The 72,089-nt window shown below is 44.0% G+C and overlaps 1 pseudogene; it reads right to left on the minus strand.

The window, feature by feature from the left end:
• Positions 1 to 42,314: 42,314 nt before the first annotated feature.
• Positions 42,315 to 55,570, minus strand: LOC112125189 (annotated as a pseudogene).
• Positions 55,571 to 72,089: the final 16,519 nt, after the last annotated feature.

A 72,089-nucleotide genomic window follows, 5' to 3' on the forward strand; every position in this document is an offset into this window, starting at 1 on the left:
AAATTGGGACAAGGTGCCTCAGGGGAGTGTGTACTTTCTAGTTTTGGGGATTCTCATAGACAGCCTGTTGTTACTGGGTGATATCCTCTTTGAGCCAAGCAAAGAAAGAATCACCTACTAAGGATTTGGCATTGACCATTAAACAGCAAGCTTTGGCTTGGTTAGGTCTGAGAGAGAGAGAGAACAAACATCCTTAACTAGACTAGCCCTCCCATGAGGGAATATTGCACTACAGGATATGTCTTCACCCAGTCATTGTCTAAGGTCAGAAATAACCTGTTGAATGTCTCCTGAGGATGTAATGCACACTGAAAAAAATCACCCTTTCCCATTTGCTTTCTCTTTTTAGTGTTCCTGAAGTTGGTAGTCTGCAATCAGCAGCTGAAGGCCCAGACATCACCAGGGGATGGTAAAGAGCAAAAAGTCCTTTAAACACACCACCCATATAGCACTCTTTCTTCTGGGTTTGCACTTCCTATGTTTTTGGTCTGCTTCGGCAGCAGTAGTAGGGTAGAGTGTAAGCCAGACTCCATATTAGTGGTCACAAACCCTTCCTTTAGGCTATATATACACACCCCTGTCCAGATGTTCCATGCTAGTTTCTGCTTTATCATGGCGAGCAGATGAGCTCCCTGCTGCTCTTTGTTGTCAACAGATAACCACACCTTTTTATTGTTTTGGCCTGTTCCTAGTCAGTGTCCAGCTGCTTTAAGATTCCTGTGATGTGGTGTTCAGTGCCTCAGCATACCTGCTGTGGAGCTGCAGGGCATCTGCTTCAGTGCTCTAGCACCTCCAAGCCCTCAGTGTTCCAGTATTTTGTGACTTCAGCAAACTTGTGGCCTCTGGACTTCGGCCTGTTCCCGTGCCCTGGCACCTTGAAACCTTGGCACTTCAAGGCTCTGGCTTGTCTTGGTGGTTTGCCACCTTGAAGCCTTCACCCCTTTTATCAGTTTTTCTTATATACAGAATGTCCTTGAAAGAGGAAGGATACAAGCTCTTCAGCTTCAAGAACTGTCCCTATGATTGAACAGTGTCAAGAACAGATGACCACATAAGGTGCATTCTCTGCCTGGGATCCTCCTACAGTATATGGGGGAGTGGGATCAGTGTGTGCATCATATGCCCACAGAGGTAGCCCTGTACGCTCAAGAAACATGAGAAGTGGCTCTCTCTTTGGGACATCTCAGAGACTCCCATAAGTCTGTCAAGAGGAGTGCTGTGAAGGACAAGGCCTTGAAGTGTCAGCCTGAGTTGGCCCAGACTGGAGGGATCTGGGACCCAGTGTTAGTGCCACCCGTGCAATTGCAGACGTGGCCCCATGAGCCAACTCCAGTGGGGTTGCCTTACCACTGAAGCACCAGGACACTCAATTGAGGCTCTGGAGGCCAAGATGGGTTCTTTCTGGCTCATGCATCATTACCAATAATAAAGACTCAGCAGGGTATATCTTATGCAACCCCCTCAGTTTCTTCTTTCATTTTGGTTGAGTGGCTACAACTGAGGCCAGAATTTGGCTCTACATTTGAAATATAATGAGAAATTCTGTGATGTGTGACCCTGAATACACTCCAGTTCATGCTTTCTCAGTAGTGTTAGCAAGGGTTACCATACATCCGTATTTTCCCAAACATGTCTGGCTTTTTGGTTCTTAAATCGACATCCGGGAAGAATTTTTAAATATCTAAAAACGTCCGGGATTTTGCCATTATTATTTTTCCCCAAAGAAGAGTTGATCATTCAAGAAAGAGAGTGAATGTTGATCATTCGAGAAAGAAAGTGAATGTTGATCACTCGAGAGAGTGCCCGCTTTCCCCCCCTAGCTCCCAGCACTTGTGCTGCGAAACAGCTGTTTCGCGCAGCTGGGAGGGAGGTGGGAGGAGGGGGAATGCAGTGCGCTCAGGGGAGGAGGCGGGGTCAGGGCGGGGATTTGGGGAAGGGGTTGGAATGGGGACAGGGAAGGGGCGGGGAAGGGGTGGAGTTGGGGCGGGGCCAGGGGCAGAAGGGCCGTGAGCACCCACCGGTGCTGGGGAAAGTTGGCGCCTAGCCCTACGGTTCCAGACAGGTATGATCATTTTTCCATAGTGGTGATAGTGCAACGTCGACAATTTCAGTGTCTTTTCTGAGTTCGTACTGTGCACAGTAGTGTTTCCTCAAGAGCTCTTTATTTGATATTTTATTGTACTACCCCCAAACATAATGCCAAAAGGAAAGTGTAAATTCACTGCAGAACTAAAGATGAAATTCCCGTGTTTTCGAAGTGGTAGAGAAGAATGGGAAGCTGAGTGCTTGGTACATAGACCTGGTACTTATGTCTCTGGGAAAAATAAAGGCGCTAATGATTTACAAACTCATGTGGACTCAGACAAGCACAAAAAAGCAGTTCAAGGAGAGAGCTCATCAACAAAATTGACAGATTATTTTTAAAATCAGACAAATCAGAGGATGCTGTTACTGCAGCAGAGGGTGCTTTTGCATTTCACACCATTAAGCATCACAATAGCTTTAAGTCAATGGATTGCACATTGCATAATAGCTTTAAGTCAGTCTGTCTTGTTGAAGTTGACATTCCCTGATTCTGAAGAAGCACGGAAATTTTCAAGTGCTAGAACCAAGACAGAAGCAATTGTTAACTCTGTGCTTGCACCGCAGTCTGTTGATGTTGTTCTGAAAACATTTGAAGAAAATGATAAATTTTACTGTGGAGTTGCTACAGATGGAAGCAATCATGGTTCCGTGAAAATATTTCCAGTAATTATTCAGTATTTTGACTGGAAGAATGGTGGTTTGCAGTCAAAATTGAAGAAGGTCCAGAACACACCTAATGAGACTGCCGACACAATTGCTCATTACGTAAAAGAAACGCTTGAAAAAAATGGTTTGTTCAAGAAGTATATTGCATTTACAGGTGACAACTGCAATACAATGTTTGGAGGACTCCAGCATGGTGAAGATGGAAAGAATGTGTTTGCAAACTTAAAGAAGTTGTTGCAGAAGAGAACATTAATTGGTGTGGGTTTCCCAGCACACATTTTGAACAACTGTGTTCACCATGCAGCAGAAAGAATGAACATTGACATTGAGAACATTATTTTTAAAATTTACCAGTACTTTCATATCTACACTGTCCGAACTGAGCGGCTGAAGAAGTACTGTGAGTTTGTTGATGTTGAATACAGAAAGCTGCTTTCTCATAGCAAGACATGATGGCTGTCATTATTTCCAGGCATTACAAGGCTGATACAGATGTTTCCGGCTTTGAAGTCATTCTTTCTGTCACAGGACAAACCACCTACAGTGCTTAAGACATTTTTTTGAGTATGAATTAAGTGAGATTTACCTCTGGCACATGCATTCACTCATGAGTGTATTCCAAACGTACATCCAAGAAATCGAAAGGGAAAGCAATTCTGTCGTGGAAGTGCTGAAAAGTTTGAACTTGGTTCATACTATCCTTCTTGAACGCAAGACTCACAACTTTATGTCCCTGAAAGTTAAGGGACTACTGGCACAAAAGCGCATTGAAGGAATTGATGAAGAGTGTGACAAATTCTGTGCTGAAGTAGATAATATGTACAGCAGATGCTTAGAATATTTGGAGAAGTGGCTTAGACCCCTGGAAGACATCTCTTGTTTCAGGTGGATTGCCCTGAGTGAGACACTGAATTGGAGTGATGTGGAACATTGTATCAAGTACCTGATCGATAAGAGGGTGCAAATTGATGACGTGAAGTGTTTTGATCAGGTCAGCAACCTGAAGAAGTTTACGGAAAGTTGTAACAGTGATGAAGAGTTCAGTAATTATTTGCTAGCACACCAGAAGTGGACCAAATATTTTGAGAAATCCAAAAACATTGAGTGTCATTGAGAACTGTTAAAGATTGCACAGTTCTTCTTTGCTATTCCTTCTCACAATGCAAATGTAGAGCGAATTTTTTCACTGATGCAAAGCCAGTGGACAAAGGAAAGGAACAACTTGAATGTTGAGTCTCTGAAAGGAATTCTACTTGTACAGTACAACTTCAGACAAACTTCTTGTAAAGACCTTCATGCCTTCTTAAAGAGCAATCAACCACTGCTGAGAAAAATGCGATCTACAGAGAAGTATGTGTGGGCACATGAGGAGAAAGAAAACTGAAGAACTGGTGAAAGGAAAGGACTCACTACATATAAAGAAGTACAGTAAACTTTAAATAATTAAACTTCACTTTTGAGGCCATATCACTTTTTATCATATATGCTCAATATAGACGACATGTAGCGGACAGCATATATAACAGTATAACAACACATTAATACAACGCAAGTTGGTAGATACTGGTGCAAATACCCCCCCATGGAGTGTCCTCATTTTGAATGTTCAAATATGGTAACCCTATGTTAGCTCTGCAGAGCCAACAAGAAAAAAAAAAGGAAATAAAGGGTGTTTTCTTTTTCTTTCTTTTTTTTGGCCAGGGAAGGAGGCAGCTCCAAACTGAAAACACAAAAGGGGCAGATATGTTACGTGCAAAAGAAACATCTTCAAATAGTCACTTTTCAGAGTAGGACCACATTTAAATTCTACATCAATACCTCTTTCCAGTTTAAATAGAGTTTTCTCAAAGCTCACACACTGCTGGGATTGTAATAAAACATTTCCTCTTCTCTAATCATGTGTTTAGGAATTTTGTTCCTTGGTGGATCTGGTCTCTGAGCTGCAGGGAAGCTTCATCAATGAACTTTCCAATGACACTCAAGTGCAACACGAGAGCCAAAGTAAGTCTTGGAAGACAGAGAGTTGGCTAACAAGGGAGAGGCTTCTTTCAGTTTGGGATGAAAGGGGAAGCAGCACTTGTGGCTGATCTTCTCTCTGCCTCTCTTGAATGTACTGAAACTTGAGATGTATCCCTTCTGTCCTGCCCATCTGGGAATGGGAGCAAAAATTGACTACATCTTTGAGAAAAGTGTCCTGTCTGAGTACTGTGTGGCTGTAGTTAGTGTTAGTCACCTCCCACTGACAGTTTCAGTTTCAAGGGGTTCCAATCTGTCCAGTCTGTAAGTCCATCATTTACATGTAGCCATGAAATAAGTGGACATTTGGCAGTACGTAAATGGAAGACACTAAATCTGTAGTATATGAATGTGGAGTGGAAAGGGGTAATTTTAACTGTGGGATCCCAAGTCGCTCTTATTTTAAAAATTACTAAAACTGTTTAGTTTAGAGAAACAAGAAATGGTTGGCAGCTCATCCAATTGTTTCTCTTACTGCCAACTTAGGGGGTGTGGCCCCCACTATTTTAGTCACGGTTATTTTACATACCTTAGGGAACACCTAAGCAGAAAGTCAGTTATTAACCATGGCTATTTTATTATTGAATCAAGGAAAAGAAAACTTTAAACAAGACATCATGAATGACAAAACCCAACTTCTGTCACAATCTCTTCTGTCTGTGTCTCTGTGGAGCAGAGAGCTTCTAGCAGAGATTACACCTTTGAGTGGATTGCCTCCTGGGGGTATTCTTTGTTTGGTAAAGTAAGATCAGAATATATTGTTTCCCCAAATTATTGTGAATTCCATTTTAGTATCTTATTAGATACCCAAACTGTTTATGATTGTGCAAAATAATTTGTTTAAGGGCAGGATGGGAAAGCAATCTAACTACATCCTCTGAAAATGAAGAAAATGTTTAAGTCAGTTACTTAGAAGAAGCCATTTAAGAAGCTGTCTTGAGAGGCCACTTATGAATATTAATAATCTTAAATCTAATTAAATCTTATTTCTTTGTTTAGCTCCTGTCTCCCCTCCAGAAACACCTGGTCTAGACACTGGGTGACTTTCAGGAGAAACATAGTATGGTCAGTTACAACAATATTTCCATAGTCCAGTAAAATCATTATATGCGTTTAAATCTACAATCTTGGTGGTGTCTTAGTTAACTTTCTCTCACCAATTCACGCTGAAGTTTTGGGGAGGTTCTCCTTAAGTTGGTTTCTTCTTGGGTCTTCTCTTTCTATTCTTATCTGGCTGTGGCAGCTTGTTTGTAGAGATGGACAGGCTGAGTTGTGATATGCTTGCTGTCTAAGCAGAGGGTGTTTGTTGCAGAGGGTTGGTGTCTAAGCAGAGGTTTTAAAAAAAAATACTTTTCCCATTCCTATTTCCAAGAAATTATGGGAAAACACACCTCTTTCAAGCTGGTTTAGAACCATGCTTGGTTGCTGTCACTTTCATTGGCTGCATGCCTTTGGTCTTAGGTGACACCTTCAGTTTCTGAATATGCAATCTGCCTAAAGAATATGCAATATTTTTTAATTACCTTTGTTCTTCTTGTGGCAGGAAAGCATCAGAGAACTTTTAAAGTTAGGCAGAATTAAAACTTTTAATTTGCTCCATTTTCTGAGATACTCTTCCAATTTTATTAGTGTTTGACAGGAAATGAAATTCTGTTTTCAAACAGTTGAAACGCTCCTGTTCTTTTATATAAAGTTTTTAGTTCTCATGACAGTCTTTGTAAATTAAATAACTCTTAAAAAAACTTTAGTTTAAATAATTAAAATTGCTGATTCTTATAACTATTTTTGAAGAGATGATTCTTGTCTTCCTGAGTTGAGTGAGATTTGCTTGTGCACTGCTGTTACCTAGGGTTTTCAGAACCCACAGCAGTGATAACTTAACTGTTTCACTCCAGGCTGTGTCAGGAATAAATCAATGGGAACACAGCAATTCTGTCTGATAAAAGTTTAATGCAAGTAAGCGTACTCTATCTAAAACTGCAGTTTATTAGATTTGAGCACACACAGACATAAGCAGTAGGTTTAGAACATCCCAGATAATTTACCTAAAATTTGGAACGGTATTGAGTAATTAGCAGCAGGTACACAGTGACTAGTTGCTCACCCACCGGGGAAAAACCTTCAGGAAAAACCGTCTCTTAAGATGGCTTCAGAGGACTGCTCCAAAGTACACTCTATAGCTAATTCTTTTTATAACTAACTTGTACAAAACACATAGGTTATAATTACCCCTACTGGATCATCACTTTTACTAATTTTCAATAACCTTCTAATATCAGAGGAACTCAGACTCAAGGTCTTCCATCCACTTATCTTCTTTCAGTCTCAATTATTTACTTTCTTTCCCCTCCTCCCATTCTGATTAACAGAAATTGCCAACTAGTTTTGACCTTGCCTCTAAAAGCCTGTTTTCCAATTAACCCTGTACTATGTGGTGTTCTATTTTATTAATTCATGGTGGCTGAATGCGTATAATATGGTTGCAATTGGCTTGATCACATTCTGGGATACACACAACCCTCCAATCCAGGGTAACACTGTCAGTAATTAACTCCTCATCAATATAAATATTCTATACTTAAATGGCTTCTTGCATTAGTAATTAGGTTAGCAAGACCATTAGCTTGATGTACCAACATGGAATTATTTTACTTTTTGCATAGTAATTATATTAGGAGCTTTGCACTAATTAAGCAACATATTTGCAAGTGTGCATTTCACAAATGTTTGCTATTTCAACATTTCAGAAATAAACAAAAGGTTTAAACATCTCCAACTACATGCTTTTCTCTAAAACATCAGTGGAGGTTTTTCTTTGAAAAGAAAGGGGGGGTTGGCAGGTCTTGCTTTACTCCTAGATTTATTGCTCTGATAACACACCCTACATTCCTTTTATAATTAGGTCCCTTCCTAAAACATGAACGGTTTCATGGCTAATGAGGTTATCTTCTTGATGTTCGCTTGTTCTTGAGACACAAAATAGAAACCTTCCAGAATTTCTTAGATTAGCTTTAATATTTTGTAACATAACTAGCTACATTTATGTACTTGTAAGCAGAGTCAGGATAAGCTCTACCCTGACATCTGGTGGTGAATTATGGCGAGGGTGAAAAAGAACTTCAGGGGCTGATCTTGTTTGCATAGGCACACCCACCCGCCTAGCCTGGGACAACAACAACTGAAAGTGGTTACTTTGGCTGGTGTGGGATCCCCAGTTTCTCTGTTATTGGGGCAGGAAGAATAAAGTGTTGTTACCCTGATTCTGTGAATCAAGGCCAGTGGAACTGTTGTATGACAGAGGGACTCACCAGTAACTAAGTAGCACTCGCTAGACAAGGGGCATGGGTTACACAACCCAGTGAATTGAGAGAGGTTGGGGATAGGTATGTGTACCTGATAGTATGGGGATCCTTTTGGGGGCCCGGAACACCAATTGCACTACTCCCTCTCTCCACTGTTGAATAGCAGAGCTAAGTTTGTTTCCATTATGAATCTAGCTAGAAGTTGCTGAACTGAATTCACTTTGGGCCAATGGTGCACCAGCACTGGGGCTCCCTACTACAAGCTGAAATCACTAAAAGAGCTAAAATTGCTGAGCTGAGATCACTGACTGCTGTGTTAACCAGTGGGGGAGCCTGAAGATATATTGCTAAGCAGCTGGCAGAGCCGAGCAGTTTGTGGGACGGTTGGAGCAGCCCATGGAACAGCGAGCAAGCGGAGCTGAGCCATTTGTGGGGGCAGCTGGAGCAGTTCATGGGACAGCTGGTGAAGTGGAGCAGCTGGCAGAGCTGAGCAGTTTGCGGGGATGGCTGGAGGAGTGGCACGGCACAGCTGGTAGAGCGGAGCCATTCGTGGTAAAGGCTGCAGCAGAACTCCACAGAGAGGTGGGGCAGTCGGCCTCGGACCATGTAAGGTGCCCCTTAACATCCCGTGTGCCCCACCCCCCATTTCCGCCCAGGCTGGGGGGGGGGTAAAACTTTGCAGATAAACTTTTGAACTCTGGGGCGGCACTGACCAGGGACAGAGACTTTGGGGTTGTTGGACTTTGGGGTGATTGGACTTAAGACCTTGAGGGGAAAAGGACACTGCCAAACTTACTTGGAGGTGGGTCTTTTGCTCATGGTTTGTGAATCCTGTTTGTGGTGTTTCCCCAACATAATGCCACATTGTTTCCCTCCTTTATTAAAAGGCTTTTGCTACACTCAGACTCTGTGCTTGCGAGAGGGTAAGTATTGCCTCCTAGAGGCACTCAGGGGGTGGTATGTAATTGTCCCAGGTCACTGGGTGGGGGCTCGAGCCGGTTTTGCATTGCGTTATTGAAATGGAACCCCTAGATACTGAACCCGGCCTTTGTTGCTGCCAACTCAGAGGGGCAGAAGGGTTACATACTGTTATATTTAAGCATCCTGGCTATAATGTACCTGTAACTATTCAGTAAAGGCACAAATAAGTTTGTAATGACCTAATATTAAAAATGTTATAATTTGTATTTTCATTCTTGCATCAGTTATGAGGTCTCTCCCCTACAGGAGATGATGATTGCTGCCTGCAATAGGATGTCATTGTAGATACAGGGATTGTGTCTCAGCTTGAGGGTGATTAATAGTGAAATGGTTCTGCTAAACCTAGGTTAAAATCTGATCTGTTTTACACAGATATAAATCTGGAATGATTTCATTGCAATCAGTAGAGTTTCTGCAAATTCACTTACAAAAACTTTAAGGGGCAGTTACGGTTGCTGCAGCACAACAAGACTTCTGCTGCCTGTGCCTTTCCAGAATTCAAGACTTCAAAATGCCAGACTCCAACACTGGAAAACCAGGAAATGTTGCAGCAAAGTCCAGCCATATATCCCTTCAGAACATCTAGCATTACAACAAAAAGCAACCTCAAATATTGGGGGGGAAAACAGGAAATGTTCAGTTGAGATCCTGCCATGTATCCCTTAAGAATGCTAACAGTACAACAAAAAGCAAACCACATACTTAAACCTTAACTGTGCCTTTTCTGGTTAACTCGTCCCATACAACACACCAACACAAACTCAGTTCTGCCCTGGGGCGGGGGAGGGATGCTGTAAGTGCCTTACTACATCAAAGTACCTTTTCCCTCCATAACAAACAATGCCATTTTGTGAGGGTCCAATTACTGATTGGACTGATGCAATGTGACCCAAAGTATAATTACACACAGATCTACTTGTCTCCAATATGATGGCTTATGGGAGGGTAGAGTTAAGGTTGTCTTGGTATATGATGTGGGAAGAATTATACTTAGCTGTTGGAGAAGAAACTCTTTGTCTCATATCTGTAGGCATCTAAGTCTCAGGATGAAAGCCTCTCAGTATCTGACTGCAGAAAGGCTGCTGATGGGCTCTTCCCTCATCTTAGGGCCAGATCATTGTACTGTCAAGCTTAATTTGGGATTTAAACTGAGAAGCAGTTACTTAAACAAACTGAGAATGAGAAGGGCTTCTCTTTGGCCTCAGATGAGCTAGAGGATTTCTTTGATGCTAAGCACATGTCCACTGTAGAGAAACTCTAGGATAGTGACTTCTTGGAGACAGAGCCTATCTTTTCACATTTCTTACAGTAACTGTATATACACATCAGTGACTTAATTTCTATAATGTTTTGTCTGGTGAATCAAGGTGACAATGAGCTAGGAATTTCCATGACCTCTGGTCAAACAAATTCTTTCTGGACTCAAATAATTGTGCCCTTGGGGATTCAGGCCCTATTTTGTGGTGGGATTCTGCTTATTAGTTAATAGGATTTGTTCTTTGGGTTAAATTAGACATTTTCCATTTCATTTTTAGGCCTTGGTGAGCTGATTGAGGACTATCATCCAACAGTGTTGCCACAGTTAGCAATTTCAATGAAGCAGTTCAAGACCCAACAAGGAACACATGAAACAATCAATCCAAAAGAACACCTTGTCTACATACACACTGAAACCAAGATAACTAAACTGGTTTTAATTCACAGCTCTAGTTATTTTAGCTGTTGGATGCTTATTTCAGATTAAGAGACTTCTATTTCAATTTAATTTAAACAAATATTTTAAATCAAAGTAGGAAACTCTTAATCCTGGAATGTGACCATACATAGACCTGCATTGAAATAACTAGAGCTGTAGGTAAAAACAGACTTAGTTTTTGCAGTTCCAATTTGTGTGACTTCAGAAAATAGTTCTTGAGACTGTACCACTGCTCACAAGTCCACTTCTATGGCTTTGTGAGCGCCCCCTCTCCCCTACCATATCTAGGGGGATGTTGTTCAGAGTGGCAGGAATGATGCAAGGGCCAGATATAAGGGGGAGAGAGGAAAGGAGAGTGCATGCCAGTAGCTAGGCCCCTTCTCCTTGGATTCTATGCCCACCATTGGCCAGCAATAAGGGGAGAGAGCAAGCTGATTAGCCCTTGCACTCCCCCTCACCAATGGTTTAAACCTCTCCTGGGCTTTCAGAGGGGCCTCCTGCCCCTCTAGCTACCTGGAAGCTGCCAGCAACGCCATCAGGGAGAAACCACATGGGGAGTACAGGTCATGTGGCAGCAGCAAGATTGAAGCTGTTCCCTACGCTGACAACTGTCCACTGCTACATCTCTAAGAAATATCTCCTGTGAGCTCCACTACCAAATCCACAGCAGTGATACCTCTGGGGAACATTTCCTGGAATTGTCAATCTGCTAGATTGTGTCTCAGTAACATCTCCTCAGCTGGCAAGAAGACCTCACAGATATTTCTGTAGTTTAGCAGGATTGGATTCTGACAGAGGGGGTGGATATGCCCTGCATATAAATAACTTTTAACAACAGGAATTAGAAATTGGGAAAGCCTGCAGTAATTCCCCCCAACACCTTCTCTGCTCGCCTTCTAAATAGACAAAATTAAATGTTTGTGATGATTAATATTGCTTTATATTTTGTGGGGTGACTAGTTATTTTGGAAATGTTCTGAGTAGCTACTGTGCATGCTGGGTAAACTGAATAGTAACGAAGCCAGACTGAACTGGAAGTAGTAACTGGAGAACACTGGAGATTTCATTGCAAAGGGCTGGAGGAAGTAGAGACTGTGGGCCAGATTTTTAAAAGTATCTATGCACCTAATTATAGAGATAGATGCCTAGTGGGATTTTGAAGAGTATCGGTGCCTTAGAAAGCTGCCCCTTTGTATCTTGTCTAAGTCACTCTTGAAAATGAGACTCAGACCCTTAGGGCTAGATCCATAAAGGATTTAGGCACCTAACCACTTCAGTCCAGTGCCTAAGTCCAACAATTTAAATTTCTGCTGCTGGGCACATATATAGCCACCTGAGTCCTGACACCGCTGAGCTGCTCAGTGCCTAAGCCCCAGGATCCTCAGGGTAGACGAGGGGATGACTCATCTGTGAGGCATGATTGGATAGGTGTGCTCAGAGGCCATCTACTGGATTGTGCCTTGTACAGAACAGTGGTGCCCTTTACCCCAGTGCTTAGAGCATGCATGCAGGACATGGGAAACAAGTTCAAATCCCCACTCTGTCTGATTTGGTGTAGAGGCTTGATCCCAGGTATCCAGTCTCCCAGGCAAGCACATGGAGCTATAGTGTATTCTGGGGTGGGAATCTCAGACTACTGCAAAGCTGTTATGGTTTGTATGACCTACTTATTGGTAGCTATTTTACTAGTGCATGGGCTTCAATCTGAATCTCCCACATCCCAGGGGAGTCCCCTAACTGCTGATATGTGGAGATCTCTCTCTGGCCCAGTGGAACAGCTTTGATGTGAGAGACAGAGACACCTACCCCAAAATACCCTCTAGCACAGTGGTTAGGGCACTCACCTGGGACATCTAGATTCAAGTCCCTGCTCCCAGTCAGGCAGAGTGGGGATTTGAATCTGAGTCTCCCACATGCTAGAGCCTGGGCTGTGAGAACCCACCAGGAGGTGGGTCCCAGAACACAGCCTGAGCCCCAATGTCTACATTACAATTTTATAGCCCTGTGGCCTGAGCCCCACAAGCCCAAGTCATCTGACCTGGGTCAGCCACAGGTGTTTTATTGCAGTGTAGACATATCCTGAATCCCATAGTTGGGCACCAGTAGTATACCACTCAATAGTACTCATCATCATGTATTTTTGACAGGTTTCCACACCCTTTTTATGGTTTATGTCCCACCCTCTGGGCCCATTTCCGGTCATGTACACATTTGGCACCATTGGCCATTTTGATTTTTTTTCCTTTTTTTTTTTGTATTGGGGAATGTTAGGGGTGCTTATGTGCTTGTGTTTTGACATGTTTGGCTGGGTTTGGTGAGAAAAAATAAAGAAAAGAGAAATTAAAAAGTTTTAAAAAATAAAGAATAGAGTTGAGAAAAGCAAGAGAAACTGTCACATAGCACATGGCAATAAGAGGAGCACAGAGGATTTTAAAAATGCTTTAGAAAAAATAAGGATTATTTTGAAATAAATTAAAGAAAAGCAAAAGGGTTATTAAATAAGAGGAAAAATAAAGAAAAAGGGTTTTAAAGAAATTAAAGAATACAGGGCAAAGAGATTTTAAAGGAGAGAAGCAGCAAACATACCCAAGCAGCTGTCCTTAGTGAAATGGCAACTATCTGGGACAGTGAGCCCTAGGGGCAAGCCACACCAGACCAATCAGAAGCTGTTCTACAGCTATCTCATAGAATGGTTCAGGAAGAATGCAACCATATCATACCAAGATTTTAAATCAAGAGCCACCTGCTCCTCTCTCCCTCCCATCCTCTCTGTTTGAAGATGTAAGATAAACACAAACCCTTTTAAAAAATTCTTTTGCTAACATTGAAATAAAGGTGTTCTATTTCTCTCTCAAAAAAATATACCGGCTAGCTTTTTAAAGTTTTGCCTATAGGAAAACTTCTGTAAAGAAATTATACAAAAACACGGGCTAACTGAAAAGAAAAAAATGCAGCTTATGCAAAAGAGTTAACATTTCTTACCAGAGATAAGGAATCTGTTTTCCCCTACCATACACAGACTTTCTACTTTCCTAATGTTTTTTTTAAATCTAAACCAAGTACAAACAAACAAATTTTTGAAACATTAAAGGGAACAGGCAGGTAGATTTATTTATTTAATTTTGTTAAAGACACTTGTGAAAGTTATAGCAAACTTTCTTATTTCATTTACTAGAAACTGACTTTAGCTTTGTAAAGGGTGAATGTCATTTACAATAAAAGTTTAAGAGGAATGAATAACTGCATGAAGGAGTAATATAAATATCCCCCTCTCCTGCTATTTGAAGCTGTTAACTACTGCAACAAAATAGTGTTTATTAGGAATAAAGCTGTATAAAAATTTTAAAAGACAAAAGACATGTTACTGCATGAAGTTCAGATATAGCCTATCTGAAGAAACACCTCTCATCCCCATTCTTGACTTTTTCCCCCTTTTGCTAAACATGCAGTGTTTAATCATATCAAAATAGTTTTTAAAAGTTTAACATGAACATACAGCATTGAATGAGCTGTAACATAACAAGGCCTCTTTTAGGAATGTTTCATATGCAGTGAGGCCTATTTGAAGCAGCAAGTTTTTTTAAAAGCTGCAGCGATAGCACAGGCTTAAAATTAAATAATGTAAACCTACAGAGATGCTACTCTTCCTTAATTTCCATCATTAAATAATCATCATATTTGCAGCATAAAGATTTTAGTCTGAAGGACATACCTGGTAAGAAAGCCCCTGTTTACAGGAATGTAAATTGTAAAGAAATGGCAATATAACTATTTACAATGTATTTAACATGTTTTTAATTGTTTTATAATAAAAGTTTAAAGGAGAGAAATTATGTGGCAACAGCCCCCCTCCTTTTTTTCCCTAGAAGAAAACTGTTTGAAAGAGGTAGATAAAAATGGACAACCTCCCCTTCTTATTTGAAGAAATGACTTTTTAAAAATTAATTTTCAGGGGACCCCCCCATTGGGGCTGACTGCAAGTTACCTTGGCCTGTTGTTACAGAATGGTTCGGGGAGAGATAGTAGTGAACTGGCTTTGACTGGCCGGGCTGACTTGCAGCCACTCGACTGGATAAACAAGTAAAGAGATAAGGGCCTGAGAGTGTTAAGTGTGGGAATAGAAAATAGTAGTGTTTCCTGCCAGAGCCTGCTTGTGGATGTATAGGCTCCCCTTAGAAAGAGATGATGATAAAAAACGGCTGAGAGTTGCTTTAGACAAACAGTCTTGCCTGCAGACCTTGGCCTTGTGGGTGCCCAGGAATTCCCCACGCTGGAGCAGCGCCTGCTACGAGCCCTCAAGGACAAGGCTGGAGGGTCCGTGACTGTCCGTAGAAGAAGGGGCATAAGCACTGATTCTCGCTTGCATGCTTGGTTGCTGGAAAGCACATATTTAGTAATGCATGAAGGCTGGGAAGCTCATTATACGTTGGCAATAAAACCGGTTACACTTATGCACCTGGTGTGGCTTCATTGAGTGTATCCGAGCCCCACCCCCTTTTGGCCCCACACCCCCCAATTCCCCTATTTTTAAAAAAAACAGGCTTAGACCTATAAATAGACAGAGAAAACTGGACATAGCATTCAAAGAAATATTGCTGACTTAAGACTTCAGTTATCATGGAGAGCAATGAAATCGTAAGAAAAAATACTATTTTGTGTGTGCCACCATGGTTTTTATGTATGTGAGGTGTTTAAAATAAAGTCATTATTTTTTGCTAAATAGGATGATGCCTTTTTCCTTGGACTATCACAAACTACACTAGAAGCGTTAAATTTTGGTAAGATGTTTAATATTTTACAGAATTATGGCTTATTCTTGAAATAAATGTTTTTAAAGTTTTTATTTTTTAATTTAGACCACGATGGTAGTCAAATTCAACAGATAGTTTTTCCTGACAATACAGAAGACGATATGGATTGTTCTTTTTGTAATACGACTTTGAAATAACTGTGGTTTATTGGAGTAAGGTGTACAAATTTTCCTCCCTATGGGTTGTACGTTGATATGTGTAAAGGTTTTTGAAATATATATACATGCAGGATTTAAAAGCAGCCTATACTTGAAGATTGTGGTAATAAAAGAAAGTTTTACTAAAAATGATTGTCAATAAAAACATGCAGGTTTAGGTTTTAAAAACATCTTATTTATGTGAATTGGCAGACTTATCAAGTCTTGGTATGATATGATTGGTTCAGGAAGAATGCATTCTATGACATAGCTATAGAACAGCTTCTGATTGGTCCGGTGTGATTTGCCCCTAAGGCTCGCCACCCAGAATAGTTATTTCACTAGGGGCAGCTGCTTGGGTAAGCTTGTTGCTTCTTTCTCATTTAAAATCTCTTTTCCATGTGTTCAGTGATACAGGCTCTCTATCTATTCTTTAAAATCTTTTTCTTTCTATATTTTCACAACTCTATACTCTAGAAAAATGGATTATTTTGAAATAAAGTATAGAGTTGAGAAATTAAAGAGGATTTTAAAGGAATTAAACAATAGATATGTGCTTGTACCAAACGGTTTAAGAAAGAAAAGAGTTTTTTAAAAATAAAGAATGAGTTTTAAAGCAGAGTACGTGGCAGAGTATGAGAGCAAAGAGGGTTTTAAAAGTTTAGAAAAAAGGATTTAAAAAGTCTCCTCTTACTGCCATGAGCTCTGTGACACGGGTTCTCTTGCTTTTCTCCACTCTATTCTTTATTTTTTTTAAACTTTTCTTAATTTCTCTTTTCTTTAATTTTTTCTCACAAAACCAAGCCAAACACGTCAAAACACAGGCACACAAGCACCCCTAACATGACCCAATACAAAAATTAAAAAATGAAGGAAAATATTTTTTAAAATTGCTTATGGCACCAAATGTGTACATGACCGGAAATGGGATGGGAGGGCAAGATCTAAGCCATAGAAAGGGTGTGGAAGCCTGTCAAAAATACATGGTGATGAGTATTATGAAACGGTATACTACTGGCACCTAACTCATCCCTTGTGTTATCTAGGGAGACTGGTCCACTAACTTGGGGCTGAGGATCCTGCTGTATGGGTAGGGTGCTAAACATTAGGCACTGCAATGCTCGGTGTTGCAATTCCTAAGTCCCTTTGGAGTTCTAGCCCTAAATCACTTTTGAAAATGGGATTTAGACTGTGCAATACTGTGTGAAGCAGCACCTAAATCCTTTAAAAAATGTATCCACTTAGACCCAGTTTTTTGAAAATGGGACTTAGGAGCGTAACTCATTTTGGCACTTTTGAAAGTGCCAAGGAGCTGTCCCTACCTGCAGAAGGCTACAGGGTATGAGATCTGTTCAGTTTAGGTTTGTACAGTGATTACCACAGTGAGACTCTGGCTTATAATTCGGGTCCTGAGGCATCACTGCAATAACAATAGTAGGAGCAGGCTGGAGTGTATGCAGACCAAAGACTTATTGCTGCAGAGAACTTTTGAATGTAAGTGGTCTTGCAGGGCATGAGAGCTGGAGGGAAAACAAAATCTATATCCCTGCATCCTCTCTGTCACTTACAAATCTCGCTCTGTCCTCTACAAGAAGCTTTATCAGAGTTCCATCAGCTATTTAGGGATCATAGCTGCAGCCAATGTGATTCTGGTATTTCTCCCTCAGTGACAGCTGAGCATTGACTGCCTGTATGAATAGACAGGAATGGGCCCATTGTTTCTGTTTAAAACAAAAGTGATCAAAATGCTTTCATTTGAAGCACAAGGATTGACCGTCAAAACAATTTACTGTACATGTAAAGTGCCGTGGATGGCTACAGGTAAAATATATACAAATGAACCATTCCCAGGTCATGGAGGTATCTTGCCCACTGACACTGCTCTCAGATGCATCCCACCCTGGAGTTTCCCATGTGAGAAATGTATGGGAGTAACAAGAATCTATTTAACAGGGAGAATATTTAAAGCCCTGCTACACAGCTATTTCCATATTGCTGTAACCCTTCTGCCCGTCTGAGTTGGCAGCAACAAGGGCCGGGTTCAGTATCTAGGGGTTCCGTTTCAATAACACAATGCAAAACCGGCTCGAGCCCCCACCCAGTGACCTGGGACAATTACACACCACCCCCCGGGCGCCTCTAAGAGGCAATACTTCCCCTCTCACAAGCACAGAGTCTGAGTGTAGCGAAATCCTTTTAATAAAGGAGGGAAATGATGCGGCATTATGTTGGGGAAACACCACAAACAGGATTCATAACACAAACCATGAGCAAAAGACACGCCCCCCCCCAAGTAATTTTGGCAGTATCCTTTTCCCCTCAGGGTCTTAAGTCCAGCAACCCCAAAATCACCCCAAAGTCCAACAACCCAAAAGTCTCTGTCCCTGGTCAGTGCAGCCCCAGAGTTCAAAAGTTTATCTGCAGAGTTTTACCTCCCAGCCCAGGGGAGCGGGGGAGCACAGCAGTGTTAAGGGGCACCTTCTGTGGTCCAAGGCTGACTGCCCCACCTCTCCATGGGGCTCTGCTGCAGCCTTCACCGCAAGCCACTCCTCCAGCTGCTCCACTTCACCAGCTGTCCCATGAGCCACTCCAGTCATTCCGCGAACCGCTCCGCTAACCGCTCCACTCCATCAGGTGTCCCACGAGCCGCTCCAGTCGTCCCACAAACTGCTCTGCTCCACCAGCTGCTCAGCAACATATCTTCAGGCCCCCCCCAGCACTCAGTGATTTCAGCTTGTAGTAGGGGAGCCTCAGTGCTGGTGCACCATTGACCCAAAGTGAATTCAGCTCAGCAGCCTGTAACTAGACTCCTAATAGAATTAAAATTAGCTCTGATATTCTACAGGAGAGAGGAGAAGGAGATGCAATTGGTATTTCAGGTCCTCCAAAGCCAACCATACCATCAGGCACAAATACCTGTCCCCAGCCTCTCTCAATTCACTGGGTTTTGGAACCCATGTCCCTTGTCTAGCGAGTGCTACTTAGTTGATGGAGAGTCCCTCTGTCATAAAACAGTTTCATTGTCCTTGATTCACATAATCAGGGTAACAACACTTTATTCTTCCTGCCTCAATAACAGAGAAACTGGGGATCCCACAGCAGCCAAAGTGACCATTTGGGCTGCTGTGGGCTCATGCTAGGTGGGGTGGGTGTGCCTATGCAAACAAGATCAGCCCCTGAAGTTCTTTTCCACAACTCGCCACAATTCACCACCAGATGTCAGGGTAGAGCTCATCCTGACTCTGCTTACATCCTCCCCCCAGCTGAGAATTTGTCGTCCTGACAAATCACACTCCCTATTATACCAACTCACTGGTTCCCTCGAAAGGGCCTCAGGTAGCCCACTTTAGCTTCCACAAGCCTGTGTGCTAAATGTATTGGCTCCTCACTAGTCACCCCAGGTGCATCATAAGTTAACCGTTTTACTGGTCTTATCACCCTGTCTCGTCTATTGAGAATCTCTGTTGCAGTGGTAGGGGGGACATCCTCTTGAGCGACAGATGGAGAGGTTTCCTTTGAGGGCCCCTCGGCTACTGTCATAGACCCCTGCATTTCTAATTCTAAGAGGGGAGGGTCCAAGCTGCCCAGGACACCTGTATGTCTCCACTGTCCAATAACCTGTGTGTGTCAACACACGGGGGTTCCACCAGCGGCACACGGGTGTCAGAAATGGGCCTAAATACTTCTGCCATGGGGTTTAGGGCAGAAGAGGGGGAGCTCTCTTTTGGTTCAGCTGATTGAGACTGAAATCTTGTCTACATTCCAGGATACACCATGGTTGTGTCTTCCTCCTCAGACTCACTCTCAGATGTGCTGCATAGGGGTAAGTTAGCTGCAGGGGGCCGGCTGTCCATGTTGGATGGCGGCTTTGGTCCAGCACCTTTGTTCTGCCCGGTTGCCCTGTTGTGGCCCATCTCATAAGGGGTGCCTACCAATTCCCACACAGGGAGCAAAAGGTTTCTATGCAGTGTCTTTGTCTGGCCTGTACCCTCTTCATATTTGATCTTGTAGACCGGCATGTCTCCTAGGTTTTCCATCACCAAGTAAGGTATTGCTTTCCATCTGTCAGCTATCTTGTATTTGCCAGCAATACCCAAATTTCGCAGCAGGACTCTGTCCCCCGGCTGGAGCTCTTGCAAACATACCCTAGCCTCATATCGATCTTTGTTGTGGTCTGCGTTCTTCCGAGCCGCAGATGTAGCTAAGTGATAAGCATCCCGCAGCTTTTCTCTTAGTCGGGATACATATTGCTGATGAGTTTCATAGCTATCTCCATCCTCTGATACACCAAAGCACAGGTCTATGGGTAATCTTGGTTCTCGCCCAAACATCAAGAGATATGGGGTGACTCCTGTAGCATCATTCTTTGTGGCGTTGTAGGCATGCACCAGAAATGCGACATGTTGGCTCCAGGTTGCCTTCTGCTCTGGTTGCAAAGTCCCCAACATATCTAATAGGGTTCGGTTGAACCTCTTTGGCTGAGGATCACCTTGCAGGTGATAAGGCGTTGTCCTAGACTTTTTAATTCCCGCTATCCTCAGCGCCTCCTTCAGAAGGTGACTCTCAAAGTCCCGCCCTTGATCCGAGTGTATCTGGGCTGGGAATCCATAAACTGAGAAATATTTTTCCCACAGTACTTGAGCAACAGTGGTGGTTCTCTGATCATGTGTGGGAAATGCCTGCACATACCGCGTAAAATGGTCAGTCACTACTAGAATGTTCCCAACATTCCTCTTGTCTACTTCTAAAGACAAGAAATCAATGCATACCAGCTCCAAAGGTTTGTTGCTGGTGATGTTCTTCAGATATGCAGCTCTCGTGGGCAGAGTTTTCTTTTGAACACATCGAGTGGAGGTCTCACATTTCCTGCGAACATCTTCAGCCATCCGGGGCCAATAGAACCTACTACGAATAAGTTCCAGGGTCCTCTCCATCCCTAAATGTCCAAAGTCGTCATGCAGGGCCCTCATGGCCAGGGTTCTGTACTCTTTTGGCAGCACTAGTTGAGCTCGTTGCTTTTGTAAAGGGTCTGTGGTCACTCGGTGTAGCACTCCCTGAATCAGTTTTAGTTTGGTCCATTCTCTCAATAGTAGTTTACCCTCCGGGTTAGGTAGGACAACCGTGGCTGGGCTTCGCCCCTCCCTTTTGGCAAGTAGTGTATCACGAATGTCAATATCTTGCAGCTGGGCTTCCTGCCAGTCAGCCGCATTGAGCATGGGCAAAGGAGATTGGTCCAATGCAATATAGTTCACTGAAGCAGAAGGCACGCATTCAGGGGGCAGGCCCAAAGCTTCTGCAACACATCCATGAAGGCTCTCGTGGGCCTCTGGCTCTCGGCGACTCACACTGCAAATAGCTCTCACTCTATCCGTGGGTATCACAGCAACTTCTGGTGCCTGTGGACGCCTGGACAATGCATCTGCATCTACATTGCTTCTCCGTGATTGGTAATGAATGCTGAAGTCATAGCTAGCCAAAGCAGCCACCCATCTTTGCCCTGTAGCATCCAGCTTAGCACTTGTTAACACATAAGTCAGTGGGTTGTTGTCTGTCCACACCTGGAACTGCGCACCATACAAGTAGTCTCGAAATTTCTCAGTGATGGCCCATTTCAAGGCCAAGAACTCCAGCTTGTGGGTGGGATAGCGAGTTTCACTATCAGACAGTCCTCGGCTGGCAAAGTCTACAGGTTTACATTTGCCTTCCACTTCCTGGTACAGGACTGCTCCCAGACCCTCCAAACTGGCATCAGTATGCAGGATAAACTGCTTGCTTGGGTCAGCAAAGACTAGGACTGGAGCATAAGTTCGGCAAGTAATGATTTCTCAAAAAGCCCTTTCACATCTCTCATCCCACCGTGGCCCAAATGGTTCGAAGGGACCATAGTGTCTCTGCACAGGAGGCTTTGGGGACCTCCCCTTATTCTTGGTCTTAGATTTGTTCTTGCTGTACTGGTATCCCCAGTAAGATCATTCAGAGGTTTTACAATCGTAGCATAGTTTTTCACAAATCTGAAGTAGTAGCCACTAAACCCAAGAAAGGTCTTGAGTTCTCTGTAGTTACTTGGACATGGCCATGTAGTGAGTGCTTCTATTTTATCAGGATCAGTTCTCACACCCTCTTGGGACACAATGTGACCCATATACTTCACTGAGGTTCTGCTGAACTTGCATTTGTCAATTGAAAGCTTCAAACCATAATCCTCCAACCTATCAAGCACTTTAAGAAGTCTTTCTTCATGCTCCTCCAAGGTTCTTCCAAACACAATCAGGTCATCCAAATAAACTAACACTTGCACTAAATTCATGTCTCCCACAACTTTCTCCATAAGACGCTGAAATGTGGCAGGTGCTCCAGAAATCCCTTGGGGCATGCGTTCGAACTGATAAAACCCTAATGGGCAGATGAAGGCTGTCTTCTCCTTATCTTCTTCTCCCAGAGGGATCTGGTAGTATCCACTCTGAAGATCCAACACAGAGAACCAGTGGCTTCCCAGCAAACAGTCTAAGGCATCTTGGACTCGGGGCTTTGTGTACTGATCAACCACAGTTCGTCAGTTTAGGGTGCGGTAGTCAATACACATCCGGATTTTCCCATTGTTTTTATGGATTACCACAATGGGTGAGGCGTATGGGCTGTGGGACTCTGTAATGATGCCATTCGCAGCCAACTCCTGAAGATGTTGTTGCACATCTTCCATCTCAGAGAGAGCAATCCTCCTAGATCTCTCCCTGAAAGGTCGAGAGTCATGTAGTTTGATGTTGTGCTCTACTCCTTTTGCACATCCCACATCCCACTCATGCAAGGAGAACACCTTGGATTTTTCACAAAGTTTCCTCCGCAGGTGATCTTTCCACTCCTCGGACAATGGTGAATCTCCAAAGTCAAACTTTGCTGGGTCTATTGTCGGAACTTGAGTCTCACACTGGGGTTTTACAATTGATTCAGGCTCAAAGAGGTCTGCTATCTTTTGTCCTTGCTTCACAACAACATCTCGACTTGTTTCATTAGCAATCAGTATAGTCACCTTTTCCTGGGCTTCAGCAGGTAGGGTTATGACTCCATTGGGGACCAGCACTCCTTCTGGGAGCTCTCCGTCAATTGGCTGCTCTACTATTGCTAATGCCCCTTTACTGCCTTTCAGCCTGGTACTCATGACAAGCACTTCTTGCTCCGTCCTTGCAGGCACTACTAAGGGGTTGTGCCCATGTACTTCAGTGCCCCAATCGGTAGCTCAGATGTCTCCTTTTTAGCACTCTCAATCTTCCTATAGGCTTCAGCACAAAGCGTATGGATCATCAGGGTATTCAGGTACTGGTCCCCAGCCTGTCGTCTGCAGTAATCCGCGAGCACCTTGAAGAGACTGGAGTTGGTCCCTATCAGCACAGACACATCAGAGGTCCCTTTAGGGTCAGGGCATATTAAGGCAGCTGTGTCTACCTCTTCTCTTACCCCAGCAACCTCCTCTGGGAATTCTTGGTAGGGGTATTCATCCATGCTGAGGCCACCAGACCAAGGCCAGTCAGTGGTTGTATAGGCAGGTGCCTAAGCATCTGTTGGTAGAATGACTGAAATATAATAGTCACTTGAGATCCAGTGTCAAGCATGGCTTTACACTCCGCCCCTTCAATCCTCACCGTGACCTCTGCTCGAGGCCCTATCAGTCCTGTGGGGATCCCAGCTGGACAGTCTTTTCTGGAGGAATCTTCAAATCCTGCAGGCCTGGGTGGTCCCCGTCCCCAGACCCTCTGGCAGTTACCGGATCTCTTCCAACCGATCCTCAGCTTTCCATACACTAAGGAGGGATTTTCTTCATTATGGCACATGGTAGCACTGTGTCCATCCTGACCACTTCGGTAGCAGAAGAATTGTCCTTTCCCCCTTTGCCTGGGTGGGACGTTGGCTCTAAATGCTGACTTCTCCATCTCCACAGTCTGAGGCTCCTTATTCCTGGAAATCTTAGCTCGGTCAATGGTGCTTTGCAGCTCAGCTATCCGTTCTGTCAGACCTGCATTTGTTGGGCAAGTTCCTCTGTGGTGCTCACCATCAGTACACTGGCCGTTTGCAGTGGTGTTGTGCTGGCTGGCTCCAATGTTTGGGCTTCCCAAAACTCACTGGCAGCCTGCCTTTCTTCCTCTTCTCTGACCTCCTTTATCAGCTGGGAGTAACTTGGGGGATGTTCCTGTCGTTCTCTTAGCCGGAGATGAAGTAGAATCGGGTTCTGATACTGAGTTCCTCTTACAATTTAAGCCAGTCTGGTCTGATCCATCTGTTCAGCAGTCACTGCTCTCTCATGACAGCTCTCTGAAGCAGTCTCTCCAGCCTCTGTATATAGGCTGAAATCTTCTCGCCCCTTTGCTGTCGGGAATTAAGGAATTTACAGTAACTGTCTTCAGGGCCCTCTACGCTCCTAAAAGTATGATCAAGGGCCTCCATGCAGTCCTTCACACCGACCCCAGGGTCAATGAGCTTCAGGGTGTGAATCACATCTAATGCTGGGCCACTAAGGCTCTCTATTAGACATCTTCACTTTTCTGCATCGGGTATGACCCACTCCTGCAGCATTTCAGTGGTATACTCCAACCAGGGTTCAAACTCCTTAACTTACTACAAGAGTTTGACGTAGCATGGGACAGCACAACCTTTTCCAATATTAGCCCCAGTGCTTTTGCCCAATCATCAGCTGAGGCTGCGGCCCCTCAGCTACAGGCTGCAGAGCCGGGGCCCAACAAACCTGACATATTCGCCATTATTCAACAGTAATTTCCTCAAAATATAAACACAATTGTTTCCCAATGTAGGGGAACACTCAACAGGTGCTTGAGAGGGGTACTGACCCAGGGATCCCGGACGAGCCCCCAAAAATGTAACCTTTCTGCCCGTCTGAGTTGGCAGCAACAAGGGCCAGGTTCAGTATCTAGGGGTTCCGTTTCAATAACACAATGCAAAACCGGCTTGAGCCCCCACCCAGTGACCTGGGACAATTACACACCACTCCCGGGTGCCTCTAAGAGGCAATACTTCCCCTCTCGCAAGCAGAGAGTCTGAGTGTAGCGAAATCCTTTTAATAAAGGAGGGAAATAATGCGGCATTATATTGGGGAAACACCACAAACAGGATTCATAACACAAACCATGAGCAAAAGCCCCCCCCCCCCCAGTAAGTTTGGCAGTGTCCTTTTTCCTTCAGGGTCTTAAGTCCAGCAACCCAAAAATCACCCCAAAGTTCAACAACCCAAAAGTCTCTGTCCCTGGTCAGTGCAGCCCCAGAGTTCAAAAGTTTATTTGCAGAGTTTTACCTCCCAGCCCGGGTGGGCGGGGGTGGACAGCGGTGTTAAGGGGCAGCTTACGTGATCCAACACTGACTGCCCCACCTCTCCATGGGGTTCTGCTGCAGCCTTCACCGCGAGCCACTCCGCCAGCTGCTCCCTCCACCAGCCACCCCGTGAGCCACTCCAGCCATTCCGCAAACTGCTCCGCTCCACCAGGTGTCCCACGAGCCACTCCAGTCGTCCCGCAAACCGTTCTGCTCCACCAGCTGCTCAGCAACATATCTTCAGGCCCCTGCCCTCACAGCACTCAGTGACTTCAGCTCATAGTAGGGGAGCCTCACTGCTGGTGCACCATTGACCCAAAGTAAATTCAGCTCAGCAGCCTGTAACTAGACTCCTAATGGAATTAAAATTAGCTCTGATATTCCACAGGGGAGAGAAGGAGATGCAATTAGAATTTCAGGCCCTCAACTGCAGCCTATACCATCAGGCACAAATACCTGTCCCCAGCCTCTCTCAATTCACTGGGTTTTGGAACCCATGTCCCTTGTTTAGCGAGTGCTACTTAGTTGATGGCGAGTCCCTCCATCATAAAACAGTTTCATTGTCCTTGATTCACATAATCAGGGTAACAACACTTTATTCTTCCTGCCCCAATAACAGAGAAACTGGGGATCCCACAGCAGCCAAAGTGACCATTTGGGCTGCTGTGGGCTCATGCTAGGTGGGGTGGGTGTGCCTATGCAAACAAGATCAGCCCCTGAAGTTCTTTTCCACAACTTGCCACAATTCACCACCAGATGTCAGGGTAGAGCTCATCCTGACTCTGCTTACATTGCTATTTTTAACTGGTTGCAAGAAAAGGCAGAATAAAACAACGTTCCCCTTCTCTTTCTTCTTCCTTAATACTTCCCACCAAATAGAAAGTTGTTCTGCTTTTTAAAAAGGGATATTAAGTCCTCCGAATTAGAATTACATTCTCAGCACGTTTTCCCCCTATGGATTACTTCCTGTATCACAACAAGAATTTCCTTTCTAGTACTTCTGCTCATTGTGCAATGAAAAGGAGTTCCCTCCCCTGCAGCTCTTTGCTGTCTCTGAATGTCAATCTGGACATCTGGTTTTGGAGCTTACCATCCTGCCAAGTAAAAGACTTTGACTGTTTTGCCAAATCATTTACTCAGTCTTGAATTTATAGCCTAATTTTAGGAAAACTACTAAGGAGAAATTGTGAGTGAATGTGGCCTAACAGCCAAAGTCCATTGTTTTATAACAACTTTTTACCCTATTCATTTTGATCAGTGTGGTTCACAGACTGCTACCTGTGAATCACAGCAACATAACTTGCTACGATTCAAACAGAAGAGTGACTATAAAAATGTGTAACAGAAATAACCTAATATGGGATAAATGCTGGCATAAAAAAAGAATTCTGCACCATGAATCCTGAGGTAAGTAAGATGTGTGAAACAATAACAAGCTGCCTCCAGGTTTCATAAGTCCCAAAATTTACAGAGAGACATATAAATAAACTAGGTCATGAAAACACCCAGAATGACAGCAAAGAGGAAAACACCCAAATCAATGCAAAACATTGTCTTCAATAGAGTAAACTAAAAAAAAGTTATTTCACCTAGTTAGCTGTGCTTCTGCTTTGGGATTTGAAAAGCTGCTTCTCTTGTTAGCTGCTCTTTAACTTTAATTTTCCTGGTTTTGACATTTCTGATTTTGGCCTGCTTTTTCAATGTTTTCTTTTCATATGGCTTGCCCAGTTGTGACTGTTATTCCAAAAAAGTGCTGCCACGGTTGCAGCTCCAGCTGCAAACAAACTTCAGGCCTTAAATTAAATACAGAAAAAGAGACTCAAGAAAGATAAATAAGTATAATGAATACTAAAAGTGTTTTTACGAATGATGGCCTCTCATCCCAGCAGCCAACACCCTGCCAACCTCATGCCCAGCCTCCAGTGCCCCTCACTGAGGTTGCAGCTAAACTTGCTGTTACTCTGGGGCAAGAAGAAGTGTCTGGGGAATAAAAAAGGAATGCAGGGAAAGTGGGAACTGGAGTTTCTTAACCTGTGTACTATATACTTTTTTAACATTAGCTTTAATAACATTTTTAAATTTGAATGCAGGGGTAATGAAATGTGGTTATGTTTATTGCATGAGTAAAGGGCAGCAGAAGTGTACTTAGCCTGCCCTGATTGAGGGGGTCACCCTCAGTGCCTAATTTGTGCCAGGGCTGAGTCCTGGAACCTCTAGGCTTGGCAGTTCATAGCCCCAGGACCTCTGGGCTTACCGCATAAGTTATGAAAATGACAAGGTGCTTGAGCCCCAGCACCTCTTTCATTAAAGAAAGCACTAGTCACCCTCAACTGAACTGCAGTCATTAAGCAGGAGGTTTGGATACCAGATCCCCGTGGGGAGAGAGAGAGAGAGAGAGAGGGAGACAAAGGGGTGGGGGACTGGTGTTTTGCTTGGTGGTGTGGCATCTGCCTAAGACTCACAGGCACTATTTGACCTGCCTCTCTCCCCTGTTTAAAGATAGAACTGATTAAGCTCCACAGAGAGTCTTGTTTTTTTAAGTGACCGCTAGAACTGAAATCACTGGCAATCAGGTTTAAGTGCTTAGGCCTGCTGTGTGACAGTGTTTTTGTGGAAGAGACTGCCCAGCCTGCACTAGCAGTGAGGTTCCCCCACTGAGAGCTGAAATCACTGACAGCTGGGTGGAATCTCAAGAGACCAATTCACAGAGGTCACGGCGGCAGCAGAAGGTGACGGTGCAAAGCCATCAATGATGGAGCGATGGAATGAATGGTGGCACAGTGACCAACAGTGGCCAGAGCAAGCGGTAAGCAGATGAAGGAATGATTAAGGTGCCTTCTCCTCCCAACCAGCCAGGGTGGGAGGTGAACTCATGAGAAAGCACCTCTGAACTCTGGGTCTCCACTGACCAAGGACAACAACTATGAGTGGGGTGCGGTGGAGGGGGAAGGGAGGGGCATGTTAAAGGAACATTTGTTTGTTGGACTATGTTTTAGTGACTTTGCACCAGAATGCTAGATTTGTGACTGGGAAACTTATATAAATATACATTTCCTAGTAGGCCAAGATTATTTGCCAACGTCATTATCTCCCTTCGTCACTATCTTGAGAGGTCGTTATCTAGGGGAGTTTCTGTACTAAACATTAAATAATAAAGTTTACATAATAACATAATCATAGCCAGGCTGGGTCAGAACAATGGTTCATCTAGCCCACTAGCCTCTCTACCAACAGTGGCCAATGCCAGGTGCTTCAGAGGTAATGAACAGAACAGGCAATCAAGTGATCCATCCTGTGTCACCCATTCCCAGCTTCTGGTGAACATAGGCTAGGGATACTCAAAGCATGGTGTTGCATCCCTGCCCATCCTGGCTAATTGTCACTGATGGACCTATCCTCCATGAACTTACCTAGTTCTTTTTTGAACCTGGTTGTAGTTTTGGCCTTCACAGCATCCTGGCAAAAAGTTCTACAGGTTGACTGTGCATTGTGTGAAGAAGTACTTCCTTTTGTTTGTTTTAAACCTGCTGCCAATTCATTTCATTGGGTGACCCTTAGTTCTTGTGTTACGTGAAGGAGTAAATAACACTTCCTTATTCACTTTCTCCATATAAATCAAGATTTTACAGACTTCTATCATATCCCCTCTTAGTCATCTCTTTTCCAAGTTGAAAAGTCCCTGTCCTTTTAATCTCTCTTCATATGAAATCTGTTCCATACGCCTAATCATTTTAGTTGCCCTTTTCTGAACCTTTTCCAATTCCAATATAACTTTTTTGAGATGGGGCGACCAGAATTGCGCGCAATATTCAAGATGTGGGCATACCATGGATTTATATAGTAAAAGTGGAGGAGCTTGGTTTGCCAGCAAACTGGAGGCCAATGTTAAGTGCATTATCACTTATTAATCCTGAAGTTGGAGACAGGTTCCGAATAAGACCGGCAAATGCTCACTATCTTTTTGTAAGAAACTCAACTGACTGGTTAGAAGCATGCTGAGTCTTTCACTGTTGCACCACATTTGAAAAAGTGAAGAACTCTCTCACTATATTCAGAAAGTGTGCATGCATGGCTAATGAATGCACTGATGCAAGTGGCCATCAAGTATTAAGTCATTGCATATGTTATCTTGATGTCAGCGCAACTAGATGTATTTCTAGATGTTCAGGTTATAGAAGACACATTGGCTGCATCTGTGACAACCCACATCTTAGAAGAATTAAATGCTTGTAAACCAGACCCCAAACAGATGGCTGCTTGTACATTTGATGGAGTTGCAAACTTCTCTGGAAGACATAGTGGAGTACAAGTTTTACTCAGAGAAAAAGTATAACCCTGATCTCTCCTATACACACTGCAGAGGCCATCTACTCCAACTAGCACTAGTATGAGCTGCAGAATCTTCAAAAGACATTAAAACTATAAATTTAATGTCTTTGTTATACTCTTTTCAGCAAGAATCCAAAAGGACTGAATGTCTTGGAAAAACAGAAAATATGCTGGGACTTCTTTATCATCACTAGTGGTTAAATCCAATCTTTGTGCTATGTTTCCTGGGATGAAAGAAGTAGGCATTCATCTCTTGCTACTCCCAGTCACAACAACTACAGTTGACTGTTATTTTTCCTCATTGAATAGAATTTTGTGCTCTGCAAGAAGTCGCCTTCTGCCTGATCATGAACATATCATGAAGGACTGGAACTATCAGACACATGAGAAGCCACCAAAGATGAATGCACTGCATACAAGAAGTTCATTAGCAAAGTTGTGCAAAATTATAACAAGGAACCAAGAAGGATGTAGATATAGTGCTTCATAATAGGCTTGAATAGCCAACTTTAATTTGTGTAATGATTTCAAAACATGAGTTAAATCTAATAAAATGATCGTGAAACATTCTTCAGTTTTTACTATGGTGCCATATGGCCCACCTTTGCCCTCACCCCTCATCAGCCCTCACTCCTCTGTAAATTTGAACACCCCTGTCCCCCATGTTCACTGTAAGCTGCGAGCTTGGGCGGGCGGCCCAGGAGAGAGTCAAACGTCGCCCAGCTGATTAGCAAAGCACTCACAGCCAGTGGGCAGCATATCTTCAGGTGCCCATCCCCTCAAGTTGCTCCATCATGCAGCTGCTCCCGGGACCCTCCTCATGGCTGTGTGAGTAGGGGGGGGGGAGGAGGGTACTGATGTCAGGTGTCCCCCTCCTCCCGCCCCTGTACCTCATCTCCACAGAGCAGGGGAAAGGGGACACAGCCTGGCTCAGGACTTGAAGAGCTGCTGCGGTGAACAGTGAGCGCCTTTCTTAAAGAGACGGTGCACTGTTTCTGAGATTTCCCCAGTAATCAGCTCACACAGTCTCTCTCTCTCTCTCTCTCACACACACACACACACACACACTTTGTCTCTTTCACAGTCACCTCCCAAAACATACTTGTATTATTGTTGTTACTTCTTGGTACTTCCTGCAATGCACATATATTCTTTGAAATTTTATTCTTTCAAAGTGTGTTATTTTAGTGTTTTGACTGGTCTATACATTTCATAACTCTTATTTCTCTTACACTTAAATTTAATTCTTTGAGTAGTGAGTTCTATAAAATGCCTAACTTGTCCAAGCTGGAGTAATTATCTCTATGGTAACTTTTTAAAAATATATATTATATCTAGGTTTTTTGTTTCTACTGGTGGCACACATCTGCACATGGGTGGAAAAAATTAGAAGGAACATTGCGGCGCACCCCTCCCCGCCCCATTTTAATTCCGGGAGAAAACACTGAAGGAGCTCCCTCTCCTGCGGCTCTTTGCCATTTCTGAATGTCATAGACTCATAGAATATCAGGGTTGGAAGGGACCTCAGGAGGTCATCTAGTCCAACCCCCTGCTCAAAGCAGGACCAATTCCCAAATAAATCATCCCAGCCAAGGCTTTGTCAAGCCTGACCTTAAAAACCTCCAAGGAAGGAGATTCCACCACCTCCCTAGGCAACCCATTCCAGTGCTTCACCACCCTCCCAGTGAAAAAGTTTTTCCTAATATCCAACCTAAACCTCCCCCACTGCAACTTGAGACCATTACTCCTTGTTCTGTCATCTGCTACCACTAACAGTCTAGATCCATCCTCTTTGGAATCCCCTATCAGGTAGTTGAAAGCAGCTATCAAATCCCCCCTCATTCTTCTCTTCTGCAGACTAAACAATCCCAGTTCCCTCAGCCAGGGCTGGCTCTAGCGTTTTTGCTGACCCAAGCACCAAAAAAAAAAAAAAAAAAAAAAAAAAAAGAGCCGCGATCGGCGGCAGCTCTACTGCCGCTTCATTGTACGGCAGCAATTTGGCAGCAGGTCCTTCGCTCTGAGAGGGAGTGACGGCCCCGCCCTCGAATTGCCGCCAAACTGCCAGACGTGCCGCCCCCCTCTTCATTGGCCGCCCCAGGCACCTGCTTGCTACACTGGTGCCTGAAGCCGGCCCCGCCCTCAGCCTCTCCTCGTAAGTCATGTGCTCCAGCCCCCTAATCATTATTGTTGCCCTCGGCTGGACTCTTTCCAATTTTTCCACATCCTTCTTGTAGTGTGGGGCCCAAAACTGGACACAGTACTCCAGATGAGGCCTCACCAATGTCGAATAGAGGGGAATGATTACGTCCCTCGATCTGCTGGCAATGCCCCTACTTATACAGCCAAAAATGCTGTTAGCCTTCTTGGCAACAAGGGCACACTGTTGACTCATCTCCAGCTTCTCGTCCACTGTAACCCCTAGGTCCTTTTCTGCAGAACCGCTTCCTAGCCATTCGGTCCCTAGTCTGTAAAAGTGAATGGGATTCTTCCGTCCTAAGTGCAGGACTCTGCACTTGTCCTTGCTGAACCTCATCAGGTTTCTTTTGGCCCAATCCTCTAATTTGTCTAGGTCCCTCTGTATCCTATCCCTATCCTCCAGCATATCTACCACTCCTCCCAGTTTAGTGTCATCTGCAAACTTGCTGAGAGTGCAGTCCACGCCATCCTCCAGATCATTAATGAAGATATTGAACAAAACCGGCCCCAGGACCGACCCTTGGGGCAATCCGCTTGAAACCGGCTGCCAACTAGACATGGAGCCATTGATCACTACCCATTGAACCCGACGATCTAGCCAGCTTTCTATCCACCTTATAGTCCATTCATCCAGCTGATACTTCTTTAACTTGCCGGCAAGAATACTGTGGGAGACCGTATCAAAAGCTTTGCTAAAGTAAAGGAATAACACATCCACTGCTTTCCCCTCATCCACAGACCCAGTTATCTCATCATAGAAGGCAATTAGGTTAGTCAGGCATGACTTGCCCTTGGTGAATCCATGCTGACTGTTCCTGATCAATTTCCTCTTCTCTAAGTGCTTCATAATTGATTCCTTGAGGACCTGCTCCATGATTTTTCCAGGGACTGAGGTGAGGCTGACTGGCCTGTAGTTCCCCGAATCCTCCTTCTTCTCCTTTTTAATGATGGGCACTACATTAGCCTTTTTCCAGTCATCCGGGACCTCCCCTGATCGCCATGCGTTTTCAAAGATAATGGTCAATGGCTCTGCAATCACATCCGCCAACTCCTTTAGCACCCTCGTATGTAGTGCATCCGGCCCCAGGGACTTGTGCTCGTCTAGTTTTTCTAAATAGTCCCGAACCACTTCTTTCTCCACAGAGGGCTGGTCACCTCTTCCCCATACTGTACTGCCCAGTGCAGCAGTCTGGGAGCTGACCTTGTTTGTGAAGACAGAGGCAAAAAAAGCATTGAGTACATTAGCTTTTTCCACATCCTTTGTCACTAGGTTGCCTCCCTCATTCAGTAAGGGGCCCACACTTTCCTTGACTTTCTTCTTGTTGCTAACATACCTGAAGAAACCCTTCTTGTTACTCTTAACATCTCTTGCTAGCTGCAACTCCAAGTGTGATTTGGCCTTCCTGATTTCACTCCTGCATGCCTGAGCAATATTTTTATACTCCTCTCTGGTCATTTGTCCAATCTTCCACTTCTTGTAAGCTTCTTTTTTCCATTTAAGATCAGCAAGGATTTCACTGTTAAGCCTGATCATCTGATTTTGGTGCTCACCAACCTGCCAAGTAGAAAGACTTTGAATGTTTTGCGAAACCATTTACCCAGTCTTGATTTTATAACCTAATTTTAGGAAAACTACTAAGGCAAAATTGTGAATGAATGTGGCCTCACAGCCAAAGTCAATTGCTTTATGATAGATGTTTACCCTATTCATTTTGATACAGTGTAGTTCAGAGACTGCTACCTGTGAATCACAGCAACATAATTTGCTATGATTCAAACAGAAGAGTGACCATAAAAGTGTAACACAAATGACCACATATGGGATAAATGCTGCTGGCATAAAAATGGATTCTGCACCAAGAATTGTGAGGTAGTAAGATGTGTGAAACAAAAACAAGCTGCCTCGTGGTTTCAGAAGTCAAAATATCATTAGTCCCAAAGTTTAGAGAGAGAGACACATAAATAAAAGAGCAAAGAGTAGGCCATGAAAACACCCAGAATTACAGCAGAGAGGAAACACCCATATCAAGACAAAACATTGTCTTCAATAGAGTAAACTAAAAAAAAGTTACTTTACCTAGTTAGCTATGCTTCTGCTTTGGGATTTGAAAAGCTGCTTCTCTTGTTAGCTGCCCTTTTGGCTTTTGCTTTCATGGTTCTGACATTTCTGATTTTGGCCTGCTTTCTCAATGTTTTCTTTTCATATGGCTTGCCCAGTTGTGACTGTTATTCCAAACCTGAGCCATCGGATAAAGTGCTGTCATACCTGCAGTTCCAGCTGCAAACAAACTTCAAGCCTTAAATTAAATACAGAAAAAGAGACTTATGAAAGATAAAGGAGTATGATGAATACTAACAGTGTTTTTAGAAATTATGGCTTCTTACCCCAGCTGCCAGCACCCTGGCAGCCTCATGCCCAGCCTCCAGAGCGCCTCACTGAGGTTGCAGCTAAATTTGCTGTTATGCTGAGGCAAGAAGAAGTGTCTGAGGAATAAAAAAGGAACTAAGGGAAAGTGGGAACTGGAGTTAGTGCATAGTAGAAAGTCAGGCGGGAGAGAGAAATAGGAGATAAAGTGCAGCTCATAAGAGGGGTCAAGCAAATGAGGCCTTTGGATGCCCCTGGTTCTGGGCAGGCAATATGTCCGGTCCCCTGGCATAACTTAGCTGGCTCAGGCTGCTCTATCAATGGCCATTATGGGCAGATGGGGTTTGGGAGTGCAAAGGGAAGATCTGGCCAGGTGCCCTTTCTCAGCTATGCCCTTTGCCAGCTGCGGGAAGTCGGCATGATACAGCAGCTGCCGTGCTGATGGCTTCAGGAAGGTCAATCTGTGGCTGCAGCACTGAGGATTTAAGAGTCAAATCCGACTGCCTTACAGAGGTGCATATTTTCATTGACTTCAGTGGGAATCCTCACAACAGGCAAGCAGTTTTTCCTCCTTTAGTGACGAAATAAAATGAGTAATCAATGCTAAAAGCCCCTTTTACGTAGTTCCATAGTGTTTCTGAACACAATGCCTGAACTACAGACCAAAGTTCAATTTTCACATGACTTTCTTTGGTCCTTATATTTCCCTGATTATAATGCTGATGAAAAATCATTTTCTTTTATGCCATTTGATTGTTTTAATCACTGTTTGAATTAATTTTTTCCACCATTAAAAATAATTTAAAGTAGAAACGGAAAGGATCGAGTGTGTGACTTTGGAAATGAAGTGGGGAGGAGAGAGAGAGAGAAAGAACCCTGGAAGCAGATGGAAAAGAAAGAAGCAAGGCCAAACAGCTAAGGAATCCAGCCTGAAGATCTTTCCAGTCAATTGGGCTGTGAATCAGATGTTTTTTTAGTTTTATGTTACATAGCACAAGATGCTAAATAGTCTATGCAGCTAGGAAAAAAACCCTCCAAAAATCCCACACATTCTTTACTGCATTTTGATCACTCTTTTTCCTTTTTAAAAGGAAGAACTTTCAAATACATTTCAGACAGAGAAATGGTCAACATAATGTCTGAAATGAAAGCCACTCCTTGAGAATTAGTTTTGTTTATGAGATGGTCCAGAATCACAAAGCAATTAGAGCACTGTGGGACCAAATTGTCAAAGTAGCCTTTCCTCAGCCTCTAAATTTGCACCTACCCAGTTTTGTGAAAGCAAGCAGCATTTGTGGGAGGAAAGTGAGTATTTTAGATATTGGTTTGCCATGCTGTTACATGGAAAGATGCGACTGTGTCTGTAAAACTGCAACAACAATTTTAGATGCTGCCTTGGAAAATTTGGTTCTTAAAATTTTGCCATAATGTCTTCTTCATTTATCTTGCTGAACTGTGCCTGCCTTTGAAGAAACTTATCAGGCTAATTTGTAATGAAGGTACACAGGAGGATAGATTCCTTGCTCTCCTCCACCATAGCAGCTGTGCTCCCTCCTGTCAGCTTCTGACTTGGGCCAAAAGTACAGTAATGAAGCCTGCGATTCACTAAGTATGAGGTTACCAATGGGGTACCTCAGGGTTCTGTATTAGGTTCCATGTTGTTTAATATATTAATGATCTGGAAAAAGTAGTGAGGTAGTAAAGTCTGCAGATGACACTAAGTTATTTGTGTTAGGTTCATCAAACCCACAGAAGACTGTTAGGAACTTCAGAGGGACATATCCAAGCTAGAAGAATGGATAACATGATAGCCAGTAAAGTTGGTGTTAATAAATGTGGAGTAATGCATACCAGAGGGACAATTTTAAACCACTCATATATTTTATAGGATTCTAGATTAACTACCAATTCAGGAAAGAGGCAACATTATGGACAACTTAATGAAGATCTCAGCTCAATGTGCAGCTGCAGTAAAAACAAAACAAAATAACCCAAACAAAAAACAGGGTGGGGGGAAAATGATGTTAGAATGCATAAGCATATGGGATTATCACCCAATCTGAAGGAGAAACAGAATTAGAGTGAGTTCAGAGAAGGATGATGAGATAACTAGGAGCACAGAAAAATGCATATAAAAAGAGACTAAAGATTGGGATAGTTTACCTTAAAAAGACAATAAATAAGAGGGGACATTATAAAAGTATATAAAATAATGAATGGAACAGAGATGGGAGATTGGGAGCTTCTGTACTTCCTGTGGCAGAGCACAAGAACAGGGCTATTGCTTCTGTGCTGCAGAGAGCACAATTACTCCTAATATAGTGGAGATAGCACGTTGGATCACAGGGTAACCAAGAAAACATAATGCATCAACTGCCCTCACATTCACAAATGCATAGGATAAAAATAAGAAAAATCAACCTCGTCATCTGTATTGGGTTTTCAGTAGATCATAGATATGGAATCAATACTGGCATCCCAGTTGTCATGAAACCAGCAATTCCAACAATAACAGAAGCAATAGCAAAAGTTACCCACAAAGAGCAGAGCGGATTGGGAATAAGCAGCAAGGAAACACACAACCCAACACCAGTAGCAATTTCAACATTCTGAATGGTGTTTGTTACTATTACAATGTACTGATCATAATATGATTTATAGTATACAAATGCTGGGTGATACACTATTAATGGGATCTTTCAGCCCTTAGCTAGGCCTCTTAAGGGGTTTAAAAGCTTTTTCTCATCAACTCTGTTAGTAACAGTCACTGAATGAAGAAATGTGAAGCTGCTATTTCCTTGTAATAAAAATCAATGTCCCATTCAAATTCTGGAAATAAACCAAATAGTTCAGATAAAGTACCAATGAAAAAAGCCTTATCTATATTCAGTGAAAGATTTGATTCTGATTCTGTATTTAAGTAAATGTTGGTATTCGAGAATATGACTCTCCATATTTTTATGCTTCCATCTCAGAACCACTAGTGTTCATGTATGAAATAGGAAATCTACTCTGTCTCTTGGACTGCTTGCCTCCTCCATTGGTAAAGCCGGTATGAGCACAGTACTCCTGTGCTCCTATCCCTCCATGGCTTCAACCATGATCTTCAAAGCTATTAATGGATCTATTCCTAGCTTTGGTACACTCAGACTCTGTGCTTGCGAGAGGGGAAGTATTGCCTCTCAGAGGCGGTGTGTAATTTTTCCAGGTTACTGGGTGGGGGCTCGAGCCGGTTCTGTGTTGTATCAATGGAAAGGAACCCCTAGATATTGAACCCAGCCCGATTGGTGCTGGCTTCACCTGGCAGAAGGGTTACACATGGGTAACTTTTCACTGCACTTCCCACAGAATGCAGTGGAGCTCTATATAGCCATAGTGTTCCACCAGTTCAGGTCAGATTCCAGGACTGGAATTTAGGGTCTCAATTCTGCAGGCGTTTAATGCACGTATTTAATTTTATACACACTGTAAAAAGGTGATCTGCTGCTTTTAAGAAAAATGGGGATGGGGGCAGCCAACCTTTTTCCAAGGTGGTAGTTCTGGGAAGGATCAGCAGACCAATCTGGGAATATGCGTGGAGGTTCTGGGGCAAGATGCCTTATGACATGACTACCTGCTGAGCTATATCAAGGAGTGACAGTAATTAGTCACCTGGACCAGATGGTATTCACCTAAAAGTTCTGAAGGAACTCAAATATGAAATTGCAGAACAACTAACTGTGGTATGTAACCTATCACTTAAATCAGCTTCTGTACCAGATGACTGGAAGATAGCTAATATGACAATTTTTTTTTTAAAAAGGCTCCAGAGGCGATCCTGTCAATTACAGGCTAGTAAGCATAACTTCAGTACAGGCAAATTGGTTAAAATTATAGTAAAGAACAGATTTATCAGACACATAGATGAACACAATTTGATGGGGAAGAGTCAACATGGCTTTTGTAAAAGGATATTATGCCTCATCCATCTATTAGAATTCTTTGAGGGAGTTAAGAAGGATGTGGACAAGGGTGATTCAATGGATATAGTGTACTTGGACTTTCAGAAACCTTTTGACAAGGTCCTTCACCAAAGATTCTTAAGCAAAGTAAACAGTCATGGGATAAGAGGAAGAGTCCTCTCATGGATCAGTAACTGGTTAACAGACAGAAAGCAAAAAGGAAAAATAAATGGTCAGTTTTCAGAATGGAGAGAGGTAAATGGTGGTATATCCTAAGGATGTATACTGGGACCAATGCCGTTCAACATACTCAAAAGATCTGGAAAAATGAATAAACAGTGAGGTGGCAAAGTTGGCAGATGATACAAAATTTCTCAAGATAGTTGAGTCCAAAGCATACTGTGATGACTCACAAAAGGGATCTCACAACACTGGGTGACTGGGCAACAAAATTACAGGTGAAATTCAATGTTGATAAAAGCAAAGTAATGCATATTAGAAAACATAATCCCAACTATTGATAAAAATGTTGGGGTCTAAATTAGCTGTTACCACTCAAGAAAGAGATCTTGGAGTCATTGTGGGTAGTTCTCTGAAAACATCTGCTCAATGTGCAATGGCAGTCAAAAAAGCTAACAGAACATTAGGAACAGGATAGATAATAAAACAGTAAATATTATAATGCTGTTACCCCAAGATTTGGACCCAACGCACTCCAATACTGGTCTGCTTATAATTACAAATTGATTGTTAATTTATTCTGCCCAAATTGGGAGAAAGATGGTGACCTGCCCTAGAGGAATTGCCAGAATATTACCAGGGGGTTTGTCTCTGACCCTCAGAGGATTCCCCAGAGCAGGCTAATCCTGCTAACTCTTGGAAGGACACAGATACAGCCCTCCACTCAAAGGATTGTTATACAAGCAGTAGTTCTTCAAAAACAGTCTTATTTATTGAGAGGAAATTAGGTGATTACAGTATATTCAGTAAAGCAAGAAAGGAAAAGGGAAAAAATTACAATGTATAATAGGTAATAAGGCACAATTGAATTTACTCTTAAAGATCATACATTTAAATGGTACAAGAGACTGCACAGACTGTAAGACAAATACAATGTTGTGGTCTTGGTACACATTGACCTTTTCATACTTATGCATAGGACCTCTAATACAATAACATTAGACTTATTACAATATAACATACAAATACTCTATGCATGTGTATAAACAGCATTACAGTATAACATTAAAGAAACATCAAGATTGCCATTTCATGAGCAGTGATCAGTCAGTCATGAAATGGGGTGCGGTAGATCACACTCAGAAGCAGGCATTCAGCTTTATTTATAGGCATACTTAGTCATTTTTCAAAAATCATCATAAAAATCAGACTTCCACTTTTTCAACAATCCCTCTGAATCATCTAGGGCAGCGTTTCTCAAACGGGATTTCATGGACACCTGGGGGTGCCCAAAGGGACACCAGGGGATCCACAGGCCCCCCAGAAAAGCTCCTCCCCCTTTCTCCCTCAACTCTTTCCCCTCCCTCCCAGGCGCACCTCCAGCACACTGAGGAACAGGCTTACCTGTCCTGGCTCCTCTCCGCTCCTGGAAGCAGCAGGCATGTCCTTGTGGCTCCTGGAGTGGGGGGACCAAGGGGTCTCTATGCGCTGCCCCCGCCTCAAGTGCCATATTCGCAGATCCCATTGGCTGGCAACTGCAGCCAATGGGAGCTGCAGGGGTGGTGCCTGCAGGCAGGGGCAGCACATGGAGACCCCTGCCCCCCCACCTAGGAGCCGCTGCTAGAGGGATGTGCCAGTCGCTTTTGGGAGTCGCCCAAGGTAAGCCTCTCATCCCCTCCCACCCTCTCTCATCCCCTGCCCCAGCCCAGGGCCCACACCCCATACCCAAACTCCCTCTCAGAGCCTGAATCCCCTTCTGCACCCCAACCCCCTGCCCCAGCCTAGAGCCTGCACCCCTCACCCTGTCCTGCACCCAAACTCCCTCCCAGAGCCTGCACCACCTCTCGCACCCTAACCCCCTGCCCCAGCCCAGAGCCTGCACCTTTCACCCCCTTCTGCACCCAAACTCCCTCCCAGAGTCCACACCCCTCATCCCCTCCCACACTCCAGCCCCTTGCCCCAGCCTGTTCAAAGTGAGTGAGGGTGGGGGAGGGAGAGTGACGGAGGGAGGGGAGATGGAGTGAGCAGGGGCAGAGCCTCAGAGAAGGGGTGGGGCAGGGGCTAGTGTGTGGGAGGGTTGGGGGTCCCCAAATTTTTTAAAATCAAAATGGGGGTCCTCGGGTTGCAAAAGTTTGAGAACCATTTGTCTAGGGTCCTTCTGCTTTGTTAGTTCTCCTATTGCTGCATGCAAACGTTTCTTTCTGCTGCTGCTGCTTCCCTCCACTCTCTGCTCTTCTCCTTTCTTCTGTCATCTTCTCTGGTCTTCTCCACTCTCACTCACGCTCTCAACCACCACACACTTTAGCTTGCCAATTGACTCCTTATATTCAGTTTCTGGCCTTCTCTGATTGGCTGAACGAGTTGCCACCCACACAGGGAGCTTGAAAAGTCAACCAATCAGCTCTGTTGTGACATAATAGCTATTCCTCTTCCTACCCCCTCCCTCCAGGTGTTTCGATTCATACTCTTGAACTTTGTTCGACCTTTGTTTCTGACTTGCTATTGGTCAGTTTAGTCTGTGTCCTCCATCTTGGGAATTCCTAATAGAAAGTTAGTGCGTCCACCATTTTGGATTTTTAACTATAAACTATCATTAATTATAATTTACCTAAAGCATCTGGCCTAAAACTAACTACTATCCCTTACAAACTAAAGCACTATGATGCTAACACTACCTTTGAAATGCTAATTGGGAGAGGTGAATTGCTCATATTTCTCACTCCCCCCTCCCCTTCTTCTGACTGTCAATATCCCTGTCCAGTGTGCTGTAATCTATACAGAAGTTGAACAATTGAAAACCTCTGGTAACAATGCCACTATATAAATCGATGGTACACCCACACCTTGAATACTGTATGCAGGTGTGGTCATTCCATCTCAAAAAAGATACATTAGAAATGGAAAAAGGTACAGAGAAGGGCAACAAAAATGACTAGGGGCATGGAACAACTTGCGTATGAGAAGAGATTAAAAAGGCTGGGACTGTTGAACTTGGAAAAGAGATGACTAAGGGAGTTATGATAGAGGTCTATAAAATCATGAATAGTGTGGAGAAAGTGAATAAGGAAGTGTTATTTACCTCTTCACATATCAGGAGAACCAGGGGTCACCCAATGAAATAAACAGGCAGCAGATTTGTTTTTAAAGGAAGTACTTCTTCATGCAATACACAGGCAACTTGTGGAACTCATTGCCAGGGAATGTTGTGAAGGCCAAAACTACAACTGGGTTCCACAGAGCATTAGATAAGTTCATGGAGGATAGGTCCATTGATGGCTATTAGCCAAGATTGTCAGGGATGCAACCCAATTCTCTAGGTGTCCCTAAGCCTCTGACTGCTGGATGGCGGGACTGGATGACAGGGGATGGATCACTTGATGATTCTGCTATTATGTTCATTCCCTTTGAAGCATATGGCATTGGCCACTGTCGGATGGCAGGATAATAGGCTATATGGACCATTGGTCTGACCTAGTATGGCCATTCTTATGCAACCCTTCTGCCAGTCAGAGTTGGCAGCAAGCTAGCCATCGTCATCTCCTGGCTGCTCACCAGGAGATGGTGAAGTACAACTGCAGGCAGGACTGAATCTCCATGAGATGAAACTTAAAAAGAGAATGACCTGGAGTCACTCCCATTTATGTCCAGGTGCCCCTGACAGACCTTCATTTAAGATGACAATCTATTGTTCAGTAATATTGAAAATGGTAAACAAAAATAGTTTGCCTTATATTTTATCTCAAATACAAATCTGCAAAATAAAAATGTGTATACATAAATTTACTAAATTCTTAGTACTACAAGTTAACAAAAAGGATGTGCTATGTACAAAAGGTATGATTCCTCCAATAAATCACTGAGTAAAAGAGTTAGCGCAGTACCAAACCAAGGCTGGTTTAATGGCCAAAGAACTAACTTAGTAGCACTCAAAGCTTTACTCTACCCAACGTCTATGATGATTGTTTTGAAATATCACTAGGGTTCTAGTAATTCTAAAGTTACAGAATCTTATCTTTCATGAAAGAAGGGTAGAAATACCCCCTGTGAAACTACTTGATCCTCACACAACTATTTCAAGTTTAGTTATTACTTTTAGAAGAACGGTTCTCAAGTGTGCCACTTTCATTAGACAACTCATGTAGAAGAGAGTATCAATAAGAGAAACTGGTTAGAGAAACCCATTTCACATAGTAATTTGGTAACTTTGGAATTACTAGAACTTGTAGTACTAAAAATTTAGTAAATTTATGTATACAAACAGTGAGGCAATATTATCTCCAGTTAATTCTGAAGATTAAGTCTGAGGGGCACTTTGTTCAAGCTCAAGCTTACTGCCCACTTCTTCTGAAAGGAATGTACAGAAGTGACTTTTGAGTGATGCTATTCGAGAAAGAATATGATTGCTTAGAGTTCCAAAATTTAATTTTACTACAGTTTGCTGAGGATTATTCAGAATTAAGATTTAATTCATAAATTTCATGTACCTGCAGAATATCTATGCCTTTGGATTCCAAAATATTTTGAATGTTGTTTTGATTTAGCAATAATCCAAGGTTCAAGGCACCCCAATTAATGGATTGTCCTGAAAGTCCACAATTCCTCCTGTAGTGGCAGAAAACATCCAGGAAAGAATAAGCAGCAGCATAGTTTGCTTGTGTTGAATTTCCAAGAAACGAAGTAATGGAGGAGTAACACAAAATAGTCAAGTTCCTGCCCTTTGGTAGCTTGGTGGAGATCTACTGCCCTGGCAACTTTGGGACTTAACACTTTCTCAAAGTTCAGAGCTTCAAGATGTCCATCATGCAAAACCACAGCACTATGGAATACACCTTTCATTGACTCTTTGGAAAGATAGTTCAATTGACACAAATAGCTTTCTCAACCTGTAAATGAGAAATAACATTACACTGCAAACTGACTATTCTGCTCCCTTCACACTGATTTTGCAAAGCCATGATTTCTTCTTGCTTCTCACTGCTTGGATTGCTCCTTGAAAATATGGCAATACAGCCCCCTCTGTTCTGGGCTATAAATTTTACAGTTTCAAATCCAAGTCCAGTGAGTCCCCCTGCCACTATGTAAACCTCATTCTGCTTAAACATTTTCTTCTGTGCTTCATACACTGGTATGTCTGAAATCCTGTTGGTCTCCACATAACCTTTCAGCACAGCAAGTGGGATAGATTTTCAGGTAAAATAGGAGGACACTCCAGTGTTTGTACTTTCAAAGTTCTCAGTCTGCTGAAAAAGAGACCAAGATAGGTTTTTAAATTGTTTCATTTGCATTGATTTGATCCATCCCTGGACAGCCCTTAGGGATTGTTTCAGAGATGCTTTCTGAAAAATATTGGTAAGTTTCAGTACATGAACATGGATATTTTCTTGATCACTTCCAATTAGGTATCAAAAACATTCACACTGTTGATTTTCATGTACTATCACAGGGTCTCAGAGATGGGAAAGATGGACTAGAACTTCCTTAGACATTCCATCTACTGGAGGCAGATAAACAAGGGCATGGCACTGATCTACACGTTGCCACTGATCAGACGTAGGTGTTGCAAGTACTGTTCTCCAGCCCATTTCCTGTGCTATCAGAGTGAGCACTTTGCACAACACTGACTCTGGGTCACTAGAAATAATACCTAAAGTTCCACTGTGTTTCATCTTTGGTAATGTTTGATTTACAGTTTCCCATGCTACCATAAAGTATGACACACAAGGTACATTTCTAAAGCATGGAAACTTCTTGATGTTGAAACAAACTGTCCATGGAACCTTGACTCTTGATGATGCAACAAGTGGATAACATGAAGCCACATGATCTCCCACCTTAACTTTTTTCACTTCACTGCCTACTGCAGTTACTGTGCCACTGAAGTCCAGAGCTAAAAGCTTATGTTTGTCTATTGTATATGAATTCCAATGCAATGTATTCCCAAAGTTACAGCTTGAAACGCTAACAGGAAAATATCCATTTGAACTTCAACACTAATTTTCAAACAGAGTAATGGTATTGGCTATTTCAGCAGATAAATCTTTCACTTGGTAAGGGTATGTAGTGTATAAAGTGAATGTCTGTGTTCTGAAGAGACTTTGAAGGTTGACTGTAATCCACATCTTTAAATGGTGCATGTGATTTCTGAAGTATAAATTCTTCCTTGATTGATCCAAATTTCTGGATGATCCTGTCCTTCATACTTTACAATAACATCTGCTAAGGCTGAGATGTCCAGTGTACTCGAAGAGCTGATTTCAATCATCTGAAATGTGATTTCTAAAACTTCAACTATGCAGGTTCTCGTCACGCCATACAAAGCAAACCCAGGGTTAAGATGATCTATATTTCTATCTGTTCTGTAGGTGATTATTCTAACTGAACAACTGGATTTTCTCTCTTAATGCCACAATAATTTGGCGATAAGCCTCACAACACTTAGCTAAATGTGCCACCACTTTGCTTGGGAACTCGTTGTTTAACTTTTGAATTCCCCACATGAACAAATGGTAGTCCTCAATTTCCCTTTTCATTTTATGCTGTGCAGTTATTTCTGGTGTCTTGGCTTCTAACAGTATCTCCCAGTAATCATACATAACATCTCAACTCATTGTGTAAGTATTTTTTGAGCTGCTGAGCTATTCCAAGTTTGTCAGCAAACACAATGACTCTAGGTGTTTCCCCTAAACTTCCTATGGTCTGAGCGGGAGATATTTCTTTCCACTTATTTTCAAAGAGCAAGTCATTGTCTCTGGGGGATGTTGGTTTCATAAAAGTGATCCCAACACGTTTCAGTTCTGCCAGAATGGAGCCACGGTTATCTGTAAAGCATCCACAAACCTCTAAGTAGTTCCCAGTTGATTTGCTTGTTTTCAAATATATCATCAAATCCTCCTCCAAAGGTCTGCAAACTACAAGGCTGCCTATGCCAGAAGGAAAGCCTGCTCTGGTTTGGAAAGTTACTGTCGTCATGACAGCAGTCATCTGTAGAAAACAGTCTAAGAGCACTGGATGATACAATAGTCAGACATCTCTTCTCTTGTCTCTCTGTTTACCTTTGTGCTGGTTATAGCTTCCTTTAGCGCTTCACAATAAAATACATCACAAAAACTAATCATGGAGTCATCTTTGATGGAGTTATTTCTGTTTTAGCTGCTAATGCAACTTGTTGCTGTAAATGTCAAAGAGAGTTTGTAACAAATGCTTTTCTGTACTTGTAATTTACATGGCTTCTTCTACAGGCAGATGTACAGGCCAGATTTGGGAGTGTTACTGAGTTGCTTATGTTTAACTGCTCAGCTGTGTCTTCCATTGTCAATTTGAGGGATTTGCTTGAAGCTGCAGAGAGTACAAATAATTCAAGTGATCTTTTAAAAGAGGGAAGAACCTGTGTTTGCTTGAACTGTCTGACAACATGGGCATTGGTTCCCCCAAATCCAAAACAATTGACACCAGCTACTCTTCCAAATTCTCTCGACTCTTCCCATTTCTCTACAGTCGTTGGAATTGATAGATTTAATTTCTCTGTAGTTATGCTACTAATATCCTCTCTGTAGTGCAAAGATGGAACAATCGTTTCATGGTGAATCATTAAAAGAACTTTAATTAACCGAGCTGTCCCAACAGCTGATTCAGCATGGCCAACATTCCCTTTAACAGAACCAATCTTTAGAACAGACATTTTAGGAGATCTGTTACCACCAATGATGCTACCTAGGCTCTCTTGCTTTTGTAGGATCTACAGCAGGAGTTCCTGTGCCATGTGCTTCAACATACTGCACAACTGATGGGTCAACATGAATCAGATAAATGCTGCGTATTAACTTTTCCTATGCTGTTTGAGATGGTCTTGTGATTGGACTCACGGATCTGCCATTCTGATTTATTACACTGATATTTATAACTCCCCATATTCTGTTGCAATCTAGTGCCTGTTTCGAAAAAAAGGATTTTTACAATATAGGAAGGGCAAGGGTAGACAGAACATTCTGTTTAATTCTTAAACATACCCTTCTTACACTAGGATAAGTGCCTAAATATTTTAGCCCTGGATATTAACCTCACAGTAGAAGAGTTGCATCTAGAGCTGGGAATATGTTCTCCCATCAGAGGACATATTAGAATGGGAATTGAACAGTGCTGGGTATCTGGAAATCTCATTTTGGAAGCTCTATTAAAATGAACCGATCTTTTTTAGTGACTTCAGTAAAAGAACACCACAGCCTTCTCCCCTTCCATTACCATTTGCCTTTTTAGTAAAGGGCTTACTCATCCCCTCGGGAGAGAGCATTTTTGCTTTACTCAGAGATACGAAAGTGCTGGGATCTATAATGCAGTTCACTCCTCCAAACAGAGCCGCTTCACAGTCTCCTGTAGTAAAATAAATGTATGACTGTTTTCCATCTTTTGTGCATCTCTACAGATTTACATTAATACACTGTAATATTTGGAATTGTTAACATTGCCCATTAGTGATAAAATGATAGAATTTGCAGAGAGATTATAAAAACAGAACTGACCCATTGAAAGTGCATAGACATATTCAAACTTTCAGGCCCTGAAACCCAGCAGATGATACAATTCTCAGTGTTTGGAATGGGCCCAAGCAGACAGCAGAATATTAATAGAAGCTATTGAGGGAGTAAATACTCTTGATCTTTTAAAAACCAAAACAAAACATCCACTCCTTCATGAATCATGATAATGTGATTTGAAAGAATGGCAGACACTAATCATTAACAGGTCCCTGAAAAAGAAAGGCTTAAATCTTCCATGGGTGCCAAAAAATCAGTGATAGTATTTGACAGTTGCTGTTACAGGTGGTATAAAACTCTGTACTGGTGGAACTGAGGGTGCAAACTTTCATTTTGTTAATGGTAAAATGCAAATGCTTTTAGCCCTTACCAGCCCTATACCTATCTCATAGAACTGGAAGGGACCTTGAAAGGTCATCAAGTCCAGCCCCCTTCCTTCACTAGCAGGACCAAGTACTGATTTTGCCCCAGATCCCTAAGTGGCCCCCTCAAGGATTGAACTCACATTAGCAGGGCAATGCTCAAACCACTGAGCTATCCCTCCCGCAAGTGAGATGTTGCACATATATACCTTAGTAACTTAACTACAGTATCAACCCTAATTTATTTGCTTATTTACTTTTAGTCCCAGTACCTTGTTTAACTGCTTGCGCGCTGTAATGCAAAGCAAAAAGAAACGATGAGCATGCAGTATCGATGGAAAGTGATGGTCCAGTCAGATTAAAAGTGTATGAAATCCTGTTAGCAGCTATGCTTATTGCTGCCCCAGTCCCATCGTAATGATTTATTTCAGTTACTGCTTTGCTTGATATGATCTCAGTCTCGATTCATAAGACCTGTAAAAACAGCAGACATGTTTCACGTTAGCATGAGAGATTAAAATAGATGAACAGATCTAAACGTAGTGGTGTTCTTTGCTCTCGTAATTTTATCCTGTGCCACGCTACATCAGCACCTAGAGTGAAATCCTGGCTGTATTGAAGTCAATGGCAAAACTCCCATTGACTTCAGTGGGGACAGGATTTCACTCCTTATCTACATATTTGACACTTGAAATTTGTCTGAAGGTATTAAATGACATGAAAGCCTCGTCTGCAAGAGAACGTTTCACTGGTCTAACTAAAGGTGTGATTCCAAACTGATTCAGTTAAACTGGGACAAACCCCTATTTTGATTTAACTTAAACGGATTCCTAATTAACTTAAACTAAACCAAAATGAGCCTGGTTTAAAACTAAAAGAATTCATGGAGCCTTTTGCACTATTTTAACTGAATGGGTTTTAAAATCATGCCTTTAGTGAAACCAGCACAACTTTCTTGGGTAGCCCAGGCCTTAGCGCTCAATTTTAACACAGCCCTATGCAGCTGAGCAGGGCAGTAAGGCCTTATAAGAACCATCCCCATCCCATGTGGCCATGCAGGACTTAGCTGGCTGATGAGACATTGGGTTGAGTGAGGCAAGAGCTGCACTCCCAATAGACTCCCTGTGAGCAGATAGATGAGGGGAAAGGGGCCGTGTTACTGATCCTGTGGGCATGCAGCCCTGCAGTGGGAGGAGAGAGGAGTTCGACCAGCTGGAGCACCAGGAGCTGGAGGCACAAAGGCTCCCAGAGTCGTCAGGAGTGCAAGGGAAGCATCCACAGTGCTACCTCCATCCGGAGAGCACAGTGTCCACCCCCTACTTAGCCACGCAGTGCTGTTTGTGATTTAGTCTTAGAGTATCATTTATGTAACAATGAACAATACAATTAATTCATTAGACAATGTGAACTGTTCATAACATACACTATGCAGCACTGTTCAGAGCATGGTAGCTTTAGATATTTCATCATTAAATGAATAATGTTAGATAACTATGTAAAGTATATGGAAATGTGTACTGTTTTCCAAGATGCTAAATTTATGAACTGGTTCACCACTAGGCTGCAAGCTTACCAACAAAAACCCCTGTTTTGCTGCCACTGACATGTTCCATCGTGACTCCTGCATCCTCCAGTGCTCTGTACGTGCATTCCAGGAGTAACTTTTGTTGAGGATCCATGCGCTCAGCTTCCAGATCCTTAATTCCAAACAGCTTGTTGTCAAATGTGTTAAATCTAAGACATACAAAATCAGGAAATGGCATGAGATTCTTATAAGAAAGCTAGAGAAATGTGGTCTAGGTGAAATTACTATACGGTGGGTGAATAACTGGTTGAAAGAGAGTAATCCAAGAATAGTTATCAATGGATTGCTGTCAAACTGGGAGAACATATCTAGTGGGGTTCCATGTAGGTCAGTGCTGGGTCCGGTACTATTGAATATTTTCATTAGTGACTTGCATAATGAAGTGGAGAGTATGCTTATGAAATTTGTGGATGACACCAAGCTGGGAGGAGCTGTAAGCACTTTGAAGGACAGGATTAGAATTCAAAACAATCTTGATAAATTAGAGATTAGTCTGAAATCAACAAGATTAAATTCAATAAAGACAAGTGCAAAGTACTACACTTAGGAAAAAAATCAAATGCACAACTACAAAATGGGGTATAAGTGGCTAGGTGGTAGTGCTGCTGAAAAGGATCTGAGGGTTTATAATGGATCACAAATTTAATATGAGTCAATAATGTGAAGCAGTTGTGAAAAAAGCTAATATTTTAGGGTGTATTAATATGAATATGCAAGACATAGGAAGTAGTTGCCCTGCTCTACTTGCCACTGGTGAGGCCTTGGCTGTAGTACTGTGTCCAATTCTGGGCACCACACTTTAGGAAAGATGTGAACAAATTGGAGAAAGTCCACAGGAGAGCAGAAAAAATTATAACAGGTTTAGAAAACCTGACCTAAGAGGAAAAGTTTTAAAAAATGAGCATGTTTAGTCTTGAGGAAAGAAGACTGACAGGGGACCTGTTAAGAGTTTTCAAATATGTTCACAGATGTTATATTGACTGCTGTGATCAGTTGTTCTCCATGTTTACTGAAGGTTCAACAAAAAGTTATGGTCTTAATCTGCAGCAAGGGAGTTAAACTCTGGAATAGATTTCCAAAAGAGGTTTATAAGAACAGGCTGGACAAACACGTAATACGGATGATATAGGTTTACTTGGTCCTGCCTCAGTGCAAGGGGCTGGATTTGATGATTTTTGAGGTCCCTTCTAGCCTTACATTTCTATGATACATATAGCATGCAGTATGAGAGAGTCTATTGTGTTGCATATTCAACTGTAATTACATGACAAGCCAAACCTGTATCCCTCCAGGAAAATTTCACATCAGAAAGTAGCATGCCGGTACATCTACAGATGTACCAAGTACAAATGTGACCATAATGAAATTAAATTTAATATCCTTGTAGTGGGGAAAATGCCAAAGGAACCCACTACAGTACATTTAACATCAGAAAGGGGAATTACACAAAAATGAGGAAGCTGGTTAAAGAGAAATTAAAAGGAACTATCATAAGAATAAAGTGCCGGCAAACACCATAATAAAGGCTCACACTAAATGTATATTCAAAATTTTAAAAAAGTAAGAGGAACAAAAAAATGCCACCATGACAGAAAAAGGTGGTTAGAAGAAAAATGATATCTTTTAAAAATTGGAAGTCAAATCTTACTGGGGAAAACAGAAAGGAGCATAAACTCTGGCAAGTATAATGAGGCAGGCCAAAAAAGAATTTGAAGAGCAACTAGCAAAAGACACAAAAACTAACAGCAAAAACATTTTTCTAAGTACATCAGAAGCAGGAAGCCTGCAAAACAATCAGTGGGGCCACTGGGTGATTGAGGTGCTACTGGAGCATTAAAGGAAGACAAGACCGTTCTGGAGAAGTTAAAAGAATTTTCTGCATTGGTCTTCACTGCACAGGATATGAGGGAGATTCCCACTCCTGAGCCATTCTTTTTAAGTCACCAATCTGAGGAACTGTCCCAGATTGAGGTGTCAGAAGAGGAGGGTTTGGAACAAACTGATAAATTAGAAAGTAATAAGTCACCAGGACCAGATGGTATTCACCCAGGAGTCCTGAAAGAACCCAAATATGAAATTGCAGAACAACTAACTGTGGTATGTAACCTATCACTTAAATCAGATTCCGTACCAGATGACTGGAGGACAGGAAATAGATTTTTTTTAAAGGCTCTAGAGGTGATCCTGGCAATTAAAGCCTAGTAAGCTTAACTTCAGTATCAGGAAGATTGGTTGAAACTGCAGTAAAGAACAAAATTATCAGACACATAGATGAACATGGTATGTTGGGGAAGACTGCGCACAGCTTTTGAAAAGGGAAATCATGCCTCGCCAATCTATTATGATTCTTTGAGGGAGTTTACTAGGATGTGGACAAGGATGAGCCAGTGGATATAATGTACTTGGATTTTCAGAAACCATTTGACAAGGTCTCACACCAAAGGCTCTTAAGCAAAGTAAGCAGTCATGGGAGAAGAAGGAAGGTCCTCTCATGGATTAGTAATTAGTTAAAAGATAGGAAACAAAGGGTAAGAATAAATGGTCAGTTTTCACAGTGGAGAGAGGTAAATAGCAGGGTCCCCAAGGATATGTAGTGGGACCTGTGCTGTTCATATTGATCTGGAAAAGGGGATAAACAGGGAGGTGGCAAAGTTTGCCGACAATACAAAATTACTCAAGATACTTGAGTACAAAGCTGTCACTGAAGAATTACAAAGAGATGTCACAAAATTGGGTGTCTGGGCAACAAAATGGAAGATGAAATTCAATGCTGATAAGTGCGAAGTAATGCCCACTGGAAAACATAATCCTAACTACACATAAAAAATGATGGGGTCTAAAGTGGCTGTTACCACTCAAGAAAGATCTTGGAGTTAACTTGAATAGTTCTCTGAAAGCATCTGCTCAATGTGCAGGAGCAGTAAAAACACTAACAGAATGTTAGGATCCATTAGGAAAGGGAAAAATAATAAGACAAGAAATATAATGCCACTAAATAAATCCATGTTATGCCTACACCTTGACTACTTTGTGAAATTCTGGTTGACATCTCAAAAAAGATATATTAGAATTGGAAAAATTACATAGAGGGGCAACAAAAATTAAGGGCATGGAACAGCTTCCATATGAAGAGAGATTAAAAAAGATGACTAAGGAGGAATATGATAGAGATCTATAAAACCTTGAATTGTGTGGAGAAAGTAAATAAGGAAGTGTTGTTTACCCATTCACATAACACAAGAACCAGTGGTAACCCAATGAAATTAATAGGCAGAAGGTTTAAAAGAAACATAAGGAAGTGCTTCTTCACACGATGCACAGTTAGTCTGTGGAACTCATTACCAGGGGTGTAACTGAAGGTGAAGAGTATAACTGGGTACAAAAAAGAATTAGATAAATTCATGGAATACAGGTCCATCAAAGGCTATTAGTCAAGAAGTTCAGGGATGCAACCCAATTCTCTGGGTGTTCCTAGACCTCTGATTGCCAGAAGCAGGGACTGGACAACAGAAGATGGGTCACTCAAATTTGCCCTGTTCTTTTCATTCCCTCTGAAGCATCTGGCACCAGCCACTGCCAGAAGACCGAATACTGGGCTAGATGAGTCATAGGTCTGACCCAGTATGGCTGTTTAGTTGTTTTTCTATGTATATTAAGTACTACCTCAAAAAATATTTATCCTTACAACAGTATATTTACCAAATAGCCAGAATGGTTCTATTAAAAAAAAAAATATGAAGAACTGAAATAATGGAATAAAAAAAGATATTAAGAGAAAAGTATTTTAAAAAATGTTATACCACCTACCAAGAGAAATAAGATTGTTGATATTAATAAATAATAATAATATTCCTCTGCATAGATTTATATATAAATATAGCACTGTCAGGTTTCACATTAGAGGTGGTTAGAAAAATTCCAGTGAAACCCCTTTTTCAGTCAGAATTAGCTGATTTGTAAAAATTAAAATGATCGGCAGAGACAGTTTGGTACCAATGAAGTTCCAATGGAACCCAGGCAGAGGATTCCTACAGTCCCACAGAGTCAGGGGCTCCGCTGCCCTGTTTTTTTTTTGTTTGTTTTTTGTTTTCAGAAAAAACATGAATGGAAACAGTTTGATTTTCCTAGCTATTAATGGCATCATTCATGTCTGCCATGAAGCATATACAATATATAGTGATCACAATTCAACATTTATCAGTGTGCACAAACTACCTGCTTTCCTGCATCATACTATGTGTAATCCTGTCCACTGTTGTGTAGATGTAAGCTATTGACTTCAATGAAGTTAATGTTTACACAGATGTAAAACTGTTGTGATGTGGCCTGTCACTGTTCGTTGTAATGTACAGTATTTGTTCTTTTCAAAGGTAAGTTTCACGTTCATATACTAGGTTACACTGTCTGGTTTGTTTAACAGCTGGGAGGAAGCTTCGACTCTATGACATTTAGACAGGAACAAAAAAGGATTCCTTCTGCAAAGACAGAGAGAGAGAAAAAAAAAAAAAAAAAAAAAAAGAGCGATGGCGGGTTTTACATTACTTTGCCCAGCAATGCCAGCTCTGCAGTTTTTCCCCAAAACTGCATCTCGAACTTTACAATATGGCTAATTAAGCCCTTGGATCTCCCGGGTGCCTGGGAGGTGGGGTTAGTGGAAATAGTATTCCAGCTGTGCGGGTATTGTATCAACGAAGACATCCTTTTCGAAATCACCTTTGGAGATACGACGTGGAATTTCATCCTACGCCGAGGTTATTACTCGACCATACCCGAATTACTGGAGCATATGAACAGCACCATGGCTCGTCATCCCGGACCGCCTGAGGTGGCCATGAACTACTATCTTGTGGGTAGAAGAGTGAGACTTAAAACTACCGATTTTATGTATGTGTTTTCTACTGGTGGGGAGCTAGCTAACATTGTGGGTTTGGGCCCCAAGCGCAACGTCCAAAAATTCCCCTTCTCAGCAGGCATCACAGGAGGTTTTAACTCCTTGTACATGGATATCGTAGAACATCAGTTTGTGGGGGACTTCTCTGTTCCCCTGTTACGCTGCGTCCCTGTTCGAGGAAGGAACAACGAGTTTGTTACCATCACCTACAATAAACCTCATTACGTCCCTGTCAAACACCACATCGACACCATCAGCATTGAAATAAAGACAGATCAAAACAGACGTGTCTCATTTCGCTTCGGCAAGGTGATCATCAAGCTGCATCTGCGTCCGTGGAGAGACCGAGGTTTCTAAAAAGCAAAACACTATTATGGCGATCCTAAAAAATTATGGCGACCCCACCATCTACAGGAACTATTACAAAGCCCAGGCTGGATATGCCCTTCCTGGATATCATGGGGCCCCCCCATGATATACGAGGCTGGTGTGGGTGGAATATTTCATAGCCTCTTTCGAAAAGCCGTACCGCTTTTGAGGAGGGGGCTAGAGATTATTAAACCCCACGTAAAAACCGCAGCTCAACACGTAGCTAAAGACGTGGTAGGTCATGTTTCCCGTGCTGTTCTGGAGAAGGTGGGGAATACAGCTTCACAGGAAGGATAGGGGCTGATGTACATTAAAAGGAGGAAGAGAAAGAAATAAGTCATACCCGTGACACAGGTTCCCCGAAACCCTTTAAAAGAAGGGCTTTGACACGCAGGGCCGGCCATAAGCGAAAGTCCAAGAGGAAGCCTGGGCGAAAGAAGACGCGCTCTGCCTGGTAAAAGACATATTTTAATCAACATGGCTTTTGTTCACTGCGGGTATGAAGAGTGCACCAAATCCGAACTAGACTTGTTTCAAATAGCCCCTATGCAGACCAGCATCGAGAAAAGCATCTACATCGAGGTGCTGCCTCTATCGGCCATTACGGAGTCTGCCCCAATTGACTTTTTTATAGCAGGGAATGGCATAGATTATATGGATTTAAACAACACGCTGCTGTACCTGTGTTGCAAGATTGTAAAAGGAAACGGAACAGAACTCGCCGTGGATGCCGAAGTGGGCCTGGTGAATTACCCCATGGCCTCTATTTTCAGTCAGTTGGATTTACGCTGGGAGACCGCCTCATAAGCCAAAGCAACAACTGTTACCCTTACAGGGCCTTTATAGAATCGGTGCTCAATTACAGCAACGACACCCTCGCCATACAATTTTCCACCGGCCTGTTTTACAAAGTCACTGCTGGACAACATGAAGAAACAGAGTTGGATGGAGGGAATCTAGGGTTTGTGAGGCATGCCAAGCTGACGGCCAAGAGCAGAATGGTAGAGCTGCTGGGCCATCTACACAGCGACCTGTTTTTTCAAGAAAAACGTTTGTTAAATGGAGTGGATGTGAAAATTAAACTGACGCGCAGTAAAGACGCTTTCTGTTTAATGGGCAGTGTGGCTGAAGGCTTTAAACTGCGAATTGTATCAGCGTCCCTTTTTGTGAAGAAAGTACGGGTGGCCCCGGGTGTCCGTCTGGGGCACGCGGAGGCCCTGCTTACCGCTAATGCTAAATACCCTGTGGACCGTGTGGGAATGAAAGTGTTTAGCATCCCTGAGGGCAGCAGGGTCAGTAACCAGGAGAACCTGTTCTTGGGACAGTTACTCAAAATGCTTGTTCTAGGGTTTGTGGATAATGATGCCTTTAGCGGAAGTTACGCTAAAAATCCCTTTCATTTTAAACATTACGATATTAATTTTGTGGCTTTTTATGTGGATGGTGAACAGATACCGACCAAGCCTCTGCAACCAGACTTCAAGGCAGGACGCTGTGTGAGAGAATACATGAATTTGGTACAGACGGCTGGTAAACACATGAAAGATCGTTCTGTTAATCGACCATGAGGAGTTTGCACAGGCTTACACCTTGTTTGCCTTTGACCTGTCTCCCGATCAGGAATGTGCCGATCACTAGAAACCCCAACCTCTGGAGTTTAATGGTTGGCCAGAGGGCAGCACCATCCTCAGAAGCTCCGTCACTGCGTGGAAGAGGCCGTCTTGTTCCAATAGCATGTTTTTCAGAAATTGTGGAAATGCTCAGAGGAAACATGGCCTTCTTCACCACCCTCATGAGAACTACAAAACTCATTTTAGCTCCAAGGGTGCTCGGTTGCCTGAGAAGAAAGCACTACATCAGTGACAGTTCTGAGGAGGAGGAGGGCGCTGCCAAAGGGAGTTCTTTGGCTTAGCCATTGATGGAGATGCCAGAACCTGACCTCAAGACTCAAGCGCTTATGCGGCACATTGATAAGCATGATGGCCACCCATTGTCTTTCCCCATGAAGGAAGGCAACCACAGCTCATTGGAGGCACTATTGGACAAGGTGAACAGAGAATATATTGCTCAGGTAAATAAACTATAAAAAGTGACGGTCAAGGATGAAGTGTAATGGGGTAAGAACCAACTTAGGATGGTGAAAATCTAAAAACAGGGGATCTACAGCTGTTTCTTTTCTGAATCTCTCTCAACAGCTCAATGACACTTTTCTAGAGGACTCAGAGGCCATGGACAATGTTGCATCAGAAAGTGAAGATGAATCAAGCCCAACTTGTTTTTGCTCAGCACCAGGACAAATTGTTCAAGAGTACACTGAGCATGACAAGGATGACAGCTATCTGGATTTAAGAAGGCCCTTGGCATAGACCTATGAGTTCTTGTAGTTCTATAGTTCAAGAACTCATGGACTGCCTTTCAAGTGCCTGTCAGGCATTTGCTCTCACCATCAGCATCAAGAAAATGGTGGTATTAGGACAGGGGATTCCACAAGATCCTTCAATTACCTTAAATGCAAACCGGCTAAAAGTAGTCCAAAAATTTAGCTATTTAGGTTCTACAGTGACCACCAACCTCTCACTGGATTAATGTTTGCATTGGAAAGGCTGCCACCACCGTTAGTAGACTAACTAAAAGAGCATGGAACAACTCAAAGCTTACCATCAAGACCAAAATGCTAGTGTACCAAGCTTGCGTCCTCAGCGCTCTCATGTATGGTGGGGAAACATGGACAACTTATGCTCATCAGGAGAAAAGATTAAACAGTTTCCACCTACATTGTTTACGCCACATACTCAACACCAAATGGCAGGATAAAGTCACCAACGCAGAGGTTCTTCAAAGGGCAAATTTACCAAGTGTGACAGCCCTGTGCAAGCAAAGACGACTGCGCTGGCTGGGCCGTCTGAGTAGGTTGGAAGACTGATATAAAGCCAAGGACATGCTATACAGGGAGCTATCAGAGGGAACAAGAACAGGATGCCCCAAGCTTCACTATAAAGAAAACATGCAAGTGAGATATGAAGGAATTTGGAATTGATCCTGATTAATGGGAAATCTTGGCAAGTGATCGTAACAAGTGGCGCCATTGTCTCCATCAGGTATCAAAGTCTATGAGAAAAGCTGGTTCCTACAGCTTGAAAAGTGCCCGTAGGAAGCAAGCAGCTCCCAACCAAGATACATACATTTGCAATAACTGCCAAAGACCATGCAAATCTCGGATTGGACTATTCAGTCACATGAGACATTGCAAACCATCTACATCATAGTCTGCTATTCCCACCATCTCTCGCAGAAGAAAGGATACCAACATAGAACTGAGCTACGTCGTGACTGTAAAAGAGTTATGCAGTCTATTGTACACATTTCTGTTTAGGCTGTCCTTAATCACGGTCTTTGAGAGAAGCTTTTTAAAGATTCTGAGGGCTGTGTTATAGACATACCAGGCCAACGATATCATGATGGAGAGGATATAAACTGCAAGCTCTGGGCCCTGTATTCTGACCTGTGTTTGGAAAGCTAATTAAACATGGTTCTTGCCAGAGGTTATTCAGTGCAGGGTCTGTGGTTAACCCAAGAAAATTTAGCACAAGGGGTGACCTTGATAAATGCTCTACAAAGCACTCAAGACCCTAACAGTGTTTTAAACAAAATTGCCAAACCAAAAGATACCCTCTTAGCGTATTATATCGACTGCCTGATGCACAAAAAGTTACAGAACCCTGCTGAGGAAAAAGACTATTTGTAAGTGTAACAAGTCCTCTGCCCGGCCTTCTTCCTGGGGCCCACTGGCTGCCCCCAATAAAGCACAGAGAGGCTTTTCCTTCTGCAGCACCCGTGGCTTTATTTACAGACTTCTCCCACCACCAGTGATATACTATATACAGTTTGCAGGCCTTACCATCTCCACTTCCACCCAGAGCCTGCCCTCAGCCCAGAGACTGCTCTTCCCCTGGCCATCCCCCCTTCCTTCTGGCTGCCAGCCAGCCTTTATAGCCCTTGAACCCTCAGGCCCACAGGTGCAGCCAGTTCTAAAGGCCAGGCACCAGACTTCTCCCCAGCCCCAATCTATTTCCCCTGATTGGGGCTGGCTGAGCAGGGGCTAATTAAGTGCCTCTGCACCAGCACCCTGCTACACACCTCCCCCCTTAAGCTGGTGCCAGGCCTGGTCTTCCTCGGCCTCGCTTTCCTCGTCCGGGGATTTTACTCTGGGGTTGGGCCTCCTGCCCAGCTGAGGGATCCCCAGGCACCACCCCATGGGGCTTTGGCACGCCCCACCCACAAAAGGTGCATTGGGTAGGAGGCAGGGCACCCCACATGTCCACACTCACCCAGAGGTCCTCACACCAGTCACATGGTTGGGCCGGCCGCCCCAGAGGCTCCCCTTCCTTTTCTAGTGGGGGTGACGGCTCAGAGCCCGCTACCCTGAGTCGGCCCCCTGTCTTGGGTCCAGGCCCTCTGTCCCTTTGATGTTGGGCCTCCCCTGTTGGGTTTCTTCCACCCTCCCGGGGGTCCTCCCCTCGGGCGCTCTTGCCCGGGAAGCTCACTTTGCTCCTCAGTTACTCCCTCAGGCTCCCTATTTTGGCTTGGTTGTCTAGGCTGCTCGGCTTTTCCCCCTGGAGGTCGTGGGGCCTCCCCTTGCCCCGGGTCCACCTCCACCAGGGTCTTGCCCTCTCTTTCCAGGGTTCTCTTTCCCCCTTTCCTCGACGGTCCCTTCTCCGTGGTCTCTCTCCCCTTCTGGGGAGGGCGCCAGTCCAGCCCCAGGACCACAGGGTAGGCCAACCTCTCTATTACCCCCACCCGCTTCCAGGTAAACCGCCCTTGCACTTCAAGGGGTACCTGGGCCACGGGACAATATTCCCTATCCCCGTGGATGCATTCTACTAACATGCGTTCCCCAGGGATGAGCCAATGCGGCTTCACTAAGCGCCGCTGTATAAGGGAGCGAGTGGAGGCTGTATCCACTAGACCCCTCTGGGGCCTTTTCCCAACCCGCACCGGGGTAGTGGCCAATCTGCGCCTCTTTTTCCGCCCCCCAGTCTTAATCCATCCACAAAATTCAGCTGCCCCACACTCCATCACCGGGCAATCACGGCTTTTATGTCCCAGCTGTCCACATCGCCAGCATATGAGCTGCCCCGGGCGGCTAGGGGTCTCCTTGGGCTCCTCCCATTGCCTGTCTACCGGCTTCACCCCGGCGTGCTCACGGGGTTTCCTGCCCGCCCCCTCCCCCGTGTCCCGCGGGGCTTGATGCTCCCTTGGTGGGAAGTCAGCCTCTGCATACTCCTCCGTTCTTTGCACGGCGGCTTCTACGGAAGCCGGCTGATGTCGCCGCACCCAAACCCGCACACTATCGGGAAGGCACTGGGTAAACTGTTCAAGGATCACTTGATCCATTATCTGTCCCACAGTGTGGGCATCGGGTCTCAACCACCGTGTTGCCCAGTCTGTTAATTTTTGAGCAAAGGCCCGGGGTCGCACGCCCCCCGGGCTGCTCGAAACTTCTGCCGATATTTCTCAGACAAAAGTCCGAGGCGGTCCAAAATCGCTGCCTTCACGGCATCATAGTCCCTGGCTTGGGCATCCGTCAGGGCCATATACGCAGCCTGTGCCTCCCCCGCAAGATAGGGGGCCAGCCGCAGGGCCCAGGTTGTCCGGTCCCATCCCGCACCCAGGGCCACCCGCTCAAAGGTACCCAAAAAGGCATTGGTGTCATCTGCTGGGGCCATCTTACAGAGGCTGAGGCCTGGGGCCCGGGTGCCATCTCCCCCAGCAGGACTCACCAGCTTTTGCAGGAGCTGCTGCTGCACTGTCAACTGCTCCTTGATGAAGTCCTGTAGGGCCCTCTGTTGCTCTGCCTGCCAAGCGAGTAGAGCCTGCCTCTCCACCTGGTGGGACTGCTGGAATGATTGCAGTGCTTTCTTCATCTCTGTCTGTTGCTCGGTGAGCCACTGCAGGGTGCTCTCCATTGCCGGGTTGCCAAACTGTGTCTTTGGCACCAATTCCCAGATGAGCCCCCACTTGTAACAAGTCCTCTGCCCGGCCTTCTTCCTGGGGCCCACTGGCTGCCCCCAATAAAGCACAGAGAGGCTTTTCCTTCTGCAGCATCTGTGACTTTATTTACAGACTTCTCCCACCACCAGTGATATACTATATACAGTTTGCAGGCCTTACCATCTCCACTTCCACCCAGCGCCTGCCCTCAGCCCAGAGACTGGCCTTCCCCTGACCGTCCCCCTCTTCCTTCTGGCTGCCAGCCAGCCTTTATAGACCTTGAATCCTCAGGCCCACAGGTGCAGCCAGTTCTAAAGGCCAGGCACCAGACTTCTCCCCAGCCCCAATCTATTTCCCCTGATTGGGGCTGGCTGAGCTAATTAGGTGCCTCTGCACCAGCACCCTGCTACAGTAAGAAATCTAAAAGGATTAAGTTAGAAAATGGTGAGGGGACAAACATGTGACATAACATGTTATAAATCTTGATATCTTTGTAAATAAAAATATCTGTTGAAAAAGTCTTTGTGACTATCTGTGTTTCTGTTACAAGGTCTGTGTGGTCCTTAAATAAAACGAAAGTCTTGATTGGGCATCTTGGTTTGTTTTCAAGGGTTGTATGTCTTTTAAATAAAAATAGTTTGGGAAAACCCAGCTATTGTGTCTTTAAGAAAAGAGACCTTTTTACAGCAAAAAGCTGAAATGGATGTAGTAGAATCCAAGGAAAATAAAAAAAAACAAAAACAAAATCATGCTTTTAAAATAAAGCAAACAGCTTCTTTATTTTGTATAAAACATGGATGTCTGAGACATGTGCTTCAGTACAATAGAGCTGACTCAACCCCATTGAACCATATTGATTTAACCAGAACCTACTGAAAAAATGGAGTTGTGTGGAAATATTGCCTTCAGATGTCATCGCACACCCATGTTCCCTTAATGTTCCATCAGGGTTAAAGATCTTAGAGCCTGCTGTGGCCTGGAAAAATGACCAGTAATTAGGTTTTCTGGGCTATCACCTACAGAAATGGGGGCAGCAAGCTCTGATTAATATTAAATTAAATAAAACGTCCCGAGTTTGTAGAACACTATGGGTCTGTTTTTCTAGCAACTCTAACCCTATGTCTACACTACGGGATTAATCCGAATTTATATAATTCGAATTTTGGAAACAGATTGTATAAAGTCGAATGTATGCGGCCACACTAAGCACATTAATTCGGTGGTGTGCGTCCATGTACCGGGGCTAGCGTCGATTTCTGGAGCGTTGCACTCTGGGTAGCTATCCCATAGCTATCCCATGGTTCCCGCAGTCTCCTCCGCCCATTGGAATTCTGGGTTGAGATCCCAGTGCCTGATGGGACAAAAAACATTGTCGCGGGTGGTTCTGGGTATATCCTCCCCCCTCTCCAGGGAAACAACGGCAGACAACCGTTTCGCGCCTTTTTCCTGGGTGAACAGTGTAGACGCCATACCACGGCAAGCATGGAGCCCGCTCAGCTCAAGACAGCAGTCATGAACATTGTAAATACCTTGCGCGTTATCGTGCAGTTTATGCTGAACCAGAACCTGCCAAACCAGGCGGCGAGGAGTAGGCTACGGCAGCGCCGCGGCGAGAGTGATGAGGATATGGACATGGAATTCTATCGAACCGCGGGACCCGGTGCTTTGGAGATCATGCTGTTAATGGGGCAGGTTATAGCCATGGAACGACGATTCTGGGCCCGGGAAACAAGCACAGACTGGTGGGACCGCATAGTGTTGCAGGTGTGGGACGATTCCCAGTGGCTGCGAAACTTTCGCATGCGTAAAGGCACTTTCTTGGAACTTTGTGACTTGCTTTCCCCTGCCCTGAAGCGCCAGAATACCAAGATGAGAGCAGCCCTCACAGTTGAGAAGCGAGTGGTGATAGCCCTGTGGAAGCTTGCAACACCAGACAGCTACCGGTCAGTCGGGAATCAATTTGGAGTGGGCAAATCTACTGTGGGGGCTGCTGTGATGCAAGTAGCCAAAGCAATCACTGAGGTGCTGCTACGAAAGGTAGTGACTCTGGGAGATGTGCAGGTCATAGTGGATGGCTTTGCTGCAATGGGATTCCCTAACTGTGGTGGGGCGATAGATGGAACCCACATCCCTATCTTGGCACCGGAGCACCAGGGTACCCAGTACATAAACCGCAAGGGGTACTTTTCAATGGTGCTGCAAGCACTTGTGGATCACAAGGGACGTTTCACCAACATCAACGTGGGCTGGCCGGGAAGGGTTCATGATGCTCGCGTCTTCAGGAACACTACTCTGTTTAAAGGGCTGCAGCAAGGGACTTACTTCCCGGACCAGAAAATAACCGTTGGGGATGTTGAAATGCCAATAGTTATTCTTGGGGACCCAGCCTACCCCTTAATGCCATGGCTCATGAAGCCATACACAGGCAGCCTGGACAGGAGTCAGGAGCTGTTCAACTACAGGCTGAGCAAGTGCAGAATGGTGGTAGAATGTGCATTTGGCCATTTAAAATGTCGCTGGCGATCGCTACTGACTCGCTCAGACCTCAGCCAAACCAATCTCCCCATTGTTATTTCTGCTTGCTGTGTGCTCCACAATCTCTGTGAAAGTAAGGGGGAGACCTTTATGGCAGGGTGGGAGGCTGAGGCAAATCGCCTGGCTGCTGATTACGCGCAGCCAGACACCAGGGCGATTAGAAGAGCACACCAGGAAGCGCTGTGCATCAGAGAAGCTTTGAAAACCAGTTTCATGACTGGCCAGGCTACAGTGTGAAATTTCTGTTTGTTTCTCCTTCATGAAAACCCGCCCCCTTTATTGACTCATTCTCTGTAAGGAACCCACCCTCCCCGTTCCCCCAGCTTGCTTTCAAAGGAAATAAAGTCACTATCGTTTAAAAATCATGTATTCTTTATTAAGTGATTATAAACATAGGGAGAGAACCAACAAGGTAATCTGGGTGAGGTTTGGGAGGAGGATAGGAGGGAAGTAAAAGGCCACTGAACAAATTCAATATAATGACAGCCTTTTGGTTGGGCTGTCCACTGGGGTGGAGTGGGAGGGTGCACGGAGCCCCCCCCTCCCCCCCCGCCGCGTTCTTACACGTCTGGGTGAGGAGGATATGGAACATGGTGAGGGGGGAGGGAGGTTATACAGCGGCTGCAGCGGCAGTCTGTTATCCTGCTGCCATTCCTGAAGCTCCACCAGATGCCGGAGCATGTCCTTTTGATCACGCAGCAGCCCCAGCGTTGCAGCCTGCACCTCTCATCTCGAGCGTCCCTCATGACCTCACGTTCACTGGCATCTTTCCTAAATTTAGATACCGTGTCCTTCCACTCATTCAAATGGGCTCTTTCATTGCGGGTGCATTCCATTATTTCCGTGAACATCTCGTCTCGCGTCCTGTTTCTACGCCGCCGCCTTATCTGAGATAGCCTTCGGGACGGAGGAGGGAGGCTTGAAACATTTGCAGCTGCTGGAGGGAGGGTTGAAAAAAAGGAGAGAAGTTTTTAAAATGATACATTTTACAGAACAATGCTTATACTCTTTCATGGTGAACAACACTATTCACATTACATAGCACATGTGATTTCAGTACAAGGTTGCATTTTCCATCTTAATATTGAGTGCCTGTGGCTTTGGTGTTAGAGATCACAGACGCAGGTCCGGGCAACAGAATTCAGCTTGCATGCATGCAGCCATGGTAAGCCATTGTCTTTCGGCTTCTGCGCCCTCCTTTCCCACATACCAAGCAAAGCCCGTTGACTTCTGCGGTTTCCCTGTTAACCTTCAGCAGCAGAAAACAAACTAATCCCACCCCCCATCCAATTCTCTGGGATGATCGCTTTATCCCTCCCCCCACCGCGTGGCAGGTATCAGGGAAGATCCCTGCAGAAACCAAACTAACCCCCCCGCCCCCCCCTCCCGCCATGAATTATCTGGGATGATCGCTGTACCCCTCCCCCCACCGCGTGGCTGGTAACAGGGAAGATCCCTGCTAGCCAAACGCGAAAAGCTCAGGGCCAATTCCCCCCAGGGAACTGCAGGGAAGGATTTCTTTTCAGCCACAGGCAAACAGCCCAGTAGGAACGGCCACCTCTGTCCCCTTAATTAAATTCCCGTATTTCAACCAGGTTACCATGAGCGATATCACTCTCCTGAGGATTACACAGCGAGATAAAGAACGGATGTTGCTTGAATGCCAGCAAACACCGGGACCATATGCTGCCAGGCTTTGTCAGGCAATGATACCAGATTACTTGCTGCAAGCATGGCGTGGTCAAGTGTCCTACCATGGAGGACGGAATAAGGCTGCACTGCCCAGAAACCTTGTGGCAAGGCTTTTGGAGTACCTCCAGGAGAGCTTCATGGAGATGTCCCTGGAGGATTTCCGCTCCATCCCCAGACACGTTAAGCGACTTTTCCAGTAGCTGTACTGGCTGCGAATGCATCCCAAGTCCTCAGGGCAAAGTAATAATTAAAAAACGCTTGCTTTTAAAACAAGTTTTATATTTTAAAAGGTAAACTCACCTGAGGTCCCTTCCATGGGGTCATGGTCTTGGATACTGGCTTGGGAGGGTTGGGAGGGTACTTCAGTCAGGCTGAGAAAAAGATCCTGGCTGTTGGGGAGAACGGAGTGCTGGGTGCTCTCCGCAAGCTCGTCCTCCTCCTCCTCCTCCTCCTCCTCCTCTTCCCCATCCGCAGAATCCTCAGGTGTAGCTGATGAGATTATCCCCGCCTGGGAATCCACGGTCACAGGTGGGGTAGTGGTGGCGGCCCCCCCCCTAGAATTGCATGCAGCTCGCCGTAGAAGCGGCATGTCCGCGGCTCTGACCCGGAGCAACCGTTTGCCTCCTTTGTTTTTTGATAGGCTTGTCTGAGCTCCTTGACTTTCACGCGGCACTGATCTGAGTCCCTATTGTGGCCTCTCTCCATCATGCCCTTGGAGATTTTTTCAAAAGTTTTGGCATTTCGTCTTTTCGAACGAAGTTCTGCTAGCACTGAATCCTCTCCCCATATACCGATCAGATCCAGTACCTCCCGTACGGTCCATGCTGGTGCTCTTTTTCGATTATCAGCCTGCATGGTTACCTGTGCTGATGAGCTGAGCTATCTGTGGTCACCTGTGCTCTCCATGCTGGGCAAACAGGAAATGAAATTCAAATGTTCGTGGGGCTTTTCCTGTCTACCTGGCCAGTGCAAGTGAGTTCAGATTGCTGTCCAGAGCGGTCACAATGATGCACTCTGGGACAGCTCCCGGAGGCCAATACCATCGAATTGCGGCCACACTAACCCTAATTCGAAATGACAATATCGATTTTGGCGCTACTCCACTCGTCGGGGTGGAGTACAGAAATCGATTTTAAGAGCCCTTTATTTCGAAATAAATGGCTTCGTTGTGTGGACGGGTGCAGGGTTAATTCGATTTAACGCTGCTAAATCCGAATTAAAGTCATAGTGTAGACCAGGCTAAAGTCTTTAAAAAATTAGTTTTCAAAATACATTATTTTTAAACACCAATCTAACTCAAAACTGAAATGTTGCAAGGATTCATAAACCTTATATTTATAAAATAATAATATACTGTAAGCACAATTGGACATTTTAAAACTGTGTGTATTTGTGGGGTGTTCATTATTGTTGTGCTATAACCATTTTTCTTTTAAAAATCAAAACTTTAAGCACAAGAAATATGTTTAAAATGAAAGAACTAAGACATTCATTGACATCTGTAAGGCCCTCATTCAGGAGAGGATACAGTAATATTACAGATTGTTGTATTTGGTGGTTTAGCGTTTAATACTATAAGAACTCTATGTAGTGCTCTATTTTTAATTGAAACAGACAAATATATTTTAACTAAATTAGCCAAAAGTAGTCCTGTTGTGTAGACAATTTAATTTTCACCCACAAATCACAAATGGCAATGTTTCTCCACTAGCCTCTGTGAACTCTGTATCTCAAATAGTACCCTGGAACCTCCATATTCACCATGGTGATACTATTATGATATGTTTTGAACAAAGTATACCGTAACAGAGGGTCTTGTGGCACCTTTAAGACTAACAGAAGTATTGGGAGCATAAGCTTTCGTGGGTAAGAACCTCACTTCTTCAGATGCAAGTAATGGAAATCTCCAGAGGCAGGTATAAATCAGTATGGAGATAACGAGGTTAGTTCAATCAGGGAGGGTGAGGTGCTCTGCTAGCAGTTGAGGTGTGAACAGCAAGGGAGGAGAAACTGCTTCTGTAGTTGGATAGCCATTCACAGTCTTTGTTTAATCCTGATCTGATGGTGTCAAATTTGCAAATGAACTGGAGCTCAGCAGTTTCTCTTTGGAGTCTGGTCCTGAAGTTTTTTTGCTGTAAGATGGCTACCTTTACATCTGCTATTGTGTGGCCAGGGAGGTTGAAGTGTTCTCCTACAGGTTTTTGTATATTGCCATTCCTGATATCTGACATGTGTCCATTTATCCTCTTGCGTAGTGACTGTCCAGTTTGGCCAATGTACATAGCAGAGGGGCATTGCTGGCATATGATGGCATGTATAACATTGGTGGACGTGCAGGTGAATGAACACAGAAGTAGCCATCAATAGCCAGCACCCAGGAAGAAAAGAATCCACTATCCTCGGAAAAGGCACGTATGCAATGGGGACTGCTTGACCAATGGGGATTGCCTGACCCCCATGTCACAGCACAGATCTTTCCAGCAAGCTGGAAGAAAGTATCAAAGAGGAAGTGACATCATCACCTGGCCTCTCCCCTCCCCCATCTCAACACCTGGAAGCACATCTGGAGGAAGAAGACTTTGAATTGAGGGAGTTTGCTCCCAGGCTGGAAGGTAGTCCCAAGCTGTTTATTGAGGAACTGTAATCTCCTTGTACCATCTGTCAGGGTGAGAAAAGCAGTTTTATTCAACTCTTGCTTAAAAGTTTAGGATTTAGAATGCCTGTTTACTTCTTATTTTCTTAAGGTAACTGTCTATGACCTTTATGCCTACCACTTATAATCACTTACAATTTGTCTTTCTGTAGTTAATAAATCTGTTTTATATTTTACCTAAAACAGTGTGTTTTGGTGGAAGTGCTTGGGAAATCTCAGCTCAGGTTACAAAGGCTGGTGCATGTTCACTTTCCTATGAAGAAGTGGTGAACTAACTAATGAACTTACACTGGGCAGGCTTCTGACCAATGCAAAACTATACAGTTCAGGGGTACAAGACTGGTGAACTAGGGGGAATTGGATGGAGCCTCTCTGTTGATGGTTCATGAGTGGCTGGGAGATCATTCATGTAATACAGTTGGGTGTATCCCTGCCTGTGAATGTCTGTGTAAGTGCAGTGCCTATCAGAGATTTGTAGTTTGACATCAGCATCACAGTGTGAGATGGTTGGTGAGCTTGGAGAACTCAGTGGTCCCTCAGTCCAGGTTGCACTCCGGGAACCCGGTCACCCCCACTCAAGACTCAGACCTAATATAGTTCACTAGGATTTCCTCCGGCTCTACTGCTGCCTCTGGAGCAGTGAAGTGGCATTCACTGTGGCAGGTGGGTATATGGATCATGGGGTTATGGTTACCTTAACTTTAGGGCAATTTGCTTTTATGTGGCCGGCAGCCCCACAGTGATAGCAGATTACTTGCCTACCCTTTGGGTAGGGACTTTTAAATGCGGGGCTTTGGGTTTTTTTAAACAAAGTTGGAGTTAGGTTTATTTCAAATTCCCTCTTCTCTCTTAACCTAGGTGACATAGGGATTTCCCTTCCCCTGGGATTTGGCCCCGCATGGGCCCTTGATTCAACATATTCATCAGCAATTTCCACAGCTGATAAAACTGTGGATGGTTTTCTGTCACAGATGGCTGCCTTTACTTCATCTGTAACTACCCATAGCAATTGCTTCTGGGCCATCAGATCAAACAGTTTTCCATAATCACCTTCAGACCCCACTCCCATTATCCTTTTTTCCATAAAATTAGACATTCAACATCAGTGACACTGTCAAACATTCTGAGGTTTCTATACTTCAGTCAACAGGTCCCGGGGTAAACAAATCTTGTCAATACGTTTTCTTTAAATTTCTTCCATCACCTTCCTCCATATCATTAAAAACTTGTCTGGCTTTCCTAGTTAATCTAGTTAAAAGGATGGCCATCTGTTTATCTGCTGGAATATTGAGCATCCTACATAGTCTCTCTGCAGTAGACAGGAACTCTTCATTCTGTTTCTTGATAAATTGGGCAGACTTTTTCCTACTCTCTTGTGTTGGGGGGGCGAAACTCCTTTTGCCGCTACAGTATTTTGAGCTGTATTGCTTGAGCCTCCAGTGGGCTTTCTCTTCAGCTGCCTCTGCTGCTTGGTCTGCCTGATCCATAATTCTGCCATGAATCTCTGGTACTCGGGTTCTTCCTTGGCTCTCCACTGCTGCAATCGGACCAGTTCCCCTGTGATGGTTGCCTCTGCAGGGTCTGGGACAGGACGGTTCTCTTCCTCTAGATTGGACTCCATCTCCTCTCCTTCCCTTGGTACCTGGCCAAAATTTATGAGCAAACCTTTCAGCTCCTAATCTGGGGCTTTCTCTTTAAAGGATATTCCCGCCTGCAAACATAACTGTCCAAGGTCTTTTGTCCCAAGGCCAACATATGACTGTCATTCACTTATTGTGTCTATTCTTTAACCTTTAAAACTCATACTATCAGGTCTAAACTTTCACAGTGCTGGAGTTATGATCTATAAAATTAAATGACCTATGATTTGTGAATCCTGTTGCCTGCAGTGATTCAAGAGCATGAATACCAACCTCAGGCAGACTGTAAGGACCCAGGGCACAAACCCCAAACTGGTTGTGAGTTCTATATTTTGATTTCACCAACCAATTATCACGTATAAACTTCTCAAACATGATGGGTATGTCTACATGGGGATTTAAAAAAAAAACAAAAAAACGTATAGCGGGGCAGTAAGCCCACTCCGATTTGGAAGGGGTTAAAAACAGCCCGGGAAAGGGCTGCCTCCGGGAGCCCAGCATGAGCGAGCTTCAGGCAGCCAATCAGGGCCTGGCTGGGCCAGTATAAAAAGGGCTAAGGGAGGAGCTGGGTCAGTCTCACTCCAGCCTTGGAGTGGGAAGGACCTAGCTGCCTGGGAGCAGGGTACCTGAAGCAGAGCAGTGCTGGGGAAGGGCAAGAGGAGCTGGGGAGCTCCAGGCTGAGGCCTTGTTAAGGCCTAAGGAGGTACTGGGGCTCCAGAGGTGCAGCCTGGGGATAGGCAGAGGCAGCTGGTCCAACCCCCTTGCCAATGATGAGTGGCCATTACAGACTGCAGTTTCAATGGTTCCTGTCCTGAAAACCTGATTAAAAAGGGAACATGTTATTTGAATGCAATGTGCTGGCTGCTTCTTACCTGGGACAGCTACAGGAGCTGAAGAAATAACTAAGGGCATACAGTTTGGGGCCAGTTAGAATGATACCCTAGGGGTAAATTGTGATGGGAAGAAGGGATGTGAGAAGATGCTGCCCTGCAGGAACTTTCCACAGGCAGTTATTATGGGGAAGTAAGAATGTAGTGCTGGGCAAACCTGGGGTAGCCCCAGAAACAAGCATCAGGGACGAGATATAAAGGCAAAGAGCAGCCATAAGTTTCAAACTTCTCCTCTGGGGATGCCTTGAGGCAGTCCTCAGGCTGAGGACATGAGAGTGTGGGAAACCTTAGTAATCGGATACAGGAGTCTGACGAAGACTCAGTCAGCTGCTCCAGAGGGCAGCAGGATACCCGGCTAAAAGAACTGCAGCAAAGGCTGAGAGGAGTTCATAGGCACCAGGCAGCGAGTGTGAGAAGAAGTCTGATAATCTTGAACAGTTAAGTAATTTCCAGGCCCTTTAAATCGCCGACGGAGTCCCAGGGGCTCCCGGCTGCTGCCGCTACCCTGGGACTCAGGCAGAGATGTAAAGGGCCTAGGGCTCGCGGCGGTAGCAGCGGCTGGGAGCCCCTAGCCCTTTAAATCACTGCCAGAGCCCTGCCGCCGCTACCCCGGGGCTCCGGAACCAGGGCTCGGGCGGTGATTTAAAGGGCCCTGGGCTCATCCACGGCTGGGAGCCCCTGGCCCTTTAAATCGCCAGCCTGGGGAAGCCCGTCCAGCCCAGCACAGCGTACCGACTCTTGCCAGTACGCCGTACCGGACCGACTTACTTTCACCTCTGACAGCAGGAGACAGGCCTCATGAGCACTGACATATGCAAGTCTGCAAATCAGTCTGGCTCACCTGTGTGTTAGTATTGTTAAACGAGATGTTACATTTATAAGACTGTGTTTAGACTTCATGAAATGCTTGTAGAAAGCTGCATATATTAAACTTATAAAAGCTTAACCCCAGGCTTGGCCAGGGCCCAGCGGCAACTGGAAAAGCCAGCCTCTCATGAATGTCAAAAGGGAAGAAGACATGTTACAAGGTTCTTTTAAGTGCTTGCATTGTAATCCTCTGTACTTGTGCAAGTCATCAAATGGAAAAGGAGCATTAATTAATGTAGAAATGCTGGCTTCCTACAGAAAGTCTTAGGTCCTGCCCACCAGGAAGGCCCATTGAGACCAAATGGGCCTTTGTAAAACATTGACAAACAAAGACTTTGTTGATTGCTCCCACTACACACCGTTGAAGAGAGAACCTGCAGGTGGACATGCCCCATCACAGCTTGAACTCTAGCAGAAGGGAATACAAATCCCTGACCAGAAGAAATTGTGTTTCTTGGAATCACTATGTTGCTTGGAATTTGGAGAAGGCAATATTTCTAAGCATAAGCAAGGGATCTCCAAGCTGCTTAGCTAGGGTTAGCCCGAAATGACATATAGAGCAGCTTCTATTGCCTTTTGAAACCTAAGACTGTAACTCATTTGTGTGTGTATGTATTTACCAGCTTTAATCTTGTAAATAACTCTCTTGTTTCTTTTTCTTAGTTAATCATTTTTTAGTTAATTAGAGGACTGGCTGCAAACACTGTCTTTGATTTAAGGTGCAACTGACCTGGGGTAAGTGACTGGTCCTTAGGGGCTTGGAGTAACCTGAATATTCTTGTGATTTTTCATGTAAAGGACCATCTTTCATAAGGGTGAGTTTGCTGGGGTGGCAAGGTAGACCTGAGTGCCCAAGAGGATTGGCTGTGTCTCCATGTTAAGGCTGTTACAGCGCTTGAGGAGTTCACACTTAATACTTGATTAGTGAAATCTAAGTATAGAACATTCAACCAATTGGGGGTTTGTGCCCTTGTTTGCAACAGTCTTCCCTGAGGTTGGCACCCATGTTCATGAGCCACTCTGGACAGCATGACAGCATTCATCAGAGGAAATTCCTGGTTAACTTCCCAAGAAGCCCAGCCATTGAAGAGAGAGCTCCATGAGCAGATGAAGGCTCAAACTGGAGGAGGAGCTGACATTTTTGCAAGTCTGTAACCAGAAGTTGCAGCAGGATCTGCAGGCAACTATACAGTCTCTCCAAGGCACGGGACCAGCTGCAGAGCGAGAGTAAGGCGCATGATGAAGACGTAGAACTACTGGCGGGAGAGAAGGCAGCCCAGAACAAAGATGTGAGCTATAGTGAAGGTCAAGTAAAAGATCGGTCGTATGAGGGTGTGTCTCACTCTACAGAAGGGAAAGGTCTCCAGGTTAGGGAAATGGGAACACCCATTGAGGAGAAAACCCAGGTAGATGAGACAAGGATGTGCTCTCCAGCAGGCAGCCTGGAACAGCGCAAAGCCCTAACTGGGGTGGGTTAAAAAGCAACGATTACCCCTCCCCCACAAGGGCAGGAAAATAAAAATGGTTTCTCTGCTTTCACCATCACCCAGAAAGTAGCATGTGTGCAAAAAGATCAGAAATGGGTCTTAGTAGTAAACCACTCAACAGAACTCATCAGCATGTAATTCTGTCATGTTTCCATGCTCTTTTTATGCTTTATGTCCTGCTGTCCTGCCCCATTTCTGGTCATGTACACGTTTGGTGCCATATTAATATTAGAGCTGAGTGGGTCTAATATTTATTAAAATTTCTTTCTTTTATATAGGAATTAGATACAGTACTCTCGTCAGCTAATTGCTAAGTTATCTGCCAAAAAACTTGAGTTTTCAGTTGCCTAACTAGCCCCTGGAATCACAGGGGGGTGGGGGTGGGGGCTCTTGTAAAGAGCAACAGGTTTTCCTTCTAAATTTAAAAAAAGTAGATAATTTTGGTATAAGCTGCTTTCTTGGTGTCATTCAGTATAAAAACCTGCTAATGTAGCTTTATTCCTATCATGCAATTATTCAAGCCTTTTATTGTAAATGCTGGGAATAGGACTTTCTCCCTTTACAAAGCTTACAGCT

The sequence above is a fragment of the Terrapene carolina genome, unplaced genomic scaffold (genome assembly GCF_002925995.2).
Source record: "Terrapene carolina triunguis isolate 2854851 unplaced genomic scaffold, T_m_triunguis-2.0 Scaffold111, whole genome shotgun sequence".
NCBI lineage: Eukaryota > Metazoa > Chordata > Testudines > Emydidae > Terrapene > Terrapene triunguis.